Here is a 70,182-nt window from a genome sequence, read left to right on the forward strand (position 1 = left end):
GTCTCCACTCGGAGTGGGGTGTCCATCGGAAAACCCTCTCGTGCTCCTTTCTTTTGCCCCTGGGCAGCAAAAGACCCCATGCTAGAGAGGCTAGTGCTGGCTGACTGAGCTTTTCGCCGAGGAAGGGAATCTGAAACCAGCGAGAAATTAATGGCTGGATGGGCGCCTTCACAGAGGATATGGGTCCATCAGTGTCCCACCTACACAGGCCTCGGGCACACAGGGGCTCGCCCATTCCAGTCTTGGGCCTTGCTGCAATCCCCCAGGCAAAGCCGCTGTCAGCCCTGGTTTGCATGAGAGCAGCTTGCCCATTCCCACCACTGGCACAAATCCCGACCTTTCTTGTCTATAGGAGGGGGTTGCACTGCTGCAGCCATCCCAGCGCCTGGTCTCCAAGAGCAGGAATCCCTAGTGCAGGCCAGGTCTGACTCTCATCCCTGCTCAGGCAATAGGGCTGCTTGGGGTCTTTCAGCAGGCTTAGGAACATCAGAACGGCCAGCTTGGGTCAGACCCAAGGTCCATCCAGCCCAGTCTCCTGTCTCCCGACAATGGCCAATGCCAGGTACCCCAGAGGGAAGGAACAGAACAGGGAATCATCAAGTGATCCATCCCCTGTTGCTCATTCCCAGCCTCTGGCAAACAGAGGCTAGGGACACGATCCATCCCTGTCCATCCTGGCTAATAGCCATTGATGGATCTATCCTCCATGAACTTAACTAGTTCTTTTTTGAAGCCTGTTATAATCTAATGGGCTTCCCCCATTACTGCTCTCACTGCCCCCAGGATCCAGACCAGACCTATTCCATCCTAAGCTAACTGATCCCTCCTCTAACCCATTTCAAGGCTCAGCACAATCCCAACCCAGACTTCAGCTTGACCTAACCCACCGCGCTGCTGCTTGAAAGCATCACAACTTCCCTGCTTGGTGCTGTATTACCCAGGAGCCCTGATTCCAGAGCTCTTGTGGGTGGGTTACTTCAAGCTTCTCAGGGGAGCCCAGGACAAAGCAGGTCAGGGCCTGGGGGTTTTTAATCAGGGCTCCATGGCCACCCAGCCAGGCAGATCATTAGAGTTCAGAGTGGCGGATGTCCCTTTGGAGCTTTACTGCCAGGAGCGGAGCAGCTGCCAGTGTCCTGGAACATGAGCAGTCACTGACACCCCCAAAGCCGGCAGCTGCAATCCTTGCTCTGCTCTGGGCACGTCTGATGGTATCAGCCGGCGAAGGAGAAAACAAAACCTGGAATTCAGGTCTCAGGGCCTACAAGCGTTTCTCCATTCACCTTTTGGGTTTGGAAGGACACAGCTACAGTCAGAGGACTGCCAGAAGTTAGGGCTTCTGGGTCCTACAGGTCCAGCCTGGGAAGCTTCTACTCACCTTTAGAACAAGGAGAAAACATCCGTTCCTCTAGGGGATTTAACGCTGGATCACTTCAACACATCATGGAAATGGGCAGGATCTGCAGAAGGGGATTGCAGAGGTGGGATCCCTTGTGATGCATAAAGGAATGTCTTCCCATGTGCCAGGGCTCCAGCCAGCCCTCTGACAAGCATGTGGATCCTGCAGCTCGGTGTAATAAGCGTGCTGACTGGGAAATGAGTTTTAAATGGTTGTCTCCTCATGACTGAAACAGCTTTCCTGCCTCAAACTAGAATAACCTCCCAGAAAACAGCAGCAGGGAACCCAGACCACTCACTCCTGGCACAGGGAGATGAGACAGGTGACTGCTCAGTTGGAGACATCCTCAGTAGCAACAAATTGCATGGATGGATGCAGAGCTGCTGTAGCTAGGTCAGTCCCAGGATACTGGAGAGACAAGATGGGTGAGGGAATGTCTTTTATTGGACCAATGTCTGTTGGTGAGAGACGCAAGCTTTTGAGCTTATAAGTGACCCGAAGAAGAGCTCTGTGTAAACTCCAAAGCTTGTCTCTCTCACCACCAGAAGTTGGTCCAATAAAAGATATTCCCTCCCCCACCTTTCTATAGTGCGCTGAGAAATCCCAGCACATGGGGTGGAATATTACCGGGCTCTGTGAGCTAGGCCAGTCTCAGAGTATGGGCCAAGACCAAAGGCTCAAGTCTAGGCGTCCATGTCCTTTCAGATAAAGGGGAGCCCAGGCTGCCTCCCTGGGGAGCACCCAGCACACCACAATGCTGACAAGCTACTGCACAGTGAATACACAGATACCATGGACTGCAGGGTGGCCCCGAGGGTGTGAGCACAGCACTCTGCCTCAGCTTCCCCAGCTACAAAGGGCAGGGGGGTTGTGTTCCCCTCACCCACAGGACAGAGCCTGGAGAATGAAACATGTGCTCTGACTGCAAAGGACTATCCAGAAATCCAGCAGCAGTGGGAGAAAGAGACTTGTCTGTAAAAGGTGCGGGAGAGACAGGTGAGGAAGTTACAGGGGAGGGGGGGCAGATTGGGAGCTGGGTCCAGCACTGGAGGGAATGGCAAGATGACAGGTCACTTTATAACCTGAGAACAGTCAGGGTGGAATGAGGAAGAGCCATTTTCCTCCAGGGCAACTCTGGTTCAGTCCTTGAATTCTATCGCAGGGTGCGAGCCGCAAGCTCTGCGGCTAGGGCCTCCGCCCTCAATCTGCTGCAGCCAGGCCTGGCCTGGCGCCCTCCGGCCCTTTCCTCCAGCCTGAGGATGGACGAGGGGAGGTGTAGCCATAGGAGCCTAAGGGCGCTGGCCTGCAGCGTGGCTTGGATCCCTCAGGTCTGTGCGTCTTAAGACGGACCGTAGGCATTTCCCAATCAATCTGAAGACAAACGACCCCTGTCCACTGTATTTCTGCATTTTGGCTTCTTCTCACGCTTTGTGCTTCAGCCCAGGCTGAGCGCGGGGGGCTCCCTGATCACAGCTCTCGCTCCTGAAGCTGTGCTCCCTGGCCACAGGGCCCGGGTCAGCAGGCCAGCCCCGTAAATCTCGCCTGCTGCTGCGAGAGGCTGAGCAAGGCCTGTCACAAAACCATGAGCTGATGGCCCAGCTGTCCCTTTGCCCTAGCTGGAGAGAGGCGGGCTGCATGGGGGGAGGAGATGGTCACTTAGAAACTGCCGAGCAACGGAAGGCCACATTGATCCGGCCAGGCCAGGCCTTGTCCAGAGGGCAGGGCAGTTCAATAAAGGGGCCAGGCTCCCACCTGCATGGGGGGACACAAGGGCCAGTGTGAAGGAATCAGGCAGCCAGCGGAATCCCACTGACAATGGGAGGCAGGACGAGGGCTGCAGATGTCTAGGCTTGGGAGCGGTGCCCCTCCTCCCGGCCTTCGGCTGGAGCTTTGAAACTGCCTTTCCCAGAGGGGCTGGCTCAGGCCCCTTACCGCTGTGGCCAGCCCCTTCCTCCGGGGCCCAGCCTGCTCCCTGTTAGCCAGGCCATATTCCGAGGCTCTCGAGCGCAGGGGGAGGCTCGTGGGGCCCAGAGCCGAAGCATGTTAGGGCTCATGACTGCACTCACGGCAGAGGGAGCTGCTGCAGGGGGAACAAGCCAGGCAGGCAACCCGAGGACAGCTCTCTACAGGACTCCACTGTGGCCTGCACGGGGGCAGGACAGCGCAGGGCTGGAGAGCAGGACACCATGCCTGAGATGTCGGCCCAGCCCTAGGTGTGAGGCAGCCCCGTGCGTGTGTGAGAGGGAGCTGATCCCAGGAGCCATACGGTGCCCACAGACTGGGAGCAAGGGCTATTCACTATGAGGCAGGGCGCACTGATACAGCTGCCAGGAGCCAGAGCACATTGTGAGAGGGCATCCAGAGTTAGCAAGGGCCAGATTAAGGGAAGCAGAGGGCTTAGACATAATGTAATATCCCCCAGCCCCCAAGGCTGCTCCCCAGCTCTCCCTCCCGTTGCAGTGACAGTGGCAGAGCGACCCCCTCCCTGAGTGGCAGGGACCATACCTCTCCCCTCCTGCCCCAGGAATGGCAAAGGGACCCCAGCAACTCCCAAGAGACAGAAAGGGGACACCCCCGCAGTACTCACATCACAGTTGCTGCCAGATCTTGGGGAGGTGGGCTGGGCCGGCTGCACTTTTCCCCACCTGCCACACAGGTCTCTGCTGGTACGATGTGCGGTTGGGCATGGGGAGCTAGACGGGCAGGTCGCACCCCCTGTAGCTGAACAGGGCAGGTCCCCACTCTGCACTAGCAGGTCAGGCTCCTGCACACTCAGTTCCCATGGTCAGTGTTCCTTGCACAACCAGGACTAAGTCTCTCCCCCCCCCCGCCCCCTTTTAAAAATGCCAGCCTGGGCTTTGAGTCCCATCCCTGCCACAGCCCATAGTGTGTCTCTTCAATCTAATTTTAGGGTTAGCGGACAGGCACTCGTTGCCAAGGCTAGTGCAAGTGCTGGGCAAAAGCACCAGTTCTAGTTAAGGCAGCCTGCGGCTGGCAGTCAGGGGCCCTGAACCTGCAGCAGTGCAGAACATCCCTTCCCAAGGGAGGGCATGGGACAGGACAGGCCTCTCCCAGGCACCACTGCTCTCGCTGATCAGCTTCCCTGCATGCAGGATGCTACGTGGGTCCCAGGGAGGTGCCCCGCACGCACTCCTGCAATGAATCACTGACTCTGCCCTGCTTCCTTTAGCTAAGGGAGGGAATCTAACAGCTGCTCCACTGACTCCTGCAGGGAAAGATCACGACAGGTAACAGCTCCATGCTGCACCAGGCTGCACATCCAAGGCCAAACACAGAGGTGCCCTAAGAAGCGGCAGAGACTTGACAGCTCCAGCCGGTAACCGCTTACAATCAGAAGCATCTGACCTTTGCTCCTAACATGTTGCGATCCCTGCAGTTTCCTCTATCCTGGGGCAGGACTCTCACTCAGAACAGCGCAGGAGCTGGGGAAGGAGGTTAGCTGGGTCTCCCTACAGGCTAGACGGGAAGAGTGTGTGTCAATTCCTAGAGCGCTCTGCTGCGAGCGTTCCCCTTCCAGAACCACAGCCGGGCAGGCTGGGAAGAGAAGCCCGAGGTCACAGATGCGTGCGCCCAGTCCCAGACAGAAGCTTCTCCAGCCCAGAAAGTGATAGGGCCCAGCAGGTTTTAATGGGACCTGAGCCACAGCAGTGCCCAAAGGCACAGACTGCCCAGGGGCAGGGATTGTTTCTACCTCTGGGTTTGTAGGACAATGGGACCCCGATGCTGATCGGGGTCTCTGGGCACAACCGACAGATGGCAGTCGGAGGCAGGGATTGTCAGCCTCAGTCCACTTAGCTGAACATAGGCCTGAACACTGCCTAGTTCCTTCGCTCCATTTCAGGATCCTGGCTCTCAGACTGGGGCTCTAGGCCCCAGGAGTTAAAGAGGAGAAGCCTCAGGATTTAGGGCAGGGAACGGATCTGACATTTATCTGGTCTCCTCCTTCCGCGCCCCCCCCCCCCACCTGTGGGGCATATTTTCTTGCTCCTTTATACTTGGCATAGGACAGGCAACACACATCAGGGTAGGCTTGATCACCTTCCTTTCTCCCTGCCCAGCCCCTCTGCCCCTTCTTTCACCTGCTCTGAGCAGTGGCAGGTCCCCAGAAGACTCTCTGTCCTATTCCCCACCCACCTTGCGATGGCAGCTCTAGGCTTCTCTTCCATCAGCAGCTGTTGGGTTCGGTTCTTCATGGAGGCAACAAGCCTTCTGCCCCTTGTCCTGCCAGGCAGGTGGATCTCCTCCACAGAGGTCACAGCAGGTGGTGTTCCCAACATGCAGCTCCCCCGGCATGGTGGGACCGCCAGTGCCCTGCACTGGAAGAGGCCAGCGTTGCTCTACCCAGAAACGCTTCTAAGGGGCATGGGACAAAGCGCAAACAATGCACTGATGTCAAAAAGCCACTTCCACTAGTGCCACTGCAGCTTTGCTATTGGCCAAGGAGGGGTCACATGATCTAAGCCAAGCCGATCAAGTGGAATTCTCAAAGCCACCTCAGCTGTAGCTTCCCAACTCCCATGAGACGTTAACTGGAGAGGAAGGATGTTAGGGCCTAGCCTGAGACCGGCGAGACCCGGGGCCAATTCTCTGCTCTGCCACAGACCCCGTGTGACCTCGGGCAGGTCTCTGTGTGCCTCAGTTTCCCATCTGTACAATGGGGATAAAAGCTCAACTCTGCCCCACAGGGCTTTGTGCGGATGAGGACAATAAAGGTGGACCAGCACTCTGATACTAGGGTACTCATCTGGCCCCCACTACCCAAGACAGAAATTAATGGGAATCAGGCATCCAACTCCTCCAGGCAGCCAGCCTCACCCTTCCTCTCCATCAGGGGCCAAGTGAATCACGTGAGTGTGTAAGTAAACTGAGGGAGTGATTGGACAGGAGTTTGCAGAGAAAAGGACCTTCCTAGACTAAGAACGTGTCGTTCCCCCCCCCCCACTAGGCAGTGATGCTGGAGGTCACTTTTTAGCTTGGAAGTAACAGGTTTCTCTCCAGGCAGGATTTCACCCAGGGCGGGGACCAGGCCCGATCCGCTGCTCTGGGGTAATGAGCGTTCTCCCCGCTGGGGTCCAAAGGGAGAGACAAGCTCCTCCACCCATTTACCACCAAGGAACAGACTGAGACAGCTCCTCCATCCTTCGAGATGGTTTAATATGAGAGAAAGCGAATCCACAATACAAAATTTAAAAACCAGCCCCTTGGTTTTCCCCCTCCCCTTTTTTCTACCCATTTAGGAGATGACAAAAAAAAATGAAATAAAATAAGGAAGCATGGCTGCCCAAAGCACTGCGTGGCAGTGGACAGGCCCCAGGTGGAACATCGGGATGGCAGAAGGACTTCAGACAGAGAGATGTGGCTTCCAGAGACTTCTCCCATCCCGACAGTTTCTCCGGACGCGCGCACACACACACAACACGATGCTGATACACAATTGGTCTTTTTATCTTTATCCCTTGCGATGGGGCCTGGATCCCAGCCTGGCCTGGTCCCGACACGCCCATCCTGGCCCAGGCGTGCAAGGTCACTTCTCTTTTTTATCCGTTTCCATCCTTGTGTCTTTGGAGTCCCCAGACTCCTCCTTTGGCATGGAATTCTCCTCATAGCTGAGGGCAAGAGAAGGAGAGGATGCTGGGAGTTAAGCAGCTGCAGTTCTTAGGAAAGCCAACGCCTCTGCTTTGGATGAAAGTGGGTGGGGAACGTGTGGATCAGGACCAAGGGCATGAGCACTGTCAGCCAGCTGCACAGAGAGCAGGGCTTTCCAGCCCGCCCCTAGCAGTGCGGATCTCTGGGCTACAGTTCCACACAGAGCAGGACTCCATGCAGGTGGGGAGAACAGCTCCCACCATCATTGTCACAGCGCCAGACACAGGATTCAAGTGAAGTCAGTGGGAGAGGGGAGGCTGACAACGTATGATGCCCTGTTGTACCTACCTCCCCCACCACAGGCAGCCCTCCCTCCCTCAATATACCTTCCAAACTGAGAAGAGAGGGTTTCACTACGGCAGCAAGGTGCACACGCAGATACGCTCATAGACACGTGCCAGTCAGCTCACTGAGCACGCACGCTGATGGACACCTCCTCCCAGTCAAGGGACTGAGAATTCAGCTCAAGCCAGCCCTGGCTTGTGTTGGTGGCAGGTGGATCTGAGAACGCTGGCTCCCAGCGCCATACAGAATATTTGGCCATCCTGAATAAAACCACTGCCCCTCGTACAGTGCGGCACTGGCATTTTCACAAGGCCAGACAGGCCAGGCTGCGAAGAACACGTGTGCCTGGGACAAGTGATCTCAGTTAAGCCAGGAGCCAGGGAGGGGGTCGGGCTATTCAGTAAGGCAGATTTAGGTTTCTTCTTCTTTCGGGTGGCTGGCTCTGGCTGCATGAGGGGAAGAGCGTACGCAGAGGCTAGTCGCTCAGCAGACTTGGCCGTGCAGGGACTGGTTCCCTGGGGCAGGGAGAAGCCCCACAATAGCGACATTAGAAGCTGCAGGGGAGATCAGAGGAGAAAGCCTAGCAGCCAGGCCTTCAGGCAGACAGTAGAGAGCTAAAACAGCTGAGCTAACGACACCTGCTCCAGCCCCATCAGGCACTTGATCCTTGGGGGGTTATTCTGCAGCTGTGCAGATGGGCTCACGAGCTGGGTTCAGACTGGGCAAGCGGGTGGCCTGAAGGTGCTCTGGCACTTAGCGCTGTGACCAGGACACCGTTAGAGGGGAGGGGCACCAGTTCAAAGGCAGAAAGAGTGAGACCAGCCCATCGCAGTGAGGCAGATGGCCACAGCACAAGCCAGACACCGAGGAGCTGGGAAGGAATTTGACAGAACTGGAGAGACCCTACCTGGCCAGACAGAGACAGACAAAGAAAGGGCATCGGGTGCGATTGCTACATGGCACTGGGGCTTTGTTGCCGGCGTCGGCGGGGACAGGACAGTTTCTGCTGCATGGAATCGGCAAGGCTGGCCGGAGAACCCGACACGGTTGGGAAGTGGGTAAGTCTTGGTGTGTGTGGCAAGATTTCAGCAGAGGACTCATAGCTGCAGGAAAGACAGGAAGGGGACAGGGAGGAATGGGATAGAACAGAAAGAAAGGAATAAGAATCGCTTTGAGTGATATGTCTGCAAACACTCCGCCCTGCAAAGCCTGCTTGCTGTCTCTTAACCCGCCCTTTCGTCCCCAGCATTGGGATGAGCTGGGAGGCTGGGTTGGCCACACGGGGGCCCCCAGGAAGCTCACACTGCGGTGTACTCTGTGTAAGCCCTTGGGGCGTGAACCTACATGAGTGTAGCTGTATGAGGCATGAGGGGCCGAGGTTTATGGTATGGCAGTACCTGCAGCGTGACCACGGAGAGCAAATGGACAGGGCCCGCAGGAGAATAAAATTGGGCACCAGTGCACAGAAGTGCACACATGGTAGGGCCAGGCGCAGAGGCCTTTGAGAGGCAGCAGACCAATACATGCAAAAGCTCTTCCATATAGGTCTAGGTCAGGCTGCTCTGCGGTAGCTCCCTCTGGGTGTGCTAGCTATCGGATTTCCTGTGATTAATTCAAAGCACAAAAGGAGATGGGACGTTAGGGACCTGCCTAAGGGAGCTCTGCAGGGACATGAACCCCAGAGAGTTAGCTCCAAGCGGGTGCTGCCTAGCTCAACTCCAGCCTGCATTTCCTCCACCCCCACAGACCCTAGATATCTAACTGGTCCCCCTGGCTTCTTCTCCCACGTCTTCCTGGCGGCCCAACCAACCCCCTCCATAGTCAGGCACACCAGGTATCTCCCCCTCTTCTTAGGACACTTGTTCTGGGAAGCCCAGCAGTGTGTTTTCAACCGCCAGACTACTGAAAATACCACTGGGCAGCAATTCTACTGTTTGGTCACCTGGTCTTCTGTGTCCAACCTGTAAGCTCCTCAGGGCAGAGCCACGTCTCCGTGTGCAAACTGCAAGGGGCTGCAGGCTGAGAGCTCATGTGGAATTTAGCTGGGGACCATCCTCAGATTAAGATGTGCTGCCAGAAGCACAGGTGGCTGATGGAGACACATGGAGTAGGTCCCCATCTCAAATCACAGACTTTCAGCGCTCACAGAAACACAAGCTGCATCAAAGCAGCCTAGGATCCCACACCTGGTGGAATTCCTAGGGTGGGGAGGCTTCCGTCCCTCCAGGCACATGAGCTCTATCAAGTTCCATTTCCTCCTCCAAATACTGGAGCAGTTTCAAGAGATGCTGGACCCCAGAAACTTTCCTAAGACATCCAACCCCTACACTCCCTACAAGACAGCCGACTCCTGGAGATGCAGAATCCTGCATCCACCTCTAAGATGCTAGGAGGGGATCGCTCTTTCCAATCAGGTTAGTTCTAAGGGGGACTTGCTAACAGTCAGAACCACACTGGGGTCAGAGCTATGCGTGGCGTCCATGCCGGCCCAGCGCTCCGAACATTAACCCTTCTTGCTCTGCCACAAGAGTCCACAAGCTCCTTGTTCAAAGACCGTGTGTCCAAGCAGCTTGTCTCTCACCAGAGCCGTCTCTAGCATGGGAGGTGATGCTGCAGTAGGCTGGTGAGTCACAGGCGTGTGTGAAAAGTGGCTGCAGGATACCAGGTGCACAGGAAGGATGAAGCCAGAACACACAGTGCCTGCAGCAGCGATTGTCAGAAGCAAAAACATCAAAGACCAGGCAGGTGCTGAAGGGACTGGGAAGAGGGGAGAAGTCCCAGCAAAGAGCCACCGTGGGGAAGGTGCACAGTAGCGTTCCCTGGACTAGAAGATGGGGAGGGAAAGGCTGGTTCCACTGGCATCCAGAGGTGAATGGCAACTCGACCCTTTACTTTACCACACTTTTGCCTCCATTAGTTTCTGATCAACTCTGTCAGCCCAGCTGCCAGACCCAGAGCCGCAGGCCCCCTCTGAGCAGACGGAGACCACAATGCAAGGAGCTTGCGTTTCCATGTGCCGTGGACCGTCCAAGTTCTCCCGTGACATGTGAGAAGGATGCCAGCTTTGGGGAGGAACTTACAGGGCTCCATTGTGGCTGGGAGGGTGCAGGACTCCCATGTCTGGGACAGGCCAGCCAGAAGGTGCTGGAGCCAGACTGAAGCGTGCCTCCAGTTGCTGGCCAGCAGTACTAGGCTAGGCAGCTGTGTGGAGAGCACTGGAGGACAGGGCTAGAAGTGGCCCCTCTGCAGAGCTGGGGGCAGGAGTAGCACAGAGAAGATGCACATAGCTAGGACCTAGTTCCCCTGCTCCGGGAGAGGGGAGGGATGATTAAACTGGCCTGGTGGCACCCGTGATGATGAAGCACGCCATGACCTCTCCAGGCTCCATGGCCGGGCTGGCTCTGCTCCCTTCCCCCAGCATGCACTGCAACAGCGACCGGGTGCCGACGACCCAGGTGTGCAGGCCCACCCTCTGACTTCACCCCAGCTCATCGGAAGAGTGAGTCAGAGTTCACAGTGCAGAGCGATACCAGAGGCGTCACCTGTGTTCCAGCCCTGGCGCTCCCACACACTTGCCCAGGAGGAGGGTAGGGACCGGGCTAGAGGAGGAACGCTCCAGAGAGACGTGTATAAACACAGATTCGCTCCCTCCACCCGTGCACACGCCCACGCACCCACAGCATGCCCAGATGAACTTGTCCGTTTGCCTGCGCCCCAGCATGGGAACACCTGCACATCTCAGGCGCTCCATGCACTGCCGGCTAGAGGCTGACTTACCTGAACATTTCGGTTACTTCTCCCTTCACCAAGGCCACGAGGAGAGGGAACCCAATGCAGGCAGGGACCAGGTACAGCAGGGCTGGCTGAGGGGGAGGAGAACAGAGGTAATTACTGCATCAAACAGCTGGAAAAGCCAACACAGCCTGCAGCAAGGGCCACTGGGGAGGAACAGGGCCGGCTCATCTGGGTTCACAGCTGGTCTCAGTCCCCAGATTAAGGAGTAAGACACACGAGGGAACGCTGGGCACAGCTCAGGGCTAGGGCTCAGTGTCAGATCTTTCCTTTATGCTCCAGAAATCCGTAAGCGTCGAGTCCCAACATATCGTAGCACCAGAGTAAGAACGTGACTAGAAGTCCCACTCTCTGGCCCAGCACTCTCAATGCAGAGCTGTTCCAGGAAGGGGCGGATGACACTCTACAGGTCCTGACTTTCTGATAATCAAGGTCCTGTCTCTCGTCTAGCACCCACCTGGATGGGGACTAAAGATCTGGGGATACTGCCCCAGAGGAGGAGCGGAGAACCCCCAAGTACTGACCAGCCCCCCTCGGAAGAGCCCACGGCTAGCAGACTTATGTGCTGCTGGCACAGTGGCTGCCACGCTCGCCCAACGTTTTCCCATCTTGTTCATCCCTTCCTCCCATGCAGGGCGCAGCTGGGAAGCATTAAAACTAGCCGGGCATTTCTGCTGTGCTTGCACCTGCTCTTGAGATCTAGAGACTAGCCCAGGAGAACACGCCGATGCTCCCCGTTACTAAAGAGCAGGCTGTTCTCAGTGCATGAGCAGAACTCCCCACTGACGTGAGGGAGCTGCAAGGCCAGGGAGAACCACCCCCCTCCTCCCGAAGATAGTAAAGTGCAGTTATATGCAGAGATGCCCGCAGCAGGCTCCACCTTTAGTGCTTAGGACTCCCAGAGCCAGTTTGCCCAATTTACAATCGAGACAATTCTTCAAGGCACACTTCACCCGGGAGCTGAAAACCCTGTTGGCCTGGCTGCCTCCTGCATCAGACCCAGCAGGACACACCCTGCAAGAGGATCTCAGACAGTTTTGCAGATGCATGAGGCAGAGAATCTTGCTCTCCTGTGCTAGAAGCAGTAAACAGATAGTTCTCCAAGGGGCAGTCCCCAGTAACCTTTGCATTTAATGCACTCTCCCCTCAGCCGTGCTCCACTCTGTTACGAAACACACACCCCCAGTTAGAAAAGGCAAAATGGAGTGGCTGTGTCTAGCATCGCTTGCTGTGATGGCATCTCAGGGTGGGCACCACACAATCTCAGCTCAGAGATACAGAGTTGATTCTCTGTCACCCTGATTGTAACGTAAGTTCTGACCAACCTTCCCCAGCTTCCTGCTGCACTTGGCTGCCTGCGGCTCAGGAGTTAGCAGAGCAGTAATGGGCAGGGCACAGAAGACAGGGGATTCGCTGGCCCTTGATGGCCGGGGACTGCAAACTCCGCTTACCTGGGCATGTTTGAAGATGTGCATGATGAAGATGGTCAGGCCCAGTCCAAAGATGTACGCCACAAAGCTGGTATAGAAGTACGTGTGCGTGTTCTTCTTTAAACTACAGGGGAGGGAAGAGAGCAGGATTAACATGGGCCCTGAGAGAGGCAATACCAAAACCACTCCAGCTTATGGAATTTGCGAGCTTTATAAGGACTGATCTTCAGCTGGCCTAGCAATCTAGTGGCAACACATCCACACAGAAGACTGACAACCAGGCTGGCAGAGGCCGTCGGCACCATTGCTCCTGAGCAGCCCCTCCTGCCCGTGCTCGGAGTGGTGCAGAGAGGATCTGGTGAGAGCACAGTCCAGTCCTGGAGAGGAGGCTGCCATGACACAAGGTCTCTAGAAGGATCCTGGAACCCCCAGTCCTTACCCAATAAGCACAAAAAGTGCTCTGCAGCTATACCCCCTTAACATGAGCGAGGAAGCTGCAGTGAGAAGCCCTCCACCAAGGGAGCAGCTCTTCACCCGTATCTATCTCCCCGTACCCATTCCCCAGCTGGGCAGCTGTTTTACTGCAGGTCAGGCCGGGGCAGCAGCTGCCGACAGATATGGGCAGAAGCACCCGTAGCACTTCCAGCCCTGCACGGAGAAGCCAGCACGGATGCATGATACATGTGGCAAGTGGAGCTTTTGAGGAGGAGGAGTGGGAACCAGAGGGGGGCATGTTCAGTAGCCCATCTTCCAAGTGATGCAAGATGACCACTGAGAACTCAAGTCCAGACACAGGCCGAACGCCATGTGGGAAGGGCCTGCTTTCCCTACACATGGGAAAGCACAGCACTGACAACAGATGCACACAGACAATGGGTCACGTGTCCGGAGAAGTGCTTCTTCTGTGTGACAGGACCACTTCCAACAACTTCCCGCTGGCCTACACCATCGGCAGTGACCCTGAGCGCTCCCCTTCCCGTCTCCATGTGCCCAGCCACCCCAGTCCTGCTCACAAACACTGCTGCCTTGCTTCCACTTCTCCCAGCTCCACCACAGCTATGTCGTCTTCGCTCTTCCTCCAGCCCCAGCTCTCCAGCATGTGCGGGCTGCTGCTCGCACACACACAAATGCAGCAGTTTCCAGGGTCAAACAACTTGACAGGGCCCCAGTCATTTCAGGGTCCAGATCACAAGTGACCACCCCCTGACCATGGACTTTCCCCAGACTAGCTCCAAGACAAGCCCAGAAAGATCAGGTCTAGCACCAGGCTCTTTTCAATCGCAACGGTTGTTGCCTTCTCCTTTGTTCTTCTGCTTTCTAGACTAGGCCCTGTTTTCTAGACCCCGTGGCCTCCAGTCAATGCTTCCCCATCTCAAGGCTCAGCAAAAGATGTCTGGCCACCCTGGTCTTCCTCATCTAGTTCAGCAAAGCACTCTGGGGCAACTTACACAAACAGTGCAAAACAAAGCTGTCCTGTAGACATGCTCCTAGAGGCACAGCTCACCTGATGTCAAAACGCAGCAGCAGGGCAATGAAGATCCCTAAGGGGCAGAAATACAGAGTTAGAGAAAGGGATGGAGAGATCATCTATCTGACATCTGGTGCCAAATGCAGAGTGACAAGATGATCTTGTACTTGGCCACGGCCGTAAGAATGTTTGGGACCACAGCACCCCCTTGTGACTGAATTCAAAATTGGTCCAGTTCTAGAGAAGCAATTCCTGACTCCCTTGGTATTGTAAAGCAGTGGTTCTCAGCCAGGGCACATGTACCCTGGAGGTACACAGAGGTCTTCCAGGGGGTATGTCACACATCTTTGCTACATAAAAAGCCCTAGTGAAGTCCATACAAACTAAAATTTCATGCAAGGACGTTGTTTATACTGCTCTCTATACGGAAATGTAAGTACAGTATTTATATTCCAGTTGATTTTATAATTCTATGGTAACAATGAGAAAGTCAGCCATTTTCCAGTAATAGCGGCTGTGACACTTTTGTATTTTTATATCTGATTTCGTAAGCAGGTAGTTTAAGTGAGGTGTAACTTGGGGGTACGCAAGACAAATCCCACTCCTGAAAGGGGTTCAGTAGTCTGGAAAGGTTGAGAGACACTGCTGTAGAGCACCCAACCCCTCGCTGCAAAGGAAAACTGCAGGAGGAAGAGGCACTGAAGATCAGGGGAGTAAAATACCAGGGCGCCACGTTGGGGCACAGGGCAGAGCAAGCCAAGAGAGGGAACGCACCTGAACCCACATGCTCACCCCACTTCCTTTCAGACAACTGGTCCCTAGCCTGGAATTCCAACTGGTGACGTGATCGTCTCTCTCTATTCGACATTGGTGAGGCCTCATCTGGAGTACTGTGTCCAGTTTTGGGCCCCACACTACAAGAAGGATATGGATAAATTGGAGAGAGTCCAGCGAAGGGCAACAAAAATGATTAGGGGTCTGGAACACATGACTTATGAGGAGAGGCTGAGGGAACTGGGATTGTTTAGTCTGCAGAAGGGAAGAATGAGGGGGGATTTGATAGCTGCTTTCAACTACCTGAGAGGTAGTTCCAGAGAGGATGGTTCTAGACTATTCTCAGTGGTGGAAGAGGACAGGACAAGGAGTAATGGTCTCAAGTTGCAGTGGGGGAGGTTTAGGTTGGATATTAGGAAAAACTTTCACTAGGAGGGTGGTGAAACACTGGAACGCGTTGCCTAGGGAGGTGGTGGAATCTCCTTCCTTAGAAGTTTTTAAGGTCAGGCTTGACAAAGCCTTGGCTGGGATGATTTAATTGGGGATGGGTCCTGCTTCTGAGCAGGGGGTTGGACTAGATGACCTCCTGAGGTCCCTTCCAACCTGATATTCTATGATTCTATTCTATGATTCTATGACCCCTCACCAGCGCCAGCCAAGTGCTGCTCTCTCCATCACCTTAAGGGACGCTTCCCTGGTCCTATCCCGGAAGGGAGGCCTGACGCACCATGCAGCACGCTAGAGCTCAATTATGTGACAAGGCCCAGCACATCTGTGAGCACCACGAGCTGTGCTGCCAGAAGCCCTCCCCTTCAGAAGATGCTTTGCCGTCTAAAATGCTTCTAAGCCCATCTTCCCCCACCAGTTCCTTCTCTAGGGGCCTATGGTAGCAGTTGGGAGGGATAGGTATCTCCTGATAGTCCAGACCCTGAGAGGGGGGGCAGCAGCAAATCCCTGAATCAGCGCTCCTAATGAGCACAGTTCAGGCCAGCCAGCCCCAGCTCCCGGAAGAGCCGATTTGAGAAGGTCTCTGGCAGCCCGACACTGCAAGCCTGCAGCAGGCTCGACATGAATGCATGTAACAGAGCCATCTGGTTCTAGGACTGGCAGTGGCCGTGCTGCAGATCAGCATGGCAAACAAAGTCCACAGCTATCATGACAGCACCAATGCCAACACCTGGCTTCCCTCTGTAACCTTTCCCATGTGCTTCCCCCTCTTCTTGCTCCCTTCCCTACTCCCAGCTTCAGGCTCCCCAAGCTCCCTTTGACAGCCTCCCTCCACTTCAGAACCACGAGACCTCGTCCCCATCCAGCTCTTAAGCAGAGGAGTCTCTGGTTGACCTGCAGCCATTCAGCTGGATTTGTAGTGTACACTCCACACCCAGGCCCCAGCAGGCCAGAGTCCAGGCCCCAAAATTGTATCCTTGGTTAACACACTTTCTAACACACCATCCATTCAGCTTTACCTGGAATTACAACATCTCCAAGACCCAACATGGCAAAGTTGTCAGCCTCCAGCCCCTTCTCCAGCAGATCCTGGGGGAAAACCACTGGAAAAGCAAAGAGGGAGTATTAAAAAGGGGAAGAGCTCAGGGTTAAAAGCACAAAGCCAAGCTGATGTGGGAGGTTAACAGCGGGTGTGCGTGAGTACAGGAATGGAAAGACCTACACATGAGAGTTTCCTCTCCAAACTCAATCTATTCTTATTGCCACAAAGGTGGATCAACTTACTGCATATCCCCCCACTGCAGGCCCTGGAAAGCAAGGGAACATGGAGACAAATCATTCAACATCCCATTCACATGCCACGCTTGCCAGCCATCACCCACAGCAGGTGAATGGGGAGACATGCCCCATCTACATGCAATTCTTCCATGCACAAAGGCTGGGCTCCTCCTGGTGAGCTGGGGAAGCAGAGGCATTAGGACATTCAGAGCTTCCTTTGGTGAGATTGTCTTGATTGTCCCCATCTCGCAGGCAGCAGTGCTGTGTGGTGCCAACTTGGGGGAAGACCACATTGAGGGGGCAAAGAAAGAGGGAGGTGGGAAGCTTCCAGGCATCCTGCCCTGGGTCCCCCAGCTGGAGATGAATCCAACAGGGCTGCTCAGGGGGTTTGCAGAAGCTGCCGTCTCTGGAGAGGAGCTGATAGCTCAGCTTGTGAAGTGTCTTGAACTGCAACTGTCCCATCTCTCTACTCGGTATCAGAAGTAGGGGATGACGCAGAGGGAGGGGGCAGGGAGACGGGAAAAAAGGCAGCTGATGGAGCATTATGAGCAGACTGTAGACGTCCAGGCCCCAGGGGGCCAACACTTCAGAGTGACCTGTGCCCAAGATGCCCGATAGGAATGCATGGTGGGGTCGTCTGGAGCAGGTGGGCAGTTTAGCTAAAGGAACCCAAAGAAACAGGTGACTCAGGGAAAAGGTGCAGTATGGTTCTTTCACTATATGTGAAAGCAGAGTCTCAAATATGGTAAAAATCTGATAGGAATCCAACAGCCCCACAGACTCACTAGACTAATAAGAGCATAGCAGTAGGACTACAGTACTGACCGCCTGACCAGGATGGTGATGGTGACTCCTGGAGATTCGAGAGGCTACAAAAAAAGAAACCCCAATAATAACGGGGATTTTAGCTAACCCCGTATTGACTGGGAACATGTCACCGCAGGACAGAATGCAGACACAAAATTTCTAGACACCATTAATGGGTGCTTCTTGGAGCAGCTAGTCCTGGAACCCACAAGGGGAGAGGTAATTCTTGATTTAGTCCTAAGCAGCACACACGATCTGGTCCAAGAGGTGAACAAACCTGAACTGCTCAGTAACAGCAACCATAACAGCCATTCTTTTTAGGTGACAAATCTGAGGAACTGTCCCAGATGGAGGTGTCAATACAGGTGGTTTTGGAACAAATTGATAAATTAAAGAGTAATAAGTCACCAGGACCAGATGGTATCACTCAAGAGTTCTGCAGTTTCACCTTTGAATTACTTCAGAACTATTAACTGTAGTATGCAATCTATTGCTTAAATCAGCCTCTGTACCAGATCACTGGAGGACAGCTAATGTCATGCCAATTTTTTAAAAAGGGCTCCAGCAGCAATCCTGGCAGTTACAGACCAGTGAGCCTAACATAACACAAGAACCTGTGGTCACGCAGTGAAATTAATAGGCATTAGGTTTAGAACATACATAAGGAAGTACTTCTTCATAAAACACAAAGTCAATCTGTGGAACTCCTTGCCAGGGGATACAGCGAAGGCCAAAGTATTCAAAGGGTTCAAAGAGGAATTAGATACATTCATGGAGGATAGATCCATCAATGACTATTAGCCAAGATAGTCAGGGATACAACCCATGCTCTGAGTGTCTCTAAACCTCAGACTGCTAGAAGCTGGGGCTGGACAACAGGAGATGATCACTCAATAATGATCACTGCCCTGTTCTGGTCACTCCCTCTGAAGCACCTGGCATTGGCCACGGTCGAAAGATGGGATACTGGGCTAGATGGACCATTGGTCTGAGCCAGTCTGGCCATTATGATGTTCAAAAGTGTTTCCTTTACTTTCTAAAAGTATTAGCTGGGAGATTCCATTGTGCCCTGGAGAGTTACTAAGCTAAATCTGGCAATTAAGAGGGATTCTATGAGCCAACAGTGTGCCCTTGTTGCCAAGAAGGCTAATGGCATATTGGGCTGCATTAGTAGAAGTATTGCCAGCAGATCGAGGGCAGTGATTATTCCCCTCTATTTGGCACTGGTGAGGCCACACCTGGAGTACTGCATCCAGTTTTGGGCCCCCCACTACAGAAAGGATGTGGACAAATTGGAGAGAGTTCAGTGCAGGGCAATGAAAATGATCAGGGGGCTGGGGCACATGTCTTATGAGGAGAGGCTGAGGGAACTGGGTTTATTTAGTCTGCAGAAGAGAAGAGTGAAGGGGGATTTGATAGCAGCTTTCAACTACCTGAAGAGGGGTTCCAGAGAGGATGGAGCTTGGCTGTTCTCAGTGGTGGCAGATGACAGAACAAGGAGCAATAGTCTCAAGTTGCAGTGGGGGAGGTCTAAGTTGGATATTTCACTAGCAGGGTGGTGAAGCACCGGAATGGGTTACCTAGGGAGGTGGTGGAATCTCCACCCTTAGAGGTTTTTAAGGCCTGGCTTGACAAAGCCCTGGCTGGGATGATTTAGTTAGTGTTGGTCCTGCTTTGAGCAGGGGGTTGGACTAGATGACCTCCTGAAGTCTCTTCCAACCCTAATCTTCTATGATTCTATTCCAGCTTTACATGCAAATCCCCACATAGCCTGAACTGGGGAGCGGCTACCAACACCCCAGAATACTGCAGACACTATGGCTTCAGGTGCCTTTCAGATCATGTGTCTGATGCGCCTACCATGTTCAGTGGCTGTAGAAACTCACTTCACACTTCTGAGGTGACCCTGATTCCCCATGATTCTCACCTTAAAGGCTTTGTACTGACCCCCTTCACTGGGTTTGGCCAGATCTCTGCAGATGTTCCTGCCCCATCATCAGAGACCTGAATGCCCACATACCATGCTACCCTGCCTGGCAGGTGTATTGCACTTTCCAGCGTGTCCTGTCACTGGCACACTGTGAAGACCAATACAGATCTAGAGCAAATAGCTGCAAGAGGATCCAGATTCCTCATGGGCAGAGTGCGAGCAGGAGTTGGATTCCAACTCCAAGGGAGGGAACTCATGACAAAATCCACTCATGAACAGTGGCACGCATAACAGAATGTAAAACTAGCCAGGTGGAGCCCAGAGCCCAGGCAGTGAGGATGATGGGCAGGAGACAGGACAGGTCTTCCCAGAAAGTAGGAAAGATCTACTCACGTTTTATTGGTGCCTCAAACGATTTGGCAACAGTCACCATCACGTTGGTGCCAAAAACCTAGGAGCCAACAACAGTCTGAAGTGAAAACAAAGGCCCAGGTAATAACAAGAGAAGCCATTCCACTACAGCTGCCTAGCTGCAGCTAACACTACCAGGGCCAGTTGCGGTCACAGCAGAGACAGAGCGCCCACCAGTCACAGAATCACAGTATTCATTTTCTACTCTGATTCCCATTAGGTCAGTGTGAAGCCAGAGTAATAGGAGTGCAGCAATTCTCCCAAAAAGGCCATATTTCTGGAGTTTAAAGTACTTGCTCTCCACATGCCCACATCATATCTTGTTTGAAAGATTTTAGGTACGTTTAGATGAAGTAGTATGTGGAACTGTCAAGTGGTGCCATAAGCTTGTACACAAGGTGAAACAATAGTACACAAAATAAGAGTCTTTTTTTGAACTGTTCCAGAAACACTAACGTGACTATGAGTTGAGGTTTTTACCGTTTAAATTAATTTCAACACCTTATTGTTGTGTTTATTGCTGAAAACTACCAAACAACAATGTAGTAAAAGATTTGTATTGGTTTTGCGTGGGTATTTCCCCCCAGAAATTATGCTGTTTAGCATGTGGCAAAAGTCGTGAATATCAACATTTTGCAATACAACAACATGAACTGTTTTCACAACACGTGAGATACTTTAACAATTAAGAATACAAGTGATTAGAATAGTTTTCTTATATTTTTAATTGAAATTTGCTGACCAGATCAGTTTCACACTGAAGGTTGTGAACCAGTAGCAGTAGATTGCATGCCCACAGTTTGCCCTGCATGGTGGGTAGGTATAAACGTACATGAATTCCTAATGTAATGCTCCTTCCTTTGTAAATACAATGTCGCATGTAGTCTGCCTGGTAGAAGGTTTTTAATTTGCAATTGCCTACGCATGCAGTACTAGCTTTTGAAATATTCTAGAAACTAGCTTTTTAATTCAGTGACATTTGATACACAGGTCAGTATTGGTGTTAAAGATGACAACACACAGCTTCATATTATGAATATGCAAAAGCTTTGAGAAAAAGAAGTGGTCTAATAAGTTGTAGTGAGGACAAACCCCACAAACAAGTCCTTTTATTTTATGAAGGGAGAGAAAGCGCATGTTACAGATCTTACCAACTACACAGAATCATAGAATATCAGGGTTGGAAGGGACCCCAGAAGGTCATCTAGTCCAACCCCCTGCTTGAAGCAGGACCAATTCCCAGTTAAATCATCCCAGCCAGGGCTTTGTCAAGCCTGACCTTAAAAACCTCTAAGGAAGGAGATTCTACCACCTCCCTAGGTAACGCATTCCAGTGTTTCTTAGCGAAAAAGTTTTTCCTAATATCCAATCTAAACCGCCCCCACTGCAACTTGAGACCATTACTCCTCGTTCTGTCATCTGCTACCATTGAGAACAGTCTAGAGCCATCCTCTTTGGAACCCCCTTTCAGGTAGTTGAAAGCAGCTATCAAATCCCCCCTCATTCTTCTCTTCTGCAGGCTAAACAATCCCAGCTCCCTCAGCCTCTCCTCATAAGTCATGTGTTCTAGACCCCTAATCATTTTTGTTGCCCTTCGCTGGACTCTCTCCAATTTATCCACATCCTTCTTGTAGTGTGGGGCCCAAAACTAGACACAGTACTCCAGATGAGGCCTCACCAATGTCGAATAGAGGGGAACGATCACGTCCCTCGATCTGCTCGCTATGCCCCTACTTATACATCCCAAAATGCCATTGGCCTTCTTGGCAACAAGGGCACACTGCTGACTTATATCCAGCTTCTCGTCCACTGTCATCCCTAGGTCCTTTTCCGCAGAACTGCTGCCTAGCCATTCGGTCCCTAGTCTGTAGCGGTGCATTGGATTCTTCCATCCTAAGTGCAGGACCCTGCACTTATCCTTATTGAACCTCATCAGATTTCTTTTGGCCCAATCCTCCAATTTGTCTAGGTCCCTCTGTATCCTATCCCTGCCCTCCAGCGTATCTACCACTCCTCCCAGTTTAGTATCATCCGCAAATTTGCGGAGAGTGCAATCCACACCATCCTCCAGATCACTTATGAAGATATTGAACAAAACCGGCCCCAGGACCGACCCTTGGGGCACTCCACTTGATACCGGCTGCCAACTAGACATGGAGCCATTGATCACTACCCGTTGAGCCCGACAATCTAGCCAGCTTTCTACCCACCTTATAGTGCATTCATCCAGCCCATACTTCCTTAACTTGCTGACAAGAATACTGTGGGAGACCGTATCAAAAGCTTTGCTAAAGTCAAGAAACAATACATCCACTGCTTTCCCTTCATCCACAGAACCAGTAATCTCATCATAAAAGGCGATTAGATTAGTCAGGCATGACCTTCCCTTGGTGAATCCATGCTGGCTGTTCCTGATCACTTTCCTCTCATGCAAGTGCTTCAGGATTGATTCTTTGAGGACCTGCTCCATGATTTTTCCAGGGACTGAGGTGAGGCTGACTGGCCTGTAGTTCCCAGGATCCTCTTTCTTCCCTTTTTTAAAGATTGGCACTACATTAGCCTTTTTCCAGTCATCCGGGACTTCCCCCGTTCGCCACGAGTTTTCAAAGATAATGGCCAATGGCTCTGCAATCACAGCCGCCAATTCCTTCAGCACTCTCGGATGCAACTCGTCCGGCCCCATGGACTTGTGCATGTCCAGCTTTTCTAAATAGTCTCTAACCACCTCTATCTCCACAGAGGGCTGGCCATCTCTTCCCCATTTTGTGATGCCCAGCGCAGCAGTCTGGGAGCTGACCTTGTTAGTGAAAACAGAGGCAAAAAAAGCATTGAGTACATTAGCTTTTTCCACATCCTCTGTCACTAGGTTGCCTCCCTCATTCAGTAAGGGGCCCACACTTTCCTTGGCTTTCTTCTTGTTGCCAACATACCTGAAGAAACCCTTCTTGTTACTCTTAACATCTCTCGCTAGCTGCAGCTCCAGGTGAGATTTGGCCCTCCTGATATCATTCCTACATGCCCGAGCAATATTTTTATACTCTTCCCTGGTCATATGTCCAACCTTCCACTTCTTGTAAGCTTCTTTTTTATGTTTAAGATCCGCTAGGATTTCACCATTAAGCCAAGCTGGTCGCCTGCCATATTTACTATTCTTTCGACTCATCGGGATGGTTTGTCCCTGTAACCTCAACAGGGATTCCTTGAAATACAGCCAGCTCTCCTGGACTCCTTTCCCCTTCAAGTTAGTCCCCCAGGGGATCCTCGCCATCCATTCCCTGAGGGAGTTGAAGTCTGCTTTCCTGAAGTCCAGGGTCCCTATCCTGCTGCTTACCTTTCTTCCCTGCGTCAGGATCCTGAACTCAACCAACTCATGGTCACTGCCTCCCAGATTCCCATCCACTTTTGCTTCCCCCACTAATTCTACCCGGTTTGTGAGCAGCAGGTCAAGAAAAGCGCCCCCCCTAGTTGGCTCCTCTAGCACTTGCGCCAGGAAATTGTCCCCTACGCTTTCCAAAAACTTCCTGGATTGTCTATGCACCGCTGTATTGCTCTCCCAGCAGATATCAGGAAAATTAAAGTCACCCATGAGAATCAGGGCATGCGATCTAGTAGCTTCTGTGAGCTGCCGGAAGAAAGCCTCATCTACCTCTTCCCCCTGGTCCGGTGGTCTATAGCAGACTCCCACCACCACATCACTCTTGTTGCACACACTTCTAAACTTAATCCAGAGACACTCAGGTTTTTCTACAGTTTCGTACCGGAGCTCTGAGCAGTCATACTGCTCCCTTACATACAGTGCTACTCCCCCACCTTTTCTGCCCTGCCTGTCCTTCCTGAACAGTTTATAACCATCCATGACAGTACTCCAGTCATGTGAGTTATCCCACCAATAAATATCAGCAATAATATGACAAACCCACTTGACCCTTTATCACATCTAGAGCAGTGTTTTTCAAATGTGGCCATCGTGGCTCCATGCGGCCACCAAGGGCTTTTCTTGCAGTCACAGTCTCCTGGGTGGCGATGGGGCGGGGGGGTGGTTGGAGGGGAGAGGAAGGGAGCAGCCCCTCCTCTGGGGCTGCCAGGAGGGATTGGGCCTTCCCCCCTTTGGAGCCACAAACACCGGAGGAGCAGACAGCCAGTGTGAGTTTCCCATCTTCCCAGGATAGTGGGGCTCAGGCTTCTGGCTTCAGCCCTGGTGTGGCAGGCAGCAGGCTCCTGCCACGGGCTCTGATTGTGGGGCTTTGGACTCTGGCTACTCAGTGGTAGGCTCCATCCCTCGGCTGCAGGACTCCACCCCTGGCTCACCAGCCCCGTCTCGCCCCTGGTGCCTCCCTATCCACCTCCCCATCCAAGTCTTAATTTGTTCCCTGGCTTGCCAGGGCTGAATAAGTCTGCTGTGAAAAGCGATATTTGTATATTTGTTAATATCAGTTTTCACTGCCTCTCAGCCAGCTAACCAGTCTGTTAATATCACTTTTCACAGCAGCAAACGTACAAATATCAGTTTTCACAGAAGCATTTTTTAGACTTGCTAGCTAGTAAATTTGCAGCAAAAAAGCAAAACAATAAAAGACAAGAACATGCAAAGCACCTTATTTGTGTTTCTATTCGGTTTAGCTCCAGTAAAGAAAAGAGACAAACATAAGCTATTTTTATTATTAAGTCTGCAAAAAAACCCTGCATAAATAAATTACTATGATTTGGCCATATACATGTGCATATTTGTTTTTCCTAAAGTTAATTAAGTATTTTAGGTAAAACTGTTGAGTGGCCACCAGCAAGAGTTGGTGGCCACACTCTGAAGCGCCGAAAAAATTATGGCAAGAACCCCTGATCTAGAGGTGCTTACTCACAGAGCTACCGGCCTACATGCAACACCACATGTACGCGAGTCTGCTGAAAACAGCAGCTGTCGGCGAAGAGCCAACAGATTCATGAACGGTGACTTGATTCTAATGAGACCCAGAGCTTCTTCAGCCCAGGCAAGAAATCTGGCACCAAAACATTTGCTGACATGGCCAAGACTATCACATTTACGTCTGGCCAGGAAGGGATAATCACAGCAGCTACCAGTCCGGAAAATGTTTTCCGCAGAGCCCTGTCCTTAGCAAGGTGCAGAGAGGATATTTCAATGGCAACTGTTCTTAGTCACCCAATAGGACCTGTGCCTATGTCCCTCTTCCATGCTGATACAACAATGAGAAGAACAGACAAAGATGAATTAGGACATCAACTGGAAGCTCAAGATGGAAGACTCAATAAGCTAAGAGCATGCAACAGAGAAACCACAGTGTACATCAGAGGTGCCATGGCTGCCATAGAAATGATGGCACATTCCAATTCCACACCTTCAATGAATTGGCTGCTGATACAACTGCAACTCCGTGAAAACTGCAGAAAGACAACACTGGACAGGATCTGAGGAAGGATGCAAGAAAGAGCAGATGATTGGTGGATGCCCTGTGCCTCCATGGAAGAAGTTTCAAAGGCCTTGTCTACACTACAAAGTTTTGTCAGCAAAAGTTAAGCCACTTTAATTAAAATCAAAGTTGCATGCCCTCACTAGCTCCTTGTGTTGGCAGAGTGCATCCACACTGACAGTGCTCGCATGGACACAGACCAGTGCACTATGGGTAGCTACCCACTGTGCAAGAGATCGCAGGGTGCTTTGGGAAGGGTTTGCAATGTTTCAGTATATTGTCGGATGCTTTTTCAACTGAAGTGGGGGGAGGGGGGGGAAGGAGAGTAGTGTGGCTGGGGCAGGGGGACAGGAGGCTGACTGACCTATCCTGAGGCAGGGGGAGAGGGACACCCCCCCACATCAGCCCCTGGCTCTGCTTGGAGTCTGCATAGCAGTCTTTCCCGTAGCAGCCCGCTCTGCTGGCCTGCCTATGGCTCTGTGATTCCCTGAGTTTTCCCAAACCCTCCTCAGCTGCCGGGAGCCATCCTGAGCAGCTCTGTAGCTCTCTGTGCTGAGAAATGTCACGGCAGCCCCCCTCCCCCAAACAGCAGTCTGCCTGCTGCGGTGTTTCTAGTGCAGGGCAGAACAGGAGCATTCCACATTAAGGATTTGCCCTTTGTTCCCCAAACAGAGCATGCTGAGCTGTCAGATACTTCCTGGAGCTTTGAAAGAGGAGGGGTGCCTGCCTACAGGGCAGGAGAGATCAAAACTGTGAGCCGAGCTGTCACAGGGGGCATTGTGGGATACAGATGGAAGCCAGTTATGTTGACAAAACAAACAGCAGCATCTACACTGACGCTTTGTCACTTTAACTTTGAGGCAAAAAGCTTTACACCTCTCGCTGAGGTGGTTTTATACGGTCGGCAAAACAGCAGAGTTTTGCCACCCCTCTCCTGTTTTGTCGGCAAAAGGCAGCTTTTGCAGACAAAACTTTGTAGTGTAGACAAGGCCTAAATGTGGCATCCAGCAAGCAGTCACTTGTAAAATCCCTCTGACCACATGGTTCAAAATATATCTGAGTGTGCATGAAAACACTCAGCACAAACACCCCTCCTGGCTGGAGATTTTTCCAGTAGCACTTGCTATTCACTACTTTCCGAAAATGGAACAGAGATAAACATGTGGATTGAAACACGCTCCATTACCAGCACAACTGACAAGTGTTACCCTTCATACTTGTGCGTGCAATTTGTGATGCACTCATTCCTGACTTCCGCAGCGTACCTCCTGCTGTACCTGCATTAACAGGATGTGACTCTGTCATTCCTATTTGGTGTTGGGAGAAAAAAATTTATGCTTAATGTTCTTAAAACAAAGATAGCTTACTGCTTCTGGGAGAGAGGACAGACAAGCTAGGATTTCTACAGCAAGGAAGTTGGTAGCAGTGCTGTCTGACCAGAGTGAGAAAGAAAAGAAGACCCACAGATCTGAATTGCTTGTGCCTCAATCTAGCCATCAAAAAGGACAACTCACTAGCCAAACGTCCACCATGTGAGGACAGTTTTGAAGAGCATGTCAAAAGAGCATCTTGGCAAATAAAGATTTGGATGTCCTCGCACACAGGTACACCAGATAGTGGACCACCTTTGCAACATGGGTGGAAAAATGTGGATGATGAATTATTTCCTGTAATTCTTCAAGGGCCTGTTGGCATCTGAGCTTCTACAAGAACTTATTTGTGCCTGTACCAATAGGGGTTGCTGCATAATCAACTGCATCTGTGGTCAGACCATCTTCCCTGCTCAGAACTGGGTACATGCCCAGGCAACGAAGACTGTGTTAGCCCACACGCTCAGAGATTGTCACGATGATAGAGAGGTTGACTAGAAACGTCACCAGCACTATTGCATTTCAATGATACCTATACAAGGGTAAAACAAAATCTAACAATAGATTGGTTTCAGAGTAGCAGCCGTGTTAGTCTGTATTCGCAAAAAGAAGAGGAGGACTTGTGGCACCTTAGAGACTAACCCATTTATTTGAGCATAAGCTTTCGTGAGCTACAGCTCACTTCATCGGATGCATACTGTGGAAAGTGTAGAAGATATTATATACACACAAAGCATGAAAAAATACCTCCTCCCACCCCACTCTCCTGCTGGTAATAGCTTATCTAAAGTGACCACTCTCCTTATAATGTGTATGATAGAGTGGTCACTTTAGATAAGCTATTACCAGCAGGAGAGTGGGGTGGGAGGAGGTATTTTTTTATGCTTTGTGTGTATATAATAAGATCTTCTACACTTTCCACAGCATACATCCGACGAAGTGAGCTGTAGCTCACGAAAGCTTATGCTCAAATAAATGGGTTAGTCTCTAAGGTGCCACAAGTACTCCTTTTCTTTTAACAATAGATTATGACCTCAAAGCATCACAACAACAATATAGAGAGACATTAAACTAAGAGAAGCGAATGCAAATATTGTGATGTGGTCACTTTAACATGTGATGGTGTCATTGTTTATCCCTGTTTCTATGGAAACAGCACCACTTGACAGCTCCATATCATACCTCATCCTAAAGTAGACATCATAAGCTTCCAAACGACGTATGATGTGCGTGTGTAGAGAGACTACATTAAGTCGACCAAATTGAGGGTGCCTGCCATTGGCTTAAATTTACATGAAGGCATTCAATAAAAGTACAAACAGCTGACTTGGCCTCAATTAGCAGACAATGCAGAGTGTGTGTCTGGAAGCTTGAAACAGGACTGAATTCAATAGGAAGTGTGACGACTGCTTCTGACAACTGTATTTTGCTCTTTGGGCATCTATTTTTATTGTACTATCTGGAAGAATGTGTCCATTTTAAATATTGGCACCTTTTTGTTGGACTGACTAAACACGAGTTTGTCAGGCCTCTTCAATTCCTGGTCATTTCATGGCATCTAGTTTAGATTAAGCCAACTGTGGACCTATAAATCAGAGGCCAGCTCGTTCCTGGCCAGTGAGATCCAAGAGTTAGCATACAGAGAGACAAGAGCATGACAGAATGGTGCAATCACTATTAGAATGTCTATTATAACCAAGGAGTGAGGTCAGAAACTCTAGCCAGGGCCAAAGAGAGGACAGTATCCAGAGGGACTTTCCAGCAGCCTGGGCCTTGAAGCAGCCACAAGGACCAAGGAAAATCTTTAAACATTGTAGCAAAACTTCACACCAACATTACAAGAGGGACCTGTAGCATGTTCAGTAACGTATTTATCTTCCCCTTGTTGTAAAATTACCACCTGGGATCCCAAATTGTGAACGATTCTCACTGAGCTACAACGAGACACATGAAATCAAGCAGCAAGGACAAGTCCTTTGTACAGAGCCAGGAAGGCTGACTGGAGATTGCTTGTAGGCACAGCATGATAATCAGCTGAGAAAACCAGCTATACTAGAGCAAACAGATAGCAGTGCTGGTGCCAGATGCATTATGCAATGCAGCCGGTTTTTCTCACTGGAGAGATGCATGCTCCGGGAGCCACCCTATGGAATTAAGTGAATAATTTGGAAGAGTATTTGCTGGGCTAAGTTTTGGCCAAACACCCTGTCATTTCCCCCTCCCACCACACCTTGCTTTCGGGCAGAGGAGAAAGCATACACCCCGTTTCCAGTATTCCCTCCTTTCCCAAAATTAGCAGGACATCCTATATGGACACCTCTGCCAGAAAACCTACAGAACAGGGGTGGTGTGTCACTGCTCCTCCTCCTCCGCCAATGCCCACGAGCCGTGCCTGCTTACCCAGAACACATCGTAGATGAAGAGGCCCCCGAGCAGGATGCAGCCAGTGCTGACGTTGTTCAAATGCAGGAGCTCCACGCCATTGAGAGAGAACGCCAGTCCAAAGAGATTGTTTGCAATCCAGTGCTAAGGGCCAAACACAACAGGAAGATAATCTGGCTCAGCACAGCCAGCGGCACAAGCTGCCTATTCCTCGCAGGCAGATTACCAAGAGACTCCCAAGTTTGATCTAGCGGCTGTTCCTCCCCCTTCCTAGTTTGAATATCCCACCGCTGCTTTGTTCCCTTGCTTACCTTCCTCAGCAGGTACCAGACTCCAACGACGCTGCTCATGGCCAAGCATACAAGGTCCTTGGAATCAAACTCATAATTCACTATTTCTGTAACAAACATAACAGCATGATTCCATCTGGCCTGCACAACTCCTCCCACTCTCCCACAGGCAGAGCAGGGACGTGTGTGTGTGTGTGGGGGGGGTGTGTGTGTGGTGTGAGTGGTGTGTGTGTGTGTGTGTGTGAGAGAGAGATAGCAGGTGAGCAACACAGGACCACCGTGGCAACTTTCCCAAACGAGTGTCGGAGTGACACTGCACGTGCAAGTGACCAATTCTGCAGTAACCACATGCATGCAGAGCTGAACTTGGAAAATCCGGACCTTTCCCTTCAACCAGGCCACTCTTCCTCGGCAGATTGTCTTGCTGCCAGGAAGGAACCTGAACTCAGGTTCGCTGGGATTGTATACACACAGCTGTCTCAGGAGGAGGATGCCTTTTTGCCTTTCACATTCACACAGTTAATTAACAGGAAGTACTTTTTCAGCTAGGTGAAGCATATTCTACTTGTTCATAGAACATCAGCGGGTGGAGATCAGGAGCAGTGGAGACAGCACTAGATTACTTAAAAGCCTTAGATAAAGAGAATTCATTTTTAATATTTTTATCAGTTTGATTTCTGCAGCACCCTGATACTGGGATCTTCCATCTGACCAAAAGGCAGCAGGCAGGGAGGACCTCGGCTTTGGTATCTAACAGCACATGCACAGTATCTAAAGAGCACTGGGTACATCCAAGCAGGCCATAGCAGCGTGGCGTGGGAAATGAGAGGCAGAGTCCAAAATATTCTGATTCAATGAAGGGTTGAAAATTGACAAGCTGAGAGAGTGAGAGCACATGAAGCAGGAAACAAACAAAAAGTCCCAAGGGAAAGCAGGCAAAATGGACATACCTTCCTTGTTTTCCCCTGAGCCTTGGGTGAAGAGAAGCTGGTACTGTTTGCTGGGGAAGTTAGCTGGGAAGAATTTGTTCATGACAGGGCTGAAATAGAGATGGAGAGGAGGTCAATCCTGCAGAAGAACCTGTGAATTCAATGCCCTTCCCTATTACCTCCAGGATGACTGTAAATCACATTACAAACATTAAGTTCCAACACCTCTATCCTATCCCCACTGTACAGATGGGGAAACTCAAGTACAGAAAAATGAAGTGACTTGCTGAATATTCCTGAGATAGTGGCACAGCCAGGGCTGTGACTCCATCACTAGGCTCTAACCGGCAGAAGACAGTCTTAGTAGGGTTATAGGCAGTATTCAAACCAATTTGGGCGGGGGGATGGGGGGGGGGAGGCGGCCTGCAGGGGAACCACTGCTGGGTATATTTTGGAAGCATGCCAATTTGGTGCAATTGGCTGCATTCCAATGCTTTTCAGAGTCACCCATGGCAGGGGTGGCTTAGCATTAGCCAGAGAGAAAGGACAGCTCCACTGGAGGGAGAGAAGCCCCATCCCAATTCTGCTCGTGCTCAGGAGTGACTGTTCTCATTTCCCATCCATCACACCTCCTAAAGCCATGAGGCTGCGGCTCACCCTGGATTGCCCTCTGCATACCCCAGCCCACCTAACAGTTTCTAGTGTAACTTGTTGCAGCATCCCACAAGTCTCCTTGGTCAGAGACTTGCAGTGGAGAGACCCCCATTCGAAGCCTGACACCAGCACCACCATCTCAGGGAGTAGCTAATGAGTTTGAGTCAGCACAACTAAAGAGAAAAAGGCAAAACACCATAATCCAAAAGCCTGGGGAAGTTATCCCTGTCCCTAAAGCCCACAACCTCCTGGGTTTGCAGAGGCTAGTGGAACCAATATCAGAAGTCAGAGGGATCTGGATAGGGTTCAAAATCTTGTAATCTAAAGGAAGGCATCTTTCCCCTTCCCACACCACCCCCAAAAAGCTCAGGAAACAGGAAGCTGATTCCCCACCCCCACAATAACTTGACTTTTCTAGAAAAGCTCAGATGAGACTGCAACATCCAAGGCCAGATCCTACCCTACTCTAAGGTGCAAAGGGACCGGAAATACTGCTTTCAGTGGGCGACCAGTTCCCCCTGGAAAGGGGGAATCCTCAGCTGGTGCAAAGCTCGCAGAGCTGCCCCCTCTGGTCTGTGGGGCAAGAGGGGGTGGGCTGGAGTACACCATACTCTAGTGAACCTTGCTGGTGTAATGCGCTGAGACTGCTCTAACTTGCACTGGGACGTGTGACTAGCCGCAGGCATGAGGGATGGAGCAGAACGGTGGCCCAATTCCACCTGTTTCCCCGACCGTATCACATTGTGTCCCAGTGCAGATGAGAATTTAGCCTGCAGTTTTCACTGAGGTTTGTGTTTTGTAAACCAATTTCCCAACTGGCTTTGCTGAGGCACAAGCTTTGTCAATAAAAGTCCACTGAGGACTTCAGAACCATCTCTTACGGTTGCTGTTCAAAGCAAAACGTGCTCTCTGTGCTGTTTAAATACAACATACACTGTTAGCTCCTCAGGAGAGGGACAGTGCCTTGCTGGCCAGGCACACCTATGGTGCAGTAAGAGCATAAATCCAAACTCCTTTGCAGGCTGCATAGCCCAGTGCTTTGTCCACGAGCCTGGGGCTTGGGAGAGCCAGGGTCTACACCTGGCTCACCCATTGGTCTGCTGTATGACCTTGGGCAAGTCACTTCTCCACTCTATACCTCAGCTTCCCTGTCTGTAAGTCAGAGATAATGATGCTGCCCTCCTTTGTAAACTGCTTAGAGTTCTACTGATGAAAAGCGCTAGGTCGTATACTACTGCTGTAAGGTAACAACACTCTGGGAATAAACAAGTCCAATCTGCCCCCTTCTAGGTGCACGTACACCACAGGGAACTTCCCTATACACTCCCCTAGTTACCAGGACAGAGTTTACCATACAATATTGAGGTACCCTCCCCCATTTTTTACCTGATGGTGTGAGACAGGGCTAGGATCCCCAAGACAAAGAAATACATAGACAGCAACAGGTTGATATATTCTTGAGAGAAGATCTGGAAGGCAAAAAACCGAGATTCGGTTATAATAGCAATTCCCACCTTGCAGGTGGCGGAAAAGGCAAGAACCCCTTTGCATGTGAAGCAGCTGTGATGTAACTAGCACGTTACTGGTCACTGCTTTCTGGTCACAGTTGTGACAAGTGACTAAGAATGACTAAGGGAACTCAACATATTTACTGGTTTCAGAGTAGCAGCCGTGTTAGTCTGTATTCGCAATAAGAAAAGGAGGACTTGTGGTTAGTCTCTAAGGTGCCACAAGTTCTCCTTTCCTTTTAACATATTTATTATATTTCATACCGCGGGGTTAAAACAAAAAAGGAATTAAAATCAATGACTAGTCCCCCGATCCCATAATAAGGGTCATGTGGGATAGGTGGCCACCTCCGGGGTCTATGCTACCACCTGCAACAGCGAGCCATTCAAAATGGCTTAATCAAAAAATTGCAGGAAAGGGCACTCGTTTTTTCCCCCCCACAATTCTCCTTTGGAGAAAAATTCAGCATGTGATTGGAGCATGAAATTGTTAAATTCATGCAACAGCCTGAATACAAAAAAATGACAAAGAGGTTGACCGAGTCTGGACTAGATAACCTCTTGAGGTCTCTTCCAGCCCTACATTTCTATGAAAACTGAATTAAGGCAGCATTCCCCCTACCCCTTCAGTTCCAAAGGCATCCTAAACTCATGCTCCACCCTAGTTTATCTGAGGATATTATTAGAACCCCTACCCCTCTGAAATGCATGTGCAGCCTTATAGCCTGCATTCATTTTCTCTCACACACACACTTGTAACCTAGCTAAATTTGCCAAGAAGCACTTCAGGCAGCCTTTGATCTTCTCTTGTAGTCTCTTAAAATAGAGAGAAATTAAAATACAAATGCTTAATGCAGAGTAACATCATGGTAACTATTTTAAACCCGTCCAAGTGAAGGCTCACGTAGCAACATTAATTTGTCCACATTGCACACGTTTAGTGCTTTCCCTCGAGACACTTCACAGCCACCCCTGGCATGACCAAAAGATAAGGGACGGTAAAGGTACCTGAGGAGTCCTGCTAGCATCCTGACACCACAGGAGATTGGATTTCTTAGGGGGACCACCTTCTTTGACCACAGTCAAGAAGGAACTGACCAGAATGCTTGATGGGCAGCATTTGTAAAGATGGTGGGGGGATGCCATAAATAGTAGGGATCCTGGCTTGTGGTCTCCCCTATTCCAGGAGTGAGAACCCTGCCCAGATGGTATTTTTAGAGACGTATTCCCCCTGCCCCAGTGCTCATATAACTCAAATATATCTGAACCAATTTCATTCAAGTATTCTAAAAATAAATTCCCCCTTGGCTAATGACCAAGAATGGAAGATTACAGCGCAGAGAAGTATGAGAAAGTTGTAAATGCTGAAGGATTAGAATTGCAGTTGAAATTAATTCTTAACTAAGGCCTCCTCAATAAAAGAAAGGCTGTACCACTTTAACTAAGCTGATTTTAAAATTGTAAACTATTTAGGCCTTTACATCCCACCCCCACCACGTAGACACGCTTAAGCCAGTTTAAACTTCAGTCGAAATTGGTAATTTACTACCTTAAGTGCAGCTACATAAGGGATTTGTACAAGTATAACTACATAATTTAAAGTCAACTTTAGTACAAACATTCTCATAGAGCCTTGGTCTACACTAGGAGTTGAGGTCGAATTTAGCAGCGTTAAATCAATTTAACCATGCACCCGTCCACACAACGAAGCCCTTTTTTCGACTTAAAGGGTTCTTAAAATCGATTTCCTTACTCCACCCCCAACAAGGGGATTAGCACTGAAATCGGCCTTGCCGGGTCGAATTTGGGGTACTATGGACACAATTAGACAGTATTGGCCTCCGGGAGCTGTCCCACAGTGCTCCTTTGTGACCACTCTGGACAGCACTCTCAACTCAGATGCACTGGCCAGGTAGACAGGAAAAGCCCCGCAAACTTTTGAATTTCAATTTCCTGTTTGGCCAGCGTGCCAAGCTGCAGGTGACCATGCAGAGCTCATCAGCAGAGGTGACCATGATGGAGTCCTAGAATCGCAAAAGAGCTCCAGCATGGACTGAATGGAAGGTACGGGATCTGATTGCTCTATGGGGAGAGGAATCCATACTATCAGAACTACGTTCCAGTTTTCAAAATGCCAAAACATTTGTCAAAATCTCCCAGGGCACAAAGGACAGAGGCCGTAACAGGGACCCGAAGCAGTGCTGCGTGAAACTTAAGGAGCTGAGGCAAGCCTACCAGAAAACCAGAGAGGCAAACGGCTGCTCCGGGTCAGAGCCCAAAACATGCCGCTTCTATGATGAGCTGCATGCCATTTTAGGGGGTTCAGCCACCACTACCACAGCTGTGTTGTTTGACTCCTTCAATGGAGATGGAGGCAACATGGAAGCAGGTTTTGGGGACGAGGAAGATGATGATGATGAAGTTGTAGATAGCTCACAGCAAGCAAGCAGAGAAACCGGTTTTTCCGACAGCCAGGAACTGTTTCTCACCCTGAACCTGGAGCCAGTACTCCCCAAACCCACCCAAGGCTGCCTCCTGGACCCGCCAGGCAGAGAAGGGACCTCTGGTGAGTGTACCTTTTAAAATACTATACATGGTTTAAAAGCAAGCATGTTTAATGATTAATTTGCCCTGGCATTCTTGGCTCTCCTGGACGTACTCCCAAAGCCTTTGCAAAAGGTTTCTGGGGATGGCAGCCTTATTCCATCCACCATGGTAGGACACTACCGCTCCAGGCCAGTAGCACATACTCGGGAATCACTGTAGAACAAAGCATTGCAGTGTATGTTTGCTGGGGTTCAAACAACATCCGTTCTTTATCTCTCTGTGTTAACCTCAGGAGAGTGATATCATTCATGGTCACCTGGTTGAAATAGGGTGCTTTTCTTAAGGGGACATTCAGAGGTGCCAGTTCCTGTTGGGCTGTTTGCCTGTGGCTAAACAGAAATGTTCCCCGCTGTTAGCCACGGGGAGGGTGGAAGGGCTAGCCATGCGGTGGGGGGAGGCAAAATGCAACCTTGGAACGAAAGCACATGTGTTATGTATGTAATGTTAACAGCAAGGTTTACCGTGAAAGAGTGTACCCATTGTTCTATAAAATGTGTCTTTTTCAGTATCACTGTCCTTTTTTTTTCCCCCCTCCACCAGCTGCATGTGTTTCAAGGGTCACAGGATCTTCTCCCTCCCAGAGGCTAGTGAAGATTAAAAGGCGAAAAAAACACACTTGCGATGAAGTGTTCTGAGTTCATGCTGTCCTCCCACAATGACAGAGCACAGACGATGCGTGTAGGCAAACAATGTCAGAGTGCAGGAAAGCACAAAATGACCGGGAGGAGAGGTGGTGGGCTGAAGACAGTAAATGGCAGGCTGAAGAGAGGGCTGAAGCTGAAAGGTGGCAGCAGCGTGATGAGAGGAGGCAGGACTCAATGCTGAGGCTGCTGGAGGATCAAACTAACATGCTCCAGCATATGGTTGAACTGCAGGAAAGGCAGCAGGAGCACAGACCACTGCTACAGCCCCTGTGTAACCAACCACCCTCCTCCTCCTCAGGTTCCATAGCCTCCTCACCCAGACACCCAAGAACGCGGTGGGGGGGCCTCCTGCCACCCAGCCACTCCACTTCAGAGGATTGCCCAAGCAACAGAAGGTTGGCGTTCAATAAGTTTTAAACTTTTAAAGTGCTGTGTGGCCTTGTCCTTCCCTCTTCCACCACCACTCCTCCTGGTGCTTCTCTCCGCCACCACCCCTCCTGGACTACCTTGGTAGTTATCCCCCTATTTGTGTGATGACTTAAGAATGCATGAATGTGAAGCAACGACTTTATTACCTCTGCAAGCACTGATTGAAGGGAGGAGAGGAGGGTGGTTATCTTACAGGGAAGTAGAGTGAACCAAGGGGCGGGGGGTTTCATCAAGGAGAAACAAACAGAACTTTCACACCGTAGCCTGGCCAGTCATGAAACTGGTTTTCAAAGCTTCCCTGATGCACACCGTGCCCTCCTGTGCTCTTCTAACCACCCTGGTGTCTGGCTGAGTGTAACCAGCAGCCAGGAGATTTGCCTCAACCTCCCAACCCACCATAAACGTCTCCCCCTTACTCTCACAGATATTGTGGAGTGCACAGCAGGCAGTAATAACAGTGGGAATATTGGTTTTGCTGAGGTCTGAGTCAGTAAACTGCGCCAGCGCGCTTTTAAACGTCCAAATGCACATTCTACCACCATCCTGACTACTACTGTCCAGGCTGCCTGTGTATGGCTTCATGAGCCATGGCATTAAGGGGTAGGCTGGGTCCCCAAGGATAACTATAGGCATTTCAACATCCCCAACGGTTATTTTCTGGTCTGGGAATAAAGTCCCTTCTTGCAGCTTTTGAAACAGACCAGAGTTCCTGAAGATGCGAGCGTCATGTACTTTCCTGGCCATCCCACGTTGATGTTGGTGAAACGTCCCTTGTGATCCACCAGTGCTTGCAGCACTATCGAAAAGTACCCCTTGCGGTTTATGTACTCGGCGGCTTGGTGGTCCGGTGCCAAGACAGGGATATGGGTTCTGTCTATGGCCCCACCACAGTTAGGGAATCCCATTGCAGCAAAGCCATCACTATGACCTGCACATTTCCCAGGGTCACTACCCTTGATATCAGCAGATCTTTGATTGCGTTGGCTACTTGCATCACATCAGCCCCCCAGCAGATTTGCCCACTCCAAATTGATTCCCGACTGACTGGTAGCTGTTTGGCGTTGCAAGCTTCCACAGAGCTATTGCCACTCGCTTCTCAACTGTGAGAGCTGCTCTCATCTTGGTATTCTTGTGCCTCAGGGCAGGGGAAAGCAAGTCACGAAGTTCCATGAAAGTGCCCATACGCATGCAAAAGTTTCACAGCCACTAGGAATCGTCCCAGACCTGCAACACTATGCGGTCCCACCAGTCTGTGCTTGTTTCCTGAGCCCAGAATCGGCGTTCCACCGCATAAACCTGCCCCATTAGCACCATGATCCCCACGTTGCCAGGTCCCGTGCTTTGAGAGAAGTCTGTGTCCATGTCCTCATCACCCTTGTCACCGTGCTGACGTCGCCTACTCGCCCGGTTTCGCTTTCCCAGGTTCTGGAGCTGCATATACTGCTGGATAATACATGTGGTGTTTAATGTGCTCCTAATTGCCAAAGTGATCTGAGCAGGCTCCATGCTTGCCGTGATATGACGTCTGCACAGAAAAAAGGCGCGGAACGATTGTCTGCCATTGCCCTGACGGAGGGAGGGGCGACTGACGACATGGCTTACCGGGTTGGCTTACAGGGAATTAAAATCAACAAAGGGGGTGGCTTTGCGAGAAACAGAATGGCCCGCTCAAGGATAGAACTCAAAACTGGGTTTAGCAGGCCGTTGATTTCACGGAGGGAGGGAGGAGAAAATGAATACAAAACAAATCTGGTCTATTTCTTGTTTTGAGCCACTTCATCTATCTTTATACATCTTGCTGGCAGCAGACTGTGCAGTACGACTGCTAGCCATCATCACCTCCTGGGTGCTCAGCAGAAGACGGTATGACTGCTGGCCATCGTATTCTGCTGGCTGCTGATTAAAAGACAGTGCACTGCCGGTAGGACTCAACTGCCATGAGATGAAACTTAAAAGGGAAATCACCTGGCTGAGTCAACTCCTATGTTTGCCCAGGGGCCCCTGACTTCATCAAGGCTGGTTAAAAGATCCCCCAGGACTAGGTCGACGACGGCTACCAGACATACTGCACTGTCTGCTGCCAAAAGGCAACAAACTGCTGCTGTGTATCAATGCAGTACCACGTCTGCCAGCATCCAGGAGACATACCGTGACGGTTAGCTGAGCGGGCTCCAAGCTTGCCATGGTATGGCGTCTGCACAGGTAACTCAAGAAAAAAGGCGCAAAACGATTGTCTACCCTTGCTTTCACAGAAGAAGGGAGGGAAAGGAGGCCTGACGATATACACCCAGAACCACCCGCAACAATGTTTTAGCCCCATCAGGCATTGGGATTTCTACCCAGAATTCAAATGGGCGGCGGAGACTGCAGGAACTGTGGGATAGCTACCCACAGTGCAACGGAAGTCGACGGTTGCCTCGGTACTGTGGACACACTCCGCTGACTACATGCACTTAGAGCATTTGTGTTGGGGGGGGGCACACAATCAACTATATAAAAACGCTTTCTACAAAACCGACTTCTACAAATTCGACCTAATTTCGTAGTGTAGACATACCCAGAGATGAGGCCTAAGTCCATTTAGTTATATCAGTGCCACTATTCTCATATACAAGGCCTAAAGCCCTTACTGCCATGACTTCTAGCTACAGTTCTGGCATTTTCATGTAACCTGAGATGTAGTATTTCTCTGAGGCTTCCCCTGCGAAACATGCAGTAGATTATTTTTACTTATAGACAATGTCACCTTTTACCTTCTCAGTTAGCTGGATAGCCAGCATTTATCAATGCCTAAGATGGCTTACAGCAGGAAAGGAATATGAAACCAAGTTTGAAGGTATCTGAACTGTAGATTCTTCCTTCTCCTCTGCTTTCAGCCAGGTCACTGAGTTATCAATTAGTACAGTGGTTCTCAAAGCCGGTCCGCCATTTGTTCAGGGAAAGCCCCTGTTGGGCCGGACCGGTTTGTTTACCTGCCGCATCTGCGGGTTCGGCTGATCGCAAATGGGGGCTGCAGGAAGAGGTGCGGGCCAAGGGACGTGCTGGCCGCCCTTCCTGCAGCCCCCATTGGCCTGGAGTGGCGAACCGCAGCCACTGGGAGCTGCGATCGGCCGAACCCGCAGATGTGGCAGGTAAACAAACTGGTCCGGCCCGTCAGGGGCTTTCCCTGAACAAGCCGCGGACCGGCTTTGAGAACTACTGAGTTAGTACATCTCAGACTTCAGAGCCAGCACCACAATGTGTCAAGGAAGGACACATGTGCTTAGTAGTCTGAGAAGCGACTCAAAATTGTCACTGGCTCTTTGGTCTTATTTTATAAGCACTTACTTGTACACAGACTCAGACTTGCCATAAAAGTCAGATAATTCAGAATATAGGCTGACACGCCATCCCTCATGTCTCTCACTGCCTAGCAACGTTGCAAGGATCTCTAAAACCTCTGCAATTTCAACATAGTGTGCACCCAGATTCTAGAGATCACAATACAGCAAGCCAAAAAGAGTCTTTCAGACTCCTCTTTGAGACTCCTCTTTGAGACGTCTGCACTGCAGGCTGTGATCAGTCTTGATGTGATTTAAACACGAATGCAGTAAGGTAGAGAGGTTAAAACAAACAACGAGCAAAGAAGGGAATTTACACATTTCTATGGCCCCCAACACCACAGGATGCAAGTGGCTTACTTACTTTAAAGAAGAGGTAGAGTCCGAAGAGGGTGCAACTGGCAACAATGGGAAAGCGAGCAGCGTCCCGACTGGTAATAGTCTCTGGCATATCTGAGGCATTCTAGAGAGAGAAGAAGAGCACATCTGTGGATTAACCTGCTCTCCATATCAACACATTGGGGAGAAGAGGTCCAGAAGCACCAGCAGTGCTATCAGCTTGCTGGACCGTGCAGAACTAATCAACGCTGGGCTCACACGGAAATAAGTTTCTTGCTGGCTTCCAGTCATCCTTGCCGAGCCTTTATTAAAAGCAGAAACTGATATGGCAACATACCTGCCCACCTTTGTCCTAGCAGGACTTGCCAGAGTTTACTACTTTTTCCCTTGGGGAGAAAGCAGCAGGCCTTCTGAGCTGACCTCCCTCCCCATTTTTTTCTTCCTACTCCCCCAGCAGAGACCAGTGTTGGACACTGCTGGCTCTGCATTCCCTGTGCTATTCTTGCATCGGAACTGTTTCAACATTATTCATATTTTTGGCTTCATTTAGCTTTCCCATCTGTGTATGCCATATGTTTATTACCCACTGAATGACAGTTCTGTCCAGCCACCTTTTACTCACCACATTCTTAGGATGCGCCCTTGTACTGAGCCCCTTACGAGTGTGAAAGATGTATTCATTTTGTAAATTCCTTTAAATAATTTTGGAAGCTTCTGTTAGGTAACTTGAAGTCTCTTTTGACCCAAAAAAGTCTGGTTCTCTCAATGTAGGTCCTCAATTCCTGATATGACCTTTTATTCCCTTACACTGCATCCTCTCCATGAGATCAAGAGCTTTGCTGTGGTACTGAGACCACATAGCAGAGCATGATGGCTAGCAATCTACTGTCTAGCGATGCAAAAAGAAAAGGAGTACTTGTGGCACCTTAGAGACTAACCAATTTATTTGAGCATAAGCTTTCATGAGTAGCTCACGAAAGCTTATGCTCAAATAAATTGGTTAGTCTCTACGGTGCCACAAGTACTCCTTTTCTTTTTGCGAATACAGACTAACACAGCTGCTACTCTGAAACCTGTCTAGTGATGGTTACCAAACAGCTGAGTGCACTCCACACTTGGCATTAGCTGTTTGGCTAATCAAGACACAGAAACTTTCACAACACACTTGCAATCTTGCCTGAGAGATATGCACCCTAGTGCTACCACTTATGCAAAACAACATATGAAAGTAGTGACGACTCATATAGAGCATACAGCTGGCTGCTGCACAGCAGTCCCCAGATCAAGACAGCATCTAAGTACCCAAAGAATCACTCATTTTCTGCAGCAAGGTCTGTTGTTAACCCCGCAGCTTTATTTCCATCTAGCGCACACTGAACAACACAGCTATGATAAACTCCCCAAACTAGCCATTAGGAAAGAAAATGTGATATAACTGTGAAAACCAAGGTGAGCTATCATTACTAGACGCCCCCCCAAGAAGGGGACAGGATAATGCGCAGAATCATAGAAATGCAGGGTTGGAACAGACCTTGGGAGGTTATCCAACGCAGTCTCCTGGAGTGAGGCAGACACTCTGAGAGGTGTTTATTTAACCTAAAGCTGAAGGGGAGCAGAATTCTCTCAGGCAGGGAAAGCATCTCTGTGGAGGATAGTGAAAGGAAGCAGGAGTGTTTCTGGGGAGAAGGCCAGAGAGGCAGAAACAGAACCCAGGATCAACTCTCTCTGGTGGACACATTACTCAAAGAGGGATGATGGGGCTTAGAAGCTTTCCAAGGATACAGGAACTCCTCCTGAACCAGCAGGGGCACTACCCAGGGGGCAATAACCAAGAAGGCAGAAATACCCTATGGGTACCTCTCTCATGAAGGGGAGAACGAAGGCAGGACTAGAGAATGAAAGCAAAACCCTGTGGGTCACAAACAGGGGTGAAGGACCAGTAGCTAGAGAGCATATTTTGCCAGGAAGGGAGCAGTAATACCTGGGGGGGTAATGAAAACGCTGTGGGCCCCCCCGTGTGCACATATGGGTCCCAGTCTCTGGAAGCGGCTCAGGACTTTTCTCTCCACGGCACGAGAAGGGAACGTCCGCGATCAGAACAAGCCTGGGTGCCTCAGGGGAGCAGTGGGGGCCACAGCAAAAGGCTGATCTGTCACTGGGGGCTCCCAGGCCCCTTGTGGCGGGGGGGGGTCCAACCAGCGCAGCAATACGCGGAATCAGGGCCCCGCAGGGCGGGAGGTACCTGGGGGGCTGCCCAGACGCGCAAAGGGGGTGCTGCAGAGGATGAGTCCCACGAGGGGGGGCCCGGTCCGGGCGGGGGAGGGGGAGGGGGAGCCCGGTCCGGAGGGGGGGAGCCCGGTCGGGCGGGGGGGGGGGGGCCCGCAGGTTACCTTGCTCTTGGCGCAGGTGACGGAGCGCAGCGCCCCGAAGAAGATGGGCAGCAGCGCCATGAACACCAGGCTGCCGTAGGCCAGGGCCATGCCCTCGGGGGTGGCGGGCGGGCGCGCCGGGCCGGCGGCGGGGGCCTCCCCGGCCCCGCTCACGTTGTGCGCTTCGCTCATGGGAGCCGTAGCCTGCTCCGCCATCGCCGCCTGCCCCCAACGCGGTCCGCACTTCCGGCCCGGCCGCCCCGCCGCTACAGGGACACGTTCCCTTAAGAGCCGGAAGTGAGACGCGCGCGTGCGCCGGCCTGGCCCCGCCCCCTAGCAACCGAGCCGGCTCCGTTACCAAGGGGACCCGCAGCTGCGGCTGCACCAACCAGGGATGAGCCAGGGACAGGCCCAGGCCTAGACCAGCGCCCCGCCCTGGGCCCATCCTCCCCCCAGGCTGGGACCCCCACCCCCGGCCCTGCCCCTCCCTAGATCCCCAGCCCCCGTCCTCCCTGATCCTGGCCTAGCCCCCACCCCCCCCTGGCCTGGGCCCCACCTCCAGGCCCACGTCCTCCCCCCAGGCTGGGACCCCCACCCCTGGCCCTGCCCCTGCCTAGATCCCCAGCCCCCGTGCTCCCTGATCCTGGCCTGGGCCCCCCCTCCAGGCCCACGTCCTCCCCACAGGCCGAGACCCCCACCCCTGGCCCTGCCCCTGCCCCTCCCTAGATCCCCAGCCCCCGTCCTCCCTGATCCTGGCCTAGCCCCCAGCCTGGGCCCCACCTCCAGGCCTACATCCTCCCCCCAGGCCGGGACCCCCACCCCCAGCCCTGCCCCTCCCTAGATACCTAGACCCCATCCTCCCTGCTCCTGGCCTGGCCCCCCAGCCTGGGCCCCACCTCCAGGCCTACATCCTCCCCCCAGGCCGGGACCCCCACCCCCAGCCCTGCCCCTCCCTAGATCCCCAGACCCCATCCTCCCTGCTCCTGGCCTGGCCCCCCAGCCTGGGCCCCACCTCCAGGCCCACGTCCTCCCCCCTGGCCGGGACCCCCACCCCTGGCCCTGCCCCTCCCTAGATCCCCAGACCCCGTCCTCCCTGCTCCTGGCCTGGGCCCCACCTCCAGGCCCATGTCCTCCCCCCAGGCCACGACCCCTACTCGAGAGTGGCAAATTTTAGCTGGACGTATTCCTGGAGGTTTCCTCACAAGACATAATCTTCAATTCCTGGAGACTCCAGGACAATCCTGGAGGGTTGGCAACCCTACCCACCCAAGGGCCAGGCCTGTCCCACCCTTAAGCCCTATCCCCAGGCCCCATCCTCTCTCCTATGGCCTGCTCCATCCCTGGCCTGGGCCCCCATTCCCAGGCCCCTCTCTTCTCCCCCAAGCTGGGACCCGCCCTCCATCCTTGAGCCTGTGACCTTTGTCCCCTGCAGGGTAGAGTAGGGGATCCCTTGCCACAGGGCCACAAAGACGTTCTTGCCAGGAGGGAAGAAGCAGAGCCCCATTCTCCCATCCAACAGCTTTTAACTAATCAACCTCCTGCTAACCCCAGGCTGACAGAGCCTCCAAGCAGCACCAAGAGGATCTTGGCAGAACTCCTAGCAGGGGAGATGGTTTCACCCTGAGCCTCAGCAGTGTAGCCCCTTTCCCCGTCTTTTGTACTTACCCCGGGCTAGTTGTCTTAGCCCCTTGACTAGTAGGTATTGTGACGGGGCAAGGCCAGATGGCTATAGAAAAGTAGTGGGAGATATATTAGCTCCAGGCTAAACAAATCCCTGGTACCGGGATAAGTGAAATGGCAGCTGCTCCAGGTCAATTAAGACACCTGGAGCCAATTAAGAACTTTCCAGAAGGCAGGGAGAAGGCTACGTTGACTGGGACACCTGAAGCCAATCAGGGGCTGGCTGACTAAAAGCCTCCCAGCCAGTCAGGTGGGGGTGCATGTCAGGAGCTGTGGGAGGAAGTTGTGCTGTTGGAGAGGCTGAGTAGTACACACCATATCAGGCACAAGGAAGGAGGCCCTGAGGTAAGGGTGAAGTGGAGCTTGAGGAAGTGAGGGCTGCTGTGGGGGAAGTAGCCCAGGGAATTGTACATGTCATGTTTGTAAAAGGTCAGCTACCATAGCTGATACTATTAGGGTCCCTGGGCTGGAGCCTGGAGTAGATGGTGGGCCTGGGCTCTTCCCCCCTCCCCCTCCTTTGCCCCCTGATTAATCACTGAGACTGGGAGACAACAGAGACCGTGCAAGGAAGGATAACTTCTCTTCACCTCCCTTGCTGGCTTATGATGAAAATGGCTCAGTCGATTGTGGAGAGAGAGAAGGGTTACGTGGAGGGTCACAGTGAGCCTCTGAGGCTAGTGAAATCCGCCAGGAAACGTGGGACCCGCGGAGGCAAGGACAGAGCTTTGTCACAGTATCTAATGAGTTTTGTAAGCCCTGTGCACTGTACTGGTGCACCAGCCAGGATGAGCTGCATTCCCAGTCATTCCCCCAACCTGCTAGTGCAACACACGCACTAGTCTGTGCAACACCCCATTTAGCAGGCCTCCATGGGTACTAGATAGACTTGACTGTGGATTAGGACTTGTGTGCTTTTATTACCTGGCTGGCTTGTGAGGCAGGTCTCTTGTATTAATTTAGATGAACATATGGGCTGAAGGTGTTAACATAATCTGGTCATTGTCCAATACTAAACAGTGTTTAGCAAGGTCCAGGTTTTCATATACAGAGACCTCGGGTTGCTTAGTGCCATGGCAAACACACCAGTAAAAATCCTTTTAACCTTTTCTTAAAGATAAAAAAGGAGAACACAACAGTCAAAGCATTTAAAATATAAAGTATGAAACAAGGCTTTCATTTTACCAACATCCTTTGTTCCCTTTCCCTGTAGCTAGAGAGGGTGTTTAGAAGGAAAAAACCCTTTGTCCGACAGTCTCTTAGATGGAATCAAAGATGGTAAGAACTGTCCTTTGGGGGAAAGAGAAGATAATTGCTGCTGCTGTTAATATCTGTTCCCACTTCATCCCAGGGTGTGTTTGGGATTCAGCTGGAGCCGGTGGAGGTGGCAATGTCATTCGAACATAAAAATGGCCACACTGGGTCAGACCAAGGCTCCATCTAGTCCAGAATCCTGTCTCCCAACTGTGGCCAATGCCAGGTGCTTCAGAGGGAAGGAACAGAACAGGGAATCGTCAAGTGATCCATCCCGTCACCCATCCCCAGCTTCTGGCAAACAGAGGTTAGGGACACCATCCCTGCCCATCCTGGCTAATACCCACTGATGGACCTATGCTCAATGAATTTGTCTAGTTCTTTTTTTGAACCCTGTTATAGTCCTGGCCTTCGCAACCTCCTCTGGCAACAAGTTCCACAGGTTGACTGTGCGCTGTGTGAAGAAATACTTCCTTTTGTTCGTTTTAAACCTGCTGCCTATTAACTTCATTTGGTGACCCCTAGTTCTTGTGTTCTGTGAAGGGATAAATAACACTTCCTTATTTACTTTCTCCACACGGTTCATGATTTTATAGATCTCTATCATACCCTCCCAGTTGCCGCTTTTCCAAGCTGAAAAGTCCCAATCTTATTAATCTCTCCTCATACAGAAGCTGTTCCATACCCCTAATTTTTGTTGCCCTTTTCTGAACCTTTTTCAATTCCAGTATATCTTTTTTGAGATGGGGGGAAACCAAATCTACACACAGTATTCAAGATGTGGGCATATCATAGATTTGTATAGAGGCAATATGATATTTTCTGTCTTCGTATCTATCCCTTTGCTGATGATTCTCAACGTTCAGTTAGGTTTTTTTTTTGACTGCCACTGCACATTGAGTGGATGTTTTCAGAGAACTATCCACAATGATCCCAAGATCTTTCTTCAGTGGTAACAGCTAATTTAGACCCCATCATTTTATAAGTATAGTTGGGATTATGTTTTCAAATGTGCGTTACTTGCATTTATCAGCATTTGGGTCCCTCTTTCTGCTCAGTCTGGTCAGGATCTCTCTCAGAATCAGGATGATGAAGGCCTGGGGTCCCAAGAGACAGTGGGCACGGCAGCCATGATGTTGGAGCTCACTTCAGTAGCCAATTTTTCTCCTCAAAGTCTCTTTCTTTAAGGATTCACAAAGGAATGATGGTTGGAATAGCCCATTTCATTATTTTGTCCACTAATTAGGCCTACTTTCCAACCCATCAATTTTGGTTCACTGATATCTGGTTCCACTTTTCTTGTTTACCAAGCATGATCTTCACACAGTCCATGAGTTATTTCAGGAGGTCTTTTTGTTTGGACTAATTCAGTCTGTCTCACTTTCATATTTTTTTCCCATCAACTTTTGTTGTTATAGGTTATTGTGACATCTTATGACCTTTCAAGTACTTCTTACAGTTGAGCTCACAATTAGGATAAATTTGTAAGCCCAGTTATTATAACGGGTAATAATTGTGATCACACAGCTGGCACAGGCCTAAGGCCATCACAGCTGAGGTGTTATAAATATTTTCTTTGACAAAGTGAGTACAAGCTGTTATATAACTACACATTTCACACAGCATAGCTCTGCGTCCCCCATGGAACAAAATAAACCTGGCCTTTTAGAGCATTCAAGTCAGGTCTTTTGTCTAAATGCCACAACTGTTGCTACGTATTCAACTGTATTCAATTACAGCTATAGCAATGCCAGCGTGTTATTGATTAGCTAATCAACCAGATCTCGTTGCCAGCTAAGTGGCATTTACCAGGCAGTTGCTAACAGCAGCAGATTCCCAGATGAGAGACCCCCAGATTAGAAATGAGATCTCTCATTCCTTTTGGTGTCTGGAGATTGACCCACATTCCGATCACTCAAGCTGAAAGAGATGGAGAATACACCCACTGACAGAGAAAGGATATTTGATCCAGACATGCTTCACCATCAGCAATTCAGGCAGTGAAAAAAGACTTCTATGTGGAGGGCTTGCACAGACCTGGCCCCACGTCTTTGTGAGATTTCTGTTGGAACAGAGCCACACCCCCAGGCTAGTGGAAAAATAGTGCACTACCATGCAGAGGATCCAGTGTTGGGACTTGTGCTGTAGTCTTTCACTCCTGGGTTGGCACTGGAGAGTAACGCTGCAAAGGTAGCCACAGTAAGAGGGAGTCCCCATCAGATCACACGCCAGTGAACCGTTTGGCTGATTCACAAGTATTCATGGGGGGGGGGGGAGGAGGAGCACCATTTCCAGCTCTGCTCATCCAGAATGATGGTGGGGTTGATACAGGATTCATACTGTGAATGGGAAATAATAGAGGGGGAAAAGATAGAGGATTGCCTGGATCACCAGGAAGAGCTTGGAGGAACATGATAGAACAAATAAATCACCACCAGAAAACTCTTACCTGAGCTAACTGCTTGGAGTGAGCTGCTGTTTAACCTGAGAGCCGCCAGAGGTCAGCAGAATCCAGCTGATAGTGGCCTGGATTTGATGCTGCCTGTGTGGAAGAGAAGACTTTGCAGCCCCTATCTCCTCTCTGTATAATCTGCAGCCGATACCATTGAGCGATTGCGTGTGTCTGGTTATGTTCAGAGAGCTGCAATGTCTGAACTGGGCTAGCTTGGGACAGCAGTTGTTTTTCGAGTTACTGAAAAGTCTATGATGCTAGTTTACTCCCTGGGGAGGAGTGCAGTAACTGCTGTCTCAACCAGAATATCTCACTCACAGTGGACTGGGAACAACAGAAGACAAAATGGAGCCGCAGCATCTAAAAGATCATCCCTTAGCATAAGAGTGCTAGCCAGCATGTATGGGTCTGGCTCCCTTCAGGGCAAGTATAGCATCAGTTCAGTAGTCACTACCTGGGGAACAAAATATTGGTAAGAGGGTGCTTCAATCTTGCAGACAAAGGTACAACAAGGGCTGTGTGCTGGAAGTTGTAGCTAGGCAAATTCAGACTAGAAATAAAGTGCAAATTCTCAACAGTGAGAGCAATTAACAATTTACCAAGGGTTGTGGTAGATTCTCCATCCTTGGAAACTTTTAAATCCAGATTAGATGTTTTTCTAAAAGATCCGCTCTAGTTCAAACCAGCATTAATTCCGGGAAATCCTATGTCTTGTGTTATCCTGGAGATCAGAGTAGATGATCACAATGGTCCCTTCTAGCTTTATAATCTATGACTCTGATCCTTAAATCTGTATTTCAGGACTAGATACCATGTGAATAGGTGGTTGATAGACAGACAACTGGTGTACTCCCTGGCCTCCCTGCAGCTTTGTGTAAAAGGATACATGGGGGATGTTTCCCTCTTTTTTTTCTTTATTTGTAGCTGTTTCATGGAGCATCGAATGCTGGGTATGAGCAAAGCAGTGTAACTGGAGCTGTGGTTTGTGTTGTGGAGTCAGGGTACCAAAAACCTCCTTGCTGAAGATGTGGTGCCAAGAACTTCTATCCTTTGCAGATGAAGTCATGGTCCAACCCTTAAAGTAAAATCTCTGTCCATAGCCAACATAGGGTACGAAAGGCTCAGCCACTTACTGGTTGGGGACATGGTAGGAAAGGCCTCCTGACCTGTGCCTGGAGATGTGGCCCAGGGGCCTTCTACACTGGTTGTACAAATGAAAGAGATCCTAAGGATGCCCGGCCTGTCTCCAGGAGCAGTGTGTGTGTTGCTAGCTTCTTTGCTCACAATGCTTCTAATACTGAGAGTGTTGCATATTTAACTTTCCTTGCAGCTGTTTCTGCCTTCTCATCTCCACCCTCACCACCACTACGGGCTTCCAGAAAAAGGCAATAAAAGAGAAGGTGATAGATATACAGCCAGTAGAGGAATCTGAATACATTACTAAGTCTGGAGCTATAATTGTTAACAAATGTCCCTGTTTTATGCTGGGCTTCCCTGTTCTGGGGATGGCTGGTTCAGAATGAAAGTTAACCACTCTGAATCTTCCCTTTTGCCTCATTGGATCCTTCTCATCCCTATTCTTCCTTGGATCCCACCTGCTGCAGGACGCAGCAGACAACATGTCAGTAAAAATGCCTTGTAAATGAAAGCAAACTTTCCATGCAGCTGGACAGGAGCCAGGGCTCCACTGGAAAATTGGCTGAAATGTGTGTTTTCCTTGTAAATATTTCCTTCCCTCCTGGGCTGCAGGCAGCTTGGCTGTGTTATTAAGCATCCTCCTTAGCTTATACACCGAGGCTGCTAGAGTGGTGTCCCCACTTCTGCATCCGCCGGAGAAGGCGGGGGTGTGCATTTGGGATGCTCTGTCCTCTTCCCAACTCATCCCTGCAATTAAGCTCTTTTGAAATCCGTTCCTCTGCTTCCTGTGGATCCTTCTTCTGATGTCTAAGCCTGTCTGTGTAGGCGTCTATCTCAGAGAGTTTAGGCTCAGGGTCTTCCTATTAAAATTCAAACCTGGTAAAGGCTTCCCTTCTGCAGTGGCACAAGGTAAGCGATCCCTTTCTATCCACCAGAGAAGGACACGGTAAGCAATCGTGTCCTTCAGTTGTAGCAATGAGGGGTACAGCAGCTCTATTTCCAGCAAATGAAACATTACCATCCTAAAACTAAGGGAAATTGGGATTTACTCATCATAAAACATGACGACTCTAGCTGGGGCTTTGCTGGTGCAATGAGATTCACAGGTTTCCTATGGCTCTGAGTAGGAGAGTTTAGGTAGTCTCAAGTTGTTCAGGCTACTTTGTAAAATTTAATCGGTCACAAACTACCAGTCACTGAACCCGAAGAGTCATCTGCTTCACTCGTGACAAATTACCTCGTGGGCTGTGCATCTTGGGAATGTGTTGCAAGGAGACTGCAACCCTGCTGGGGCTTCAGAATGATATTTGCTGATGACACAAAACTGGGAAGCATCATCAATACTTCAATCAATCAATCTGATGAAGTGAGCTGTAGCTCACGAAAGCTCATGCTCAAATAAATTGGTTAGTCTCTAAGGTGCCACAAGGACTCCTTTTCTTTCTATCATCAATACAGAGGAAGAGCAGACTATTAGCCAGGAAGAACTGGATGGCTTAGAGGACTGGAGTAATAGAAATAGGATGACATTTAATAGTACACAGTGCACGGTCATGCACTTAGGGACTATTAACAAGAACTTCTGTTTAACACACTCAAAACTGCCTTCACCAAACAAGGACGCTGCACCAGAAAAGTAGACCGCATCACGGAATGGGCCACCCAAATACCCCAAGAGAATCTGTTTCAATACAGAAATGCCCCCCCTACCCCTGACCAAACATCCCTAGTTCTCACCTACCGCCCCACACTGGAACCTGTATGGAGCATCTTCAAACACCTACAACCCATACTCCGTGGGAAGTCCAGCCTGAGGGAAAAGGCCAAGCTTGGCAGGGGCTTTGTTTGTAATGAGGATGAGGGTCTTTGGCATGATTGAAGAAACTGGCTTTAGAAACAAAGTTGTAGCACTATGAAGCCAGCTCACAGACCATTATTTTCTGCAGGCAGTAGCAGGAAGCACCAACAGGCTTGACTCAGAAGCTCACCAGTGTCATGTATTTGGGCATGCACAGCCTCATCAGAGCTCTGGCTTTGCAATCAAACCCTGGCTAGCCATTCCTCCTGCTGGTGAGAGTCTGATACTGGGGACAGCAGCTTCCATGCACTGCAATGGTAGATTTCAGGTCAAGAGCCCTTAGTCCTAAAGGGGCAGATTATAGAATGACAGTTTCAAAAAGCAGGACTGGTGGATTTCAGGATCTCTAGCTATCTTCTAGCATTTATAATGCACCCATCACCATGGCATTTAGGCAGGCACCTTGGACCAAGATAGGATGACCCCAGGATAGTGGCTTCAGGGTTCCAGGAAGAGTTAAATTGCAGGGATATTAGTCATCTGCTAGAGAGTCCAACAATGGGGTAGCAGTGAGCAGAGTGGAGAGGTCAGCAGAGTAACAGGAATTTTCTGCAAGAACATGTGTTGGGAAAGCAGGAGGGACTTTCCACTATCCTTGTACTAGAGGGATTTGGAACATGACCTGTCTGCAGCCCATAGTGAGGAGCAAGAGAGGGGCCAGACCATCCTTCCCAAAAGCTTTTCTTAGAGCCTCTCCATGAGAAGATGAACTGAGCCACATTTTATACATGCGTAACCATTTCCATCCCAGGCTGCTGGTATGGCCCACGTCTATTTGAGATGCCTTCTCCGCATGCACACATGCCCACACCCACATTAAGACTTCACAGATTCAATGTTAGCAATCTTAATTCAAAGCAACAAAAATGTCATGGTCAAATCCCCAGGTTGGACCCTTTTTCCCTGCTGAGAATCTTGTCCCTTTGGTGCATCTTCCCAGCACCAAGCTCTGGAGATGACCTTTGTGGAAGTGTGAAAGGGAAAAGAGAATTTGTGTGCAGTTATTTTAGTTTGGTTAAGAAACAGAGCAATAACAGGCCAACCTTAACCCTAATAACGCAAGATTTGTAAAAGCGGGATTTCTGCAAGGCGAATGGGAAAACTACAAGGGACCTTGCTTTAAGATAAGAATAAAATGCAACGTTAACTAAGATAATGGAAAAAAAAAGTATAAACGGTACACAGCTATATGTAACGAAAGGGTATAAATATTGCTTTATATTGTTTGTACTTTGAACATTTGCCTAAGAACAGACATTCTGTCCAATTGCGGTCTTCCCTGCAATTGCATAAACAAATTGTCTCTGACTTGTTGCTGACAAACTCAGCGTAAAAACTCTGTTTTCTTCCACACCTTGGTCTGATGCTCCTCGAGTGGGGAGGGGGAACCCCACACTGAATTTGAGAGGATGAGAGAGAGACACTACCTCACTTCGTCTCTCACCACTACCAGAAAGAAATGGTGAGTGCAGGAGAAACAAGGCTATGTAGCGAGAGAGGCAAAGGAAGTGATGAAGAGAGATTGGAAAGGGGGGAATATGGAGAGAGAAAAGAACAGAAAAGAAGTGATGGCTTTGCTACTGCCCTGCTTCTCCTCTTTAATCACTTGCGTCTCCTCTTTTCTTGCCCTGTAAACAGCTGAAATGAACCTTTTGTTTGCAGAGCAGAGGGGCCGTGGACTGAAAAGTGGCCCAGAATGCTGCCCAAAAAGCCTGCAAATGGCATTATTGGTCAATTGAGATATCCCAGCTCATGCCAGTAAGCAGGGGAGGAGGGAAATCCTCCATCAAATGAGAGACAGGCATGCCTGTTCTGCAAGGGGGGGAAGCTACCAGTGCTGAGACAGGGTGGGACCAGGGTCAGCCTTGGACATGCTTTCAGTAGAGGGGCCCATGTGGCAAACACAGTCTAGAGTGACCGTTACGGTGTCTGCCTTCTCCAGAATGGTTGTCACTTTCTCTCCAATGCAGACCGTGCCTTGGTCATGCATTTGCCACATTCTGGCTGGATTACTGAGATGTGCTTCTGCTTCTCTTTAAACAGTACCAGAAGCTTCAACGCTCACAAACTAGGGTTGCCTGCCTGATTCTTGGGATCGGAGCAAGACAGTTGGGTCCTCTGCAATCTACTGACCCCCAAAGGAGACAATGCAAAGTCCTGGCAATGGCAGAACCTTCATCACCTTCTGTAAGTCCTAAGTATTAGGGAAAGATGTGATTGCTGTATCTCCCTATCCAGCAGTAGCAGTCAGAAGGCATTTGTCTGCTCTGGGCCCCTCGCATCCGTCAGGAGCAGGGATGGCTCAGGTGAAGATCGTTGGCTTATGTACAGCAAGTCTGCCAAAGTCCTACACTATCTGCCCTCAAAGCATAACGCAAATCTCGCTTATTTCGGTTGGCCTGTTTTCAGTTGGGGATGGGCCCCTCCGCTCCCCACCCCTCCCCTTGCATGCATATTTGCTACCCTTCCTTGTTACTCTCGCTAGATGGGAATTGATCCCGGTGCAGGCAGAGTGGTTTGCCCGATGGCTATTAGGCTTGTCCCAGTGCCAGATGTTTTTTTACCCTGTCCAGCTGCGTATTGTATTTGGCTGGTTGATTCTTTGGCATTTGGTTTTTATTGTACGTTTCTTAGATGCCTCACAATAGTTGCCTTATAAAAGGACTAAATAAATAAAGTAAAAATAGTTCTGTTCTCATGGCCCATTCAAACACTGGCCTCGCTACGAAACCCTGGGCCAATCAGTGCCAGCTGGGGGGTGTTTTTTGCGATGTGGACACTTGTCTGGTGGAAGCTGGATGAAAACCCAACAAACTCATTCCACCGAGGCCACCAAACAGCCATCGAACGGCAACAACTTTTGGTCCCCATCGACCCAGTATGAATACCAATGCGTGACTTGGAAGTGAAAAGACTCAAGATCCTATTAGCAACTGGCTGAGTAAAGTTTAGGCCCAGATCCTCATCTGGAATAAATAGGCATAGATCTGCTGACTTCAAGGGAGCTGCACGAGTTTGCGTCAGCGGGGGCTCTGGCCCCTTCTTTCCCGCTAGAACATTGCTGGCTGCTCCTGGCCACTTTAAACACTATTTTCATTTTCTTTCCTGTCCTCTAGATTTTCTCGCCTGTCCATTTCCTGCAGTGCCTCCCAGGCAGCAGATGCTACTTCCCGAAAGTTGCACCATTGATTGTCTAAAACCCCTTGAGCTCACTCCTGCTCTCATTTACAGCTGGGACACCTAGGCCAATTCCCAGGGGTACCCAGGTGTAACGGAGAGAAGAATTGGCCCATCACCTTCTGCCCTGTCTGGGATGCTTTTCTCTGAGAACCTGCTTCCACTGAAACATTGGCAAAAACCCCACTGGCTTCCTTAGGAGCAGCATCAGCACCTAAAAGCCTCAGTTCACATCACACTGAGTCAGCCAGTGGCTGGAGACAAATACTGTGACACCAGCAGCTATCAACCAAGTGAGAGGGCAGCAGCCTTAGAGAGGGAATTCCAGCCGAAAGCTGGCAGCTGGCTCCTACTGGTTCCAGTTAGCTAGGGGACAGAGCAATGGGCCGATTGGTCCGCTGGATAGTGGAGGTCCTTGTTCTCGTGCAGGGACCGGAGGCCAGTAGCAATCAGCGGGCACCAAGAGAAGCATTTTGACAGGGTGCAGAGACTTACTTCAAAGCAGGCAGCAGATTGGTCTCGGTGACCTAAGAGGGTATTAAAATTCACACAGGCACACACACAGATTGCTCGGTTAGAGGTTGTACAGCAAGAGGTGCCTTTGGGGGAGGATGCGGAGCTCAACCCCCCAAGCAGTGGAGGGGGGGGGGGCAGAGTGCCTGGACCTGATCCTTCGCTGCTTTTCACGCTGTGTCAACACTTACAGCTGGGCCAAAGACGTGCAATTCAGCATGGCAGCGTTTTGCACCTGCTCGGTGAGGTGTGCGCAGCCGTGCAGGAGGCTAGTGCCTTTGTGCACAGCAGAAGCAGAAGCAGGCAGGGGATACTGGGAGGAGCAAGCCCAGAAGTAGCAGGTACTACTAGATCCTTAAAACAGGTACATGGCGTGCTGCCCGCAGGGCCAGCCTCCAGCCACTCCCAGCCTCACCCAGTGACTGGGGCAAGGCCACCTCCAAGCCGCGCGGTCACGCTCCCTTTGCGCTCAGGGCCCCTGCGGAGTGTGCCGTGGCAGCACTCGAGGCAGGCTAGCTCCGGCAGCCTGGCTGTGCACCCTGGGGGCACATTCAGAGGTTCCTGGGCCAGAAGGGACCATGGTGACCACCTAGTCTGAGCTCCTGTGTAACAGAACCACGAACGTCCCCCAAGGAATCCCTAGAGCAGAGCTATTAGAAAAACCTCCCACCTTGCTTTAAGAGCTGCCAGCGATGGGGGGGCCACGACGTCCCTCTGAAGGGCTCCCCCTTCCCCTCTCACCGGGCTGCCCTGCGCTGCAGCGGCCCACGCTGTGACGGACAGGTGGTGCCAATCAGGAGGGGTGGGAAGCAAGCAGGCAGCTGAGGCCTGGCTTTCCATACCTGCGTCAGGTGCCTCAGCCCAGCCAGCTGCTGTGTCCAGACCCACTGGCCAGAAGCCCCCCTCCCACTCCCATCCTTTCCCAGCGTGTCAATGCATCACCCCCTTGGCCTCTCCTCCCAGGCCCTCCATCAGGGTTGCATTTTTCTGGGTTTGATCTCATTCTTTCCACTCTCCTCCCGGCCTGCAGCCTCTTGCCAACTTTCCATAATGACAGCCCCGCCCCCGCCTTTCTGCTGGATGTAAACCCGGAGCGACTGCAACCCTCTTTCAGCTGTTTGCACACAGGAGGCATCTGGATGCTCCCGGCCGGGGCCAGGGTGGGCGAAGGAGGGGAGGGCAGCAGGACTAGAGTTGATCTTCAACAACAACACAGAGCTTTACAGATGAACGGCTGACACTTCGCCGAGAACTGTTTCCACCGCCCGGCAAGGCAGCGCCCAGCTAACTCCACCCCAGGGCAGCACAGGGAATGCTGGGCTTAAAGAACGGTGGAGATCAAAGGGCATTTCCTGGGTCCAGCTGCAGCTAGGCTTCAAGGACTGTGAGCTTCCTCCCAGCAGTGCTTTGCCCATGGCCAGTGAGACTCCAGTGCTGCGAGCTTCCTCCCAGCAGTGCTTTGCCCGTGGCCAGTGAGACTCCAGTGCTGCGAGCTTCCTCCCAGCAGTGCTTTGCCTGTGGCCAGTGAGACTCCAGTGCTGCGAGCTTCCTCCCAGCAGTGCTTTGCCCGTGGCCAGTGAGACTCCAGTGCTGCGAGCTTGCTCCCAGCAGTGCGCTGCCCGTGGCCAGTGAGAGTCCTCCAGCGTGAGTTTCCTGGTAGCGGTGCCTTGAGGAAACCAGTGGATCCCAAGCAGGAACAAGGATTTTGCCGAAGGGGCAGTTGGCTGCATGCCATGTAATAGTGCAGCAGCCCAGGTGCAGATTCTGAGCTCACTGACAGCTGGGTAAATCTGGAGTAAGTGGAATCACTCTGGATTTGCCCTGGTGTAAAGAGCAGCAGAATTCAGTCTCTAGTTTCCTCAGCAGGAAAGAGGCATTTACACCTCCCCCCCCAATTCCTCCCCCACCTCCTTTCAGCTGCCTAGATTAATGATTGCAATTCACCAGAGCATTGCATCTCCCCCACTCTCCCCTTAAACAATTCTTCCCGCGCCTGATGCTAAAGATGCAAGGCAAGTGGAAACTCCTGACCTGACCTAGGGTGGGGGCGGCTAGCCAAGTCATCTCTGGCCTGGGGCCCAAGGCTTCTGAGCAAGCTACCACCACGAACCACTTGAAGGTTCTTCCAGCAGCCACAGCTAAATAGAAGGCAAGCCGAGAGGGGATTTTGCTCCTTATCGGAGTCATAGAATCCTCCGGTCAGGCTCTACTGGTGTGGGGCTCCGCTCCCGGTGGAGAATCACTCACCGTTGTCCCTGGCATACCAGTCCCGTCAGCCTAGGGATCCTGACAGTCTAGCTGGGTGAGGTGTGCTGCTCGCAGCTGACTAGTGAGGACAAAGGGAGCGCTGGTCATTTGAAGAGTGGATTTCTGTGGCCTCACCCCCACCCCATCAGTGCTAGCCTTTCGCACCCAGCTGGGCCCATGAAACCACTCCTAGCTGCTGCAGTCCAGCCCCGTTCTCCTGCAGCGCCATCCCACCCACGGCTCTCGCTGCCTGGTACATCTACCAGGGAATTAAACCTCCCAGCAGCCCTGCAAGTGGGCAAGTTAGAGGGCTACAGCTCCAAGTGCCCAAAACAGGTCCCCTAACATTGCTGTACATGTAGCAGAGACGGGCCCTTAATGGATTCCCGGGGACCAGCAGCAAGTCAGGCCGGGAAGCTCCAGGCGACAGCCCTGGGCTTTAACTGTCTCCTCCTCACTGGGCTCCTGCCCAGGGGATACGAGGTCAGAAGCGACCGGTCCTTCGTCCTGGTCTGGTGGAGACGGGGCCAGGCTAGCAGCCACAGGCCTGGGAGGGGAGATGCAGCAGGCGCCTGGTGCCAAGGAGAAGCCTCGGGAAGGCCCTCCCCGCGAAGGGGAAACATGCCCTAGACTGGCGTGCGCCTTCGACAAAGCCACGCTGTGAGCAGGAGGCTGGTGGCATGATGCAGCCCACGGCAGCGAGGCGAAACGCAGAGCCTCACACGGCCTGGCAGACAGAGCTAGCCAGGGGGGAAGGAAAGAGCTGCAGGTTTCCAGCAGTCTGGGGGCGGGGGGAGTTCTCCGGAGCATAAACATTAACCACGGCAGCGGCATCGCTAACGCAGGTCACCCCCCAAGACAGGAAGTCCCTGTCCCCACCTGAGCGGGGGTGCAGCCAAGGCCCCGACAGGGTCAAAGGGCCCCAGGCAAGTGACCTCAGGTGCTGGACAGACTTGGGCAAATCCCTTCCCCTCCCTCTCCCCCTCTGTGAAAAGGGCCCCAGTTAGCTGCCTTGCAGGGCTGCCAGGGAGGAGCTCTGAGCGCGGACAGGGTCAGTGTTGGCAGCATCCCAGCTGGGCGCGCTCCGGGACTGGCATGGATGGAAGTGGCTTGGAGCACAAGCCTCCTCTCTGGGCTGATCCCTCCGGGCCGTGCGAGCCAGACAAGGCAGGTCAACAGCCCTGGGACTCACCGGCTAACCACCTCCCTTCGCTGGCTGGGACGGCCGCAAGCAAACCCTCCTCTTCCCCGGGCAGCTGAGCAGGGCAGTCCGTGGCCCAGCAAGGCCGAGCACCCTGGCCCGCTGGCGACAGTGGCCAGCTTGGAATTTCACTCCCCGGGGAGCCGGGCAGGGAGCCCCCGTTAGGTTTCTCACGCTGGGAGTCACTTGCCCGCACAAGCTGCTCTTGCTCCCTGATCACAGGTCCCTGCTCGGCTCCTTGCCAAATGCTCCAGACCCAGCAGGGCTCCCCCGCCTTCTCTGGGCAGGGCTCACCTTTCAAAGTGGAGTCAGGCGAGTTTGTACAAGATCAGAGGGATTGTCACCCACAGGCTGGCCCCATTAGCCCAGCCCCAGTGCTGGGTCCCAGCCTCCCCAACTCACCTCCTTGCCTGGGCACCCCAGAAACCTCCCGTTGACACTCTTCTGCACGCCCCAGCCACCCGCCATGCTGTGTAGTTAGCAAACTTCAATGAGCTGCAGCAAGCCCACCAACAGCCCCCCTCACGGGACCCCCTGACCGTCAGACACCCTTCCCCCCCATACACCATCCTCCCCCTGCAGCTCACCTCTTCTCACGGGACCCCCTGACAATCAGACACCTTCCCCTCCCATACACCATTCTTACCCCCTCTCCCTGCAGCTCACCTCTTCTCATGGGACCCCCCCAACTCAGGTTCCTGCGGTCTCCAATGCTGCCCCATAGACCTGGGACCTCCCCCAGACCCTGCTGGCCAAGCGTCTTTCCCTCTCTCTTTCCAAACTCTTCTAGGAACTAGAGCTGGGAGTGGGCTCCGTTGTGGCTCCACCCCTGGGTCCTCCGTAGCTTGAAGCTTCATTGCTGATGTTCAGAGGTATATCGCCATAGCACTCAAATTCCCCAGGTCCCTCCCAGCATGCACTGCGCTCAGCATAAACTGGGACAGATCCTGACACTGAGCTGCTCTCTTCGTTGGTTGTTTCAGAATCCTGCTTAGAGGAGAAGGGCCCAAGTCACTGCTGGCCTCCACTCAGTCCTGGCTTCTGATCACATGTCCACTTGGAGCCTGGATCCAAACATCCTAGCTCAGTGGTTTGAGCATTGGCCTGCTAAACCCAGGGTTGTGAGTTCAATCCTTGAGGGGGCCACTTAGGGATCTGTGGCAAAAATTGGGGATTGGTCCTGCTTCAAGCAGGGGGTTGGACTAGATGACCTCCTGAGGTCCCTTCCAACCCTAACCTTCTATGATTCTATGATCACAAACTCCATCTCCACCTCCTTTGCCCTGGACATCAAACTGGGCTTCCAATGTCAAAGTTTGACCCCTTCTCCACTGGAAACCATGTTGTAAGGGATATAGGGCTGGACTGGCCTCTGCCTAGCTCCCTGCACCAACTGAGCTCACACCCACTTTGCACAGCCCTGGGTGCACATGGTGCGGGGTACACAATCAGCAGGTAGGGTGATTAACAGAAATGAAACCACCCCATCTGTGCATGGGCGACAAAGACCCCGCTCCTCCAACTACAGCCATGCTGTGCTCAGTGGCCGCTGCAAGGAGCTGACTGCATCTTGTTGATTCCTGACCGCTTGGCTCCAGCGCCGGAAGATACTTGGCTCCCTGCTGCTCCAACTCCTGCTGCTGGTGACAGCTGTGTAACTTGGGGGGAGCTCTGCTCCCACACACCTGCTCCTGCCCTCAACACCCCCCCCCATTCAGATCTTGGGAGGCGGGTAGCTATGCTGTGCACTGCCCAGATTCCTCCTACACCCAGGGGAATTTCTAGCCAGTTTTAGCACAAAGTGAAGTTGGCAGACTGGAGAATCCAGCCCAAATTCCTCAAGGATATTCCATGGGATTTCCTAGCCACCTGGAAACATTGTGTGTGAACCAAGTCCCTCTAGTGGGAACAATAGCGCCCCCACCCCATGTGCTTCTGTGCTGCCATTCAGGGCATCTACAGAAAAATGAAAACATACCAGGTGCTTGTGGAATCACAGGAAGTTCCTGCAGCAGCCCAATGGATCCAGCCCATTTGCCCCCATTAAAGGTGCATTTCAGAGTCTGGATCTGAAGCCCAGCTCCCCCAGGGTTCAGACTTGGGGTTCTGGTTTGGGCTTTGCCCATCTCTGATTTGGAAGCAGGTACAAACGAGCAGTGGGCCCAGCTCCCTGCCTCTCCGGGGGCACAGGGAAATCCAAGAGGGGAGCACCTTGCAGGGGGGGTTAAGCGGCAAGAGGCGCAGTGCAGTCACTGGTGACAGGTGCCTTTCCAGATTGGGTTTTATTCTGCAAGTCTAGGTGGGTTGTCACCGCGGTCATACAGAGACAACAGAAAAACCTCAATCTTAAAAACACTGTACAAGAGAGAGAGATGTGGTACAAAAGCCCCGCCCGCCATGCCCGTTCCCCACCAAACCTGCCGTCCAGCACTAAGGAACTCTATCCTGCACCGTCCCCACCCACAGGCCAGGAGACAGGCAGGGTCTGGCCTCCCCACACTCCTATCCAAGGAAGATGCTTCTCCATTGCCCTCTTCTCCCCTGCCCATGCTGATGTTAATATGCCCAGAGGTGGCAGCAGAATGCTGCCAGCCCCCACCCCGACATACCATTGCACCCCAGTTCAGGGCCTTCCTGTCTCAGGGATTTCTAGAATGCCTGTCCGCATGGTATCACGGGCCAGCTATGCTCCTGGCTCCCAGTAGCCTTCAGAGGCAGCCTCCAACCTTGGTGATCGTGGACTCCTGTAGAGCCGGTGGCCTTTCTGCCCCTGCCGCATGAGCCACGTGTCCTGCTCAAACCCATCCCTGGCATTGGCAAAGTCAGACTTGCATTACCCTTAGGCACCCGGGAACCCCCCACCTTCTCTCCCAGAGTCCCCATCCCTCCCTCTGGGGCAGCTTCCTTCCCCTCTCCCTTCCTGGGCAAACACTAGAACATTTCCTGGTGCCTGCTGGCACCCTGGAGACCTGCCCTAGTTTCTCCCTGCCCACCTCCTCTTGCAGGGCTCCAGGCAAGTGGCAGGGCTGGCAGGAGGCACTATCAGGGAGCAGGACATTCAGTCCATGCAAGGAGTCCTTCCCCATGGGTGTTCTCTGGTTGCTGGTGTCACCTTGGTTCTGAGGCTCTGGTTAGGAAGTCGGTTCCCTCTCCTGGGTTATTGCTCCAGACGAGTCTTGTCTCTCCCCTGAAAGGTCCTGTCCACACGCCACGAACAGAGAAGAAAGTTTACAAACCCCTATGTACATGGCAGAAAGCCTCTTGGGAGGTACAAGAGGCCACATCCCTTTCTGCATGAGAAGGAAACGTCCCGTTTTGTGACAGGTCTCAGAGCACAGACAGGTCATGGCAAGACTTGGAGCGAACTTTCAGAGCCACCTTCTTGTTGTTCCTGGCGACCAGTCTGTCCAGGAAGCGCCGGGCCTTCTTGGTGAGGCTCTCCTTGTGCTTGTAGATGGACATACGCCTCTCGTTGGCCTCCTTGCTGTCCCGGCGCAGGCGGATCTGGCGCACCACCCCCTCGAAGAGCTCCGCCACGTTGTGCTGGAGGGCGGCAGACGTCTCGATGAACTTGCAATCGAAGACCACGGCGCAGGCCCGGCCCTCTGGAAAGAGAATGGGTTCCAGCCCCACCTGAGTCGGCTGCCAGGACAAAGGGCGCTCTCCAGGCAGAGCCAGGCGGCACTTTCCGCACACAGGGCACGGGACAGGGGAAGTGGCGAAGAGTGGGTCACACCAGGGGAGACGGACGCTCAGGGCAGGAGCTAATGGCTGCAGGGAGAGATGCCTTGGAAAGGCTGGATTGATGGCAGAGTACAGGGGAGGGCAGAGAAGGAGGTGACAGGATGGCCTGCTAAAAGAAAGCAGGACGGGCGGTTTGATGGCTGGACAGATGGCTGGTGGAGGACTAAACAGATGGACAGAGAGTGGCACTCCTGGATGGACGCTCAGCAGCTGAGCAGGTACCATAGCAATCTCTCGCTGGCCATCTCAGCTAGGTCTGAGGAGCAGCAGCAGGAGAAGCCAGGCAAGAAGCCTCCCCCCCACACAGTTCCCAGCCCGCGAACAACTGGCTGGGAACGGTCTCCCACAGGGTGGGGACGATAGGCCCTGCTCACTCACCTTCCACCGAGACCTCCCGGCACCGCACCAGGTCCGTCTTGTTCCCCACCAGGATGATGGGGATGTTCTCTGCTTGCCGGGTCCGGCGCAGCTGGATTCTCAGCTCAGAGGCACTTTCAAAACTCACCCTGTCGGTGATGGAGTAGACAATGACATAGGCATTCCCCACCTGCAGGCAGTAATTGCGGAACCAGTTCTCCTCATCCTGGGGCTGCACAGGGAAAGACAGTGTTACTGAGGTGTTGAGGCACACAGCCACTGTCCACACGCTCTCCGACGGTGGGCCAGACGCAGCAGTGCTGCGGCCAGCAGGCTAAGTCACGCTCCCCATGCTCAGACCCCCTGTGCGTCCCAGCGCTGGGGTAACCTACGCGCGGAGGAGCTGGGAGGAGCGTCAGGTGAAGTCGAGGACTGGGCTACTTTAACTTGCACCTTCCGCCTGGCTGGCGGCCTCCCTTACTAAACTCTGCTCTTCAGGCCCTGGGCTGGGGATTCTGCAGGTCGATGTCTGGGATCGCAGCCTGAGGGGTCAGACCTGTGCCGGCATTGCTGAAAAGAGCCGTGTAGGCACAGTGGCACAGGCTTCAGCGTGGGCCGTACGTGCACACCGGGGAGCCAAGCTATGGCCGCTCAAGGTCCCTTCCGGTCCTCCCCTTCTAGGAGCGCGAGTCTGCATTTACACCTGGGCTGCTATTTTTAACCGCACTCGCACGCGTGATGCTAATTCATGAGCTGCTCTCGCTCTACGGACTGCAGCGTGGACACCCCCCTAGATTCAGAGGCAGTAAGTCCGGGGTGGTTGTGAGGGCGGCAAGCCCACGTGCCCGACGGAGCCCAAGCTGGCGGGGCCTGCGAGGGGGCGGATGGGGTGGTATGTCCCACAAGCTTCGACTCAGCTCTTGGCCCAGGGCGTGGGACATGAGAGCGCGGCTCCCTGTGCCCTTCCTGCACTCAGCAATACGGGGGCTGGGTGTTGGTCCTGGCATGCCGGTTCCTGCATTCATGGCAGGTATTGGAGGACCAGGATCAGTTCATTCCTGGTGAACTGAAACTGAAAAGAAACCTGGGAACTGAGCACCTGGCCTCCCAGCCACGGGCTCTTCCAGACACCCGGCGTGGCGGGGGCTCCGAGAACGATTCTACGCGAACTCCTGAGACCGAGGCTTCCCTGCCTGGCGCCGTGGGTAGGCGTCTCCTCCGGTGCCTGGGAAACACTGCCGCTCACCTTTGCTAGCATCTTACGCAGGCGTAGTGACTCTCACGGGTCGGCCCCGTGTCTGATCAGGCCTTAGGGGCCTGCACCCACAGAACAATGCCGGAGGCCCCACCTTCCCTTGCCCACAGTGCGCTGCTGCCAGACATTTACTCTGCCACTCCAGGCCGTTTTACCAGTTGCTCCCTTCCTCGCTGGACTTGGAATCGCTTCGCTCATGTTCAGACACGACTGGGACGGCCAAGACAACACTCCTTGCTTGTGTCTCTCCAGGCCTGTGTGTCAGCCCCGGCTGGATCCTGTGGGACCATTCCCTTCCCCCCAGGGCTCTTGAAGATTTTGGTTTGGTTTCCTCAAACCACAGCCCCTTGGCTCTAGAGACCTACCTGTCCACAGGCCGCTGGGAGCAAACTGCCAGCCCGTTGCCTCATGCATCTGCCTCTGGCAGGATGGCGTCAGGGCTGGTTTTTAATTCACGCCCTCACGCCCCCAGCACGGGAGACCAGCAAGGCTCTCCTGCCGTTCCCACAAGCCTGACATGGCACCCTTCAGTCTCTTGTTCGCCTTGGTAAGCCCTCCACACCTGTGCTTGGGCAGTACGCTTCCTGCTTCGCGGCCACTGCATCTTACCCCACTGAGCCCCCTCCCGCTCAGGACCAGTGAGCTGTAAATTTATAACCTGCCCTGACATTCAGGGTTTTTCTCAGCCTGTGAAAACCTTCCCATCTTCACTGATCTGGGCACATATAGACAGACGTCCTGGGACCTCAGGGGCACTGGGGTGATTTACACGAGCTGAGGATCTGGCCCTAGAAAAACATGTCCCCCCATGTGCCCCAGGGGGATAGTTACAGGGATTTGATCATTACCCGTTTCTGCAGGTGTCTGACATTCAGGAGGAGGCCCAAGGCTGGTGCCAACTCCTAGGATTCCTTTACAAGCGTTAATTCAGGTGGTGAGAGTAAGTTAGTACCAGCCAGCACTGCTGGACCCCAGCTGTCCCTCCCGCCTCAACCCGACGTCTGACCAATGAGAGATTAGCCGGCGACAGGATTCTGGCCTTCCCCGCGCCGGACTTTCTGCTCATTGGTCGCCATTGGGCAAATCTCGCTGGTGGGACCCTGCTTTCTGCAATGGCTTCTTAGCTTCGCTGAGCTCCGCCCTCTCCCCTGGCCTGCACTGGACCCACACCAGGGCATTTCCCCATCCATCCCCCAGGCTTTCAAATAGCCACGGCCAGCTAGTGGTTAGGGGCTCCTGGCAAAGATCTGAGGACGGGGACTCTATGGAGTCAGTGGGCTAGTGACTTGGCAGGGGAAGAACTGGGAATGCCCCACTCCTCTGTATCCTTGCCACTGTTGGCAGCACTGGGTGCAAATAAGCATTTCCATCTTGCCCTTCATGGGAAAGGAGGTGGGAACTTGTATAATAAGCATCCTCCCCAGCTTCCAGGTGGTCTTGATGTTTACCAAGGATGCCAGCCACCGGGGGCGTTGGGTACAAGACAAGGCACCCCAGTGTCTGCACTATAAGGGCCTGTTCTCCGCAGCAATGCTGTCTACCGTACAAACCAGTACGAGTCTTTGCTGCTCCCTGCAGGGGCGGGTGCAGCCGCCCGACGTACCCACTAGTCCGTGGGCTGGGGCCAAGAGTGGGGGAGAGGAGACAAACCAGCAGGCAGGGTAACGGCTCAGCTGAACAGCCCCATCAATCAGTGGGGAACAGGTGGCGTGCTCAAGGTTTACCTAAGGATGAGGCCTGCCCCCAGGCTGCTCCCTGCCAGCCAGAACTAGTCTGAGTCCTTGGAAGGAATGGGCCCCCAGAGTGGGTGCAAATCTCCGGGCTGTGGACAGGGCAGGGAGGGGGAAGGGGAAGCCATTCAGCATCCCAGCCCCAGTGCAGGTGGAGCCATCAGCCTGTCCCCATCAGACAGCAGTCCAGGCTCCCGCAGCCTCTGGCCACTCAGACGACATGTGGCTCAGTCAATAACGCGCAGATTAAAAGATTCTGGCTTTGGGAGGGTGTTTGACACAGTCTCCTCCTCAATCTGTGTCAGCTGCAAATTACAGCCCCAGGGCTCCGCTCCCTAACGCGCAGGCTGCCCAGCCATGCATCTGTGGCAGCCCAGTGCCTGCAAACACCAACAGGGCTCTTGGGGCCCAGAGAGACCCGCCATCCCACGCCGGGGAAGGAAGAGGCCTTTAAAACCACAACAAAACCACTGGCTGCAGCACCCTCTGGGGAACAAACCCAGCCAGAGACACCCTTGTAAACCACCCCACGGCCAATAATTCATCAGCAGGGTATTCAGACAACCCCAAGCCCCAGCCACAGTGCTCAGGGGTCTGGGCCTCAGGCTGAAATATGATCCCCTTTCCAATTGCAAACAGCCAGCAAGAGCAGGGGAGCCCATTTACAAGGGAATGGGGGCCTGGAAGGGAAGGGACTGAAGGATGGTCCAGTGGTTAGGCCTGGCTTCAATTCCTTGCTGTGCCACAGACTTCCTGTGTGACCATGGGCAAGTCACTTCCCACCTCTGCATCCCATCTGTCCACTGGGGTTAAGAGCACCTCACCGGGGGGTTGTGAGGATAAATACATTAACAACTGTGATGTGGTTTGAGATCTACTGATGAAAAATGTCACCTAAGAGTTAGATAATCTTATCATTAGGCCAGGGCCCCTGGGAGAAAACACAAGCTTCTAATGCGGGTTTTTTAAATGGGAAGGACGAGGTGGAGGGGTGGGGGGAGATTTCAGGGGCATTGGGTTCCAGGCCTTAGGCGGCCACAACGTTGATGTTCACTATGTCCCTAAACAAATTAGCTTGACAATCGGTATCGTCTCACAAGGGGAAACAGCACTTGGTAGAAAAATGCAATTCAGGGAGAGTGGAAATAAATTAAAGTCTTTAAAACTTTAGGACCAGATTTTCAGACTGTTTAGACGCACAACTGCTTGTGCAAAAGGCGCATCCAATTTGCACGCACAGTGACCATTGCTGGATGCACAGACTGGGCATGCTAATCCACACACATTCTGCACGCTGTTGTGGTCCTAAATTCTATGACGAACCAGCCTGCTATTTCTAGTGCCGGGAACAGAAGCTGGCTTCACACACAAGGGAGCAAACCTCAACCTGAAGAGATACTGGTCAGCAATTGTTACCAGGACCAACAGGCTGAGGGCCCTGAGAACCAGTAACGCCACTTTACAGCCAATCTGCTGCTTTAGAGGCAGGGCAGAAGACGCAGGTGTTTCTGACAGGACACTAAGCTCTTCCAGTGAGTGGTCATGCCATTGCTTCTGGACAAGCTGCACATGCCAGACCCCTGCCGAGAGAGGACCCCCCCCCAACTGGGCAACTCTTCTCAGGTTCGCTTCTCAGGTTCTCCCGGGGTGGAGCAAACAAGAGACCCCAGCCAAAGCAAGGCAGATGTAGGGCTTGGGTGGGAGCCCTGGAAAGCTTTGGCAAGATTTGGACCCCGAGACTTAGCACCTTGGGGAGAGTTTGCCTTTGAGTTTAGGAAGCTTCATTCAGCAGGAGGCCAAGCCCGTGTGAACCAGAAGCAAAAAGGGCTGGCCCAACCCCCGCGTGACCCACCACCCAGGCCTGGCACAGCTTGGATGCGGAGAGAGCTAACGCATGGCCTAGAACTGCAGGAGGCAGCTGGCCAGAGGCGCACAGCGGGGTTCACAGGAATAACATGGAATTAACCCTTTGTTTGTCCACTAAAACCAAAGTGATAAAGAACTGCATTTCTCATCGTATCCCGAGTAAAACACTGACCCTCTACGGAAAGCCTGGCCATAGTCACTGCAGGTAGGCCCAACTGGGCCAGGCTAGTGGGGGGTCTCACCAGAATCCCTGCCCCTTCCCCTCCCCCACCTCGCACATCCTTGTCTGGGTCAGGCTCTCATTCCCCCTCTCCCTTAGTCTCCACTCCCTGCAGCTCATTCAGGGCTCGGTGGGTCCCACTGATGCACACTCCATGCCAATGCTCTCGTCCCCACTAAGTTAGGTGCTGTGTTTCTCCTAGCAACCATTCCCTGAGCCCCCTCTGTTCCTCTCGGCCCCCTCCAGGATTTTAAGGGCAGGACACTAAGGGGTATCCGCGCCCAGGGCTCTGGACAGAGCGGACAATGGAAAAGAGGAGAGGGTGTTCCCTGCTCGTACCACGTCAGGTGGGGAGCACGGCCACTAGCCTAGCGAGTCCATCCCTTCCCAGATACCATCGGCGTCCTTGGCCACAGGGAGCAGGGGCTGCATGAGATGCTGGGGGCCAGATGGCCCCCACGGATTTTCTTGAAGATGCAGCTGGTGAGGGGGGAGTGTGCAGGTGGGTCCCAGACCGGCAGGCGGAGAGGCCATTTCAGTGAAGCTCAGGACCCTCTTGCTGTTGGTGGCGAGCATCGCCCCCAGCTGTTCATCGAAAGCAAAGAGCAGGGTGGGGCTGGAAGAGGGGAATCTTGCTCCTGTCAGTCTCCAGTCACCCACAAGCAGGGGCAGAGGGGCAGAGATGCCACCGGGCACCACGACTATTGCCTACTAATGCATTCCCCTTAAAGGCTGCATTTCCTAACCCGTTGTTCGCCCAGTCGGCTCCTGCACGTTTCCCAGCTCTTGCACGGCAAGGAGACAAATGAACCCCGGCACCACCAGCACCCCCCAGCACACCCAGCCCTAAGGATCTGGCACGTTTCCCTCCTTCTCTCCACCTTCCCTGGTGACATCTTGGGCCCACCTCGCATCCGCTCTTACGCCAGCACAGCCGTTCTGACCTGGCAGCAGCCTGCACCCCCTTTGCAGGCGCATCAGCAGCTACGCCAGAGGGAAGGTGGGAGAATCAGCCCCCAAGTGCCTAGCTTGGAGCATACACTCTGTGGGGAGTTGGGGGGACAGGGAGTTGTGTCTGGCTGGAATCACTCCAACAGAGTTTAAAGTTGCCACATTTTGGAAAGAGAAGTGAACTCAAACCCTCGCTTCCTCCCACAGCAGTTAACCCCCCAGCTGGGGGGAGGGGGAATCCCCTCCAGCTCCCGGGGGTGTTAAGATCCTCCCTTGGACACCTGATGAGCCAGTCAGCTGTTCACTGGGGAAGTCACCCTCATCCCCTTACTAGCTGCTGACCCTGACCCAGCTGCAGCCTCCCATCTCAGTCTGCTGGGGATGTCTCACAATGGCAAGAGCAGCTCCCTAGAAAGCTAAAGAGGGGTCTGGCAGATGTAGGGTCCAGCGGGAGGGTCTGTCCCTGCAGCTCTGTCTCATGAGCAAGTGGGCATGGAAACCACAGCCAGCCATAGATAATAGGACAGAAAATATCATGTTGCCTCTATATAAATCCATGGTACGCCCACATCTTGAATACTGCGTGCAGATGCGGTCGCCCCATCTCAAAAAAGACATATTGGAATTGGAAAAGGTTCAGAAAAAGGCAACAAAAAATTAGGGGTACGGAACAGCTTCTGTATGAGGAGAGATGAATAAGATTGGGACTTTTCAGCTTGGAAAAGAGATGGCTAAGGGGAGATATGATTGAGGTCTGTAAAATCATGCCTGGTGTGGAGAAAGTAAATAAGGAAGTGTTGTTTACTCCTTCTCATAACACAAGAACTAGGGGTCACCCAATGAAATTAATAGGCAGCAGGTTTAAAACAAATAAAAGGAAGTATTTCTTCATACAGCGCACAGTCAACCTGTGGAACTCCTTGCCAGAGGATGTTGTGAAGGCCAAGACTATAACAAGGTACAAAAAAGAACTAGATAAATTCATGGAGGATAGGCCCATCAATGGCTATTAGCCAGGATGGACAGGGATGGTGCCCTAGCCTCGGTTTGCCAGAAGCTGGGAGTGAGCGACAGGGGATGGATCACTTGATGATTCCCTGTTCTGTTCATTCCCTCTGGGGCACCTGGCATTGGCCACTGTCAGAAGACAGGATACTGGGCTAGATGGACCTTTGGTCTGACCCAGTAGGGACATTCTTATGTTCATACAAGTTCATTGTGTATTCACAACAGCAACAGACCCAATAATAAATAGCTCCAGTCTGGCAATAGAACCGACTTCATTGAAAAGGTGACCCCCATGGCCAGCCCCTGTGATTGACACGCCCCATGCATGCTCCCTTACCTGCCTCTCTGTTTCCCAGGTGTCCATCACCAGCAGCGTCATCTCCTCCCCATCCACCGATAGGGTGCGTTCGTAGGTGTCCTCTGAAACAAGCCAGATGCATCCTGGTCAGCCAGACTCCGTGTGCCCAGCAATGCCTGCCACCGAGGCCCAGTGCTGCTGAGCTCCACAGAAGGAGTGTCTGCTGGCTGCCCAGGCTGGGAGGAGACAGCACCCCAAGGTGGTGGGGTTCAACGCAGGCCATGGAAAATGCAACTGATCCTCTCAGCAAGGAACTAAAGCTACAAACCAGCCAGCACCATGGAAGGATGTGGGAAAGTGGTGAGGTCAGGGCGATGCCCTGGCAGAAGCCTGGCTACTCTCCTGCTTTAGTGCTTGGAAGGAGGGGGAAGGTGCTGGGGTATCTCATGGCTCTTCCCAGGTTCAGGACTCAGCCACCCCCCTTGCCAGGTTATTTTTTGGCTTGTGGGGAGGCTAAAAGGCACCTAGGCTCCAGCAGGCAGCTGGACAACTGGCATTAACTGTATCCAGGTGGCTGACCCTGATGCGTGTCAGTACAATGTCCCTCCGATGTTTCCATCTCAAACCCACTGAAATCCACAGCTAAGGCCCCCGCCCCAGTTTTCAAGGGGGCGCCCAGTGTTACTTACAGTAGGTACATCAGAACTGAGCCACCGGTGGCTCTCAGCTGGCTTTTGGGAACCACTGTGCCCCGCTAACTTCCCCCTGCCCAGCCACAGAGATAGGTAATGGCACTGGAGGCAAGTCCCCCACATTCGGCAGCGCGCTCCTCACTGCTAAGAAGGGGCTGTGCCCTGCCCCCAAGCAGTCAGTGCAGCGTCTCCACTGTGCCCCTTGGCCTGGGTTTACACAGGGCTTCTTCACGCTGTGACCCACTGCCCACTCCCCAACCTGCACACCGCATGGCCCTCGAGAGCAGCTGGTTTGACAGCCCAGGGCAGGGACCTCTCCCTACCTCCCGGCTGTTCCGGCAGGTCCCGCTCTTGGATCCCAGCAAAGAGGTTCACCAAGCTGGTCTTGCCCACACCAGGGTCACCCAGCAGCATCACCCGATACAAGGATTCCCAGGAGCTGTCGGAGTCGGCCGAGTCCGATGACCAGCTGCTGTGTGGCACGGCTAGAGCTTTGTCTCCAGGCTCGAAGGAGGAGGAGGAGCCAAGCGGAGGGTGATGGGACTCAATGGGGTTAGGCCTCGGCCCACGCAGCCCTGGCTGGGACTGGTGGGAGA

The 70,182-nt window shown here is 52.2% G+C and overlaps 2 protein-coding genes across 3 annotated transcripts in view; both read right to left on the reverse strand.

Moving 5' to 3' along the window:
- Window positions 1-6,552: 6,552 nt before the first annotated feature.
- Window positions 6,553-42,237, reverse strand: HM13 (histocompatibility minor 13). 2 transcript variants are annotated; one of them, XM_077832021.1, is made up of 13 exons: window positions 41,971-42,237; window positions 39,606-39,704; window positions 32,120-32,202; window positions 30,101-30,189; window positions 29,172-29,257; window positions 28,879-29,004; window positions 19,668-19,725; window positions 16,279-16,362; window positions 14,075-14,111; window positions 12,592-12,694; window positions 11,126-11,211; window positions 8,256-8,451; window positions 6,553-7,023 (listed from the first exon to the last, which is right to left on the reverse strand). In XM_077832021.1, the coding sequence occupies exons 1-12, from the start codon at window positions 42,163-42,165 to the stop codon at window positions 8,301-8,303; spliced, it is 1,197 nt and encodes a 398-aa protein (XP_077688147.1). In that variant the 5' UTR covers window positions 42,166-42,237; the 3' UTR covers window positions 6,553-7,023; window positions 8,256-8,300. The 2 variants fall into 2 exon arrangements, with proteins under 2 accessions (XP_077688147.1, XP_077688148.1); XM_077832022.1 differs by lacking the exon at window positions 8,256-8,451 and having other exon boundaries at window positions 41,971-42,232.
- An 18,555-nt stretch (window positions 42,238-60,792) lies between these two features.
- The window catches only part of REM1 (RRAD and GEM like GTPase 1), a 9,457-nt gene continuing 67 nt past the window's right edge, over window positions 60,793-70,182 (reverse strand). The window contains exons 1-4 of the mRNA XM_077832327.1: window positions 69,910-70,182; window positions 68,934-69,016; window positions 61,588-61,792; window positions 60,793-61,070 (exon numbers count right to left, since the gene is read on the reverse strand). The exon at window positions 69,910-70,182 is cut by the window's right edge and continues 67 nt beyond it. Coding sequence (XP_077688453.1) covers window positions 60,793-61,070; window positions 61,588-61,792; window positions 68,934-69,016; window positions 69,910-70,182 — 839 coding nt within the window. The remainder of the gene's footprint in view (window positions 61,071-61,587; window positions 61,793-68,933; window positions 69,017-69,909) is intronic.

This window comes from Eretmochelys imbricata, chromosome 13, assembly GCF_965152235.1.
Source record: "Eretmochelys imbricata isolate rEreImb1 chromosome 13, rEreImb1.hap1, whole genome shotgun sequence".
Lineage (NCBI taxonomy): Eukaryota > Metazoa > Chordata > Testudines > Cheloniidae > Eretmochelys > Eretmochelys imbricata.

What these genes read in the sequence shown, in the direction of transcription:
- HM13 (XM_077832021.1), bottom strand. Translation starts at nt 42,165, where the DNA reads ATGGCGGAGCAGGCTACGGCTCCCATGAGCGAAGCGCACAACGTGAGC. An exon ending in GACTCTACCTCTTCTTTAAA is followed by an intron (nt 32,203 to 39,605) that starts GTAAGTAAGCCA and finishes TTTGCCTTCCAG; the next exon opens with ATCTTCTCTCAAGAATATAT. An exon ending in CTCAGGGGAAAACAAGGAAG is followed by an intron (nt 29,258 to 30,100) that starts GTATGTCCATTT and finishes TGTTTGTTACAG; the next exon opens with AAATAGTGAATTATGAGTTT.